The 72089-nt window shown below is 47.5% G+C and overlaps 1 protein-coding gene across 1 annotated transcript; it reads right to left on the reverse strand.

Annotated features, from left to right (window-relative positions):
- Window positions 1-3695: 3695 nt before the first annotated feature.
- On the reverse strand, window positions 3696-55369 carry LOC128723748 (zinc finger protein ush). The gene is made up of 9 exons (XM_053817513.1): window positions 55270-55369; window positions 7404-8799; window positions 7140-7325; window positions 6544-6876; window positions 5449-6469; window positions 5143-5384; window positions 4740-5061; window positions 4495-4673; window positions 3696-4395 (listed from the first exon to the last, which is right to left on the reverse strand). The coding sequence occupies exons 1-9, from the start codon at window positions 55367-55369 to the stop codon at window positions 3822-3824; spliced, it is 4353 nt and encodes a 1450-aa protein (XP_053673488.1). The 3' UTR covers window positions 3696-3821.
- Between the last annotated feature and the right edge of the window lie 16720 nt (window positions 55370-72089).

The raw sequence follows: 72089 nt of genomic DNA on the forward strand, positions 1-72089 counted from the left end.
CCATCACTGCTTGGCTCACATTTTCTGCCTACTGTGAAAAAGCATTCGATTTATGAGTGCGTGCTTCAAGTGGGCACTCACTGGTCATAAGCTAAAAATAGCATCAGGCGCTCGTATGCACTCATGGTTGAACTTTGTTGAACGTAGACGAGTCACTCATCGATCGACGCCGTTAGCGGTATGTGGAAAGTGTGTTGAAGTTTATCCTATATTTAAAACTCCACCGGGGTTCAAATCTGTGTTTTGACAGTGCCGCAGCACTCAAGTTTTTCATGGTAAATCTTTCTATTTCTTCTCCTTCCTTCCCCCTTGCCCTTAAAGTGTTCAATTTTAATCATTCCCATGATTTCAGTTGGTCAACGGCAAGGTAGAACAACGTCAAATTCCACGCGGGTAACGATCCAAGTCTAATACTGATCTAACTCGTACTACCAAGACAAATAACGGGGACGACATATTGCATTCCTTTTTTTTGGTGGCTCGTTTGTTCGCTTCAAAAGGGGTTGGTAAAACAAAACACTATAAAACATTGGTTTATGGGCTGTCGTGATATGCTCGCATTTGAAGGCCGTCTCACATAAGTGCTGGCGGGGTCCATATTTATGAAAAGGCGGATTATTCTGGCTCAATTGGCTCCTAGGTTTATGTAGGAAGTCTAAATGGAAGGTTTAAGTTTTGATTCTACTCTGTTCGGTTCATATTTATGGACGAGACAATGCCTCAATTCAATCTACAGTTTTTAGGTTCATGTGGGGAGCTTAAAAGCACATTTTTAGCTTCGGTGCTATTCTGAGCGTGTCTATTTTGTTTATCAAACTCCGTTGCGCGATTTTTGCAGTGAATAATAAATAATTAGACACGGAGAAATCACCGTGTCTAGACAATATTTTCATCCGAAATTCATTGGAAGCATCGAGCGGTAAAATAAACATTGAATCATTGACATGCTGTAGAATTTAGCGCGTTTTTGAACTACATGAGCATTGTAAAAATAAAATAATAAGTGAAGAACATGTAAAAAACTGAAATAAAATATAAATGAAGCTTATTTCATGGTGTTTTTTTGTGTAAATGCACTTTTATCGTCGAAAATAATATATTAAAATGAAAGAAATCACTCAGAATAAAGAATATCTCCAAAAAAACTTTTATTACAGCCCCCAGAAAGCTGGAATGCTTATCGTATCCTGATAAATCCTTATTAAAGAAGAAGAAGAAATAGAAGACAAAAAAGAAATCATAAAAACATACAAACAACATCGCAATTCATAAAAACAGTTTTGAACATGATGACGTCACGCGCTCCGAACGCGCGCGGATGAAATCGCGAAAAATATCGTCCGAACGCGGATCCGAAAAACACCAAATTTTGGCCCGTTTTGTACCAGGAGAGCAGGATTTCGCGTAGGCTACCCGTAAACCCACGTGGTTTCGATACGCACCCGTATAGCCACGCCCCAATACACTAACACGCATAGCCACGCCCACCGTGCCCGAGCGGATCGAAAATTTGGCGTCGCCGCGAGACGATTTTGCATCGAAAAGTGGACCCGTTGTACTAGGCGAGCAGGAATCGTAGCAGGCTACCCGACGAGCACGTGGCCCGCATGCGTTGTGCGAGTGAGACGGAGGCATCGATCGTCGCGCTTGTTTGCTCATGACCTATCCCAATGTTTTGATTTGGCGAGCGTGTTTTGGCGTCCTTTTTTTTTGCGTAGCGTAAAAAACAATAACAATAACAGAAACCACGTGGTCGTTTTTTTTGCACATAGCATATCGGATGTGGAGGAAAAAAAACACCGTACGCACGCCATTTGGAGGGCGTTTGGTTGTTTCCAATTTGCAAGTTAAGTTCAAGTAATCTGTTTTATTATCGGTTTTGTTGTTTTTCGCTCTCCGAGAAAATGGTATAATTCACTCCAGCTAGTTCGCGGGGTGGTGCATTCTGCGCCGTCTAATGCAACTTCCACCTCGTAAAGTTAACATTTAAGAGCGGCGGGTATTCTTTGCTGAACGTACGCGGATACAATTTTCCATATTTAATGCCGTTCTTTCGGTCATACGCTAGCTTTTTTCGCAATTTTCGCATCCTATCGTGTCTGATACGTGCCTAACTCTCTGGCGGTTGGTGTGGAAGTTCCTTCCAAAGGACCTCCTTCTCACCACCCATCTCATTATTGGTATTGCGTTATGTAATAGTGTACTATTCCTAACTCTCCTCCGTAAATGCAGATCGTCACGCCCGTCTTCTACTGTTCTCTGCCGGCCAGAGTGGTTTTGGGCGCGCTGCCGCCTACTAAAGGTTCAATAAATAATTTATTGTCATTTGCTTCTAAGGGTTTTTCAACGTTCTTCGCCTAACCACGCACTCAATCATATGCAGATTTATGCGCGAGCGCATGTGTGCTTAAATTGTTTTTTTTTATTTTTACACACCTACCATCAAATTGTTTTATTGTTTAATCTTGCTGGTTGTTACCTTACGTTATATGCTTTAGGGTTAATTGTTAATATACTTCCGCCGTCCCACGGGTTTTTTTTAAAGAGAAATCAGCCGAGAGTCGCACGCATATGCCTAAACTTGATTGATTCCATCACATTCCCATTCTGATTGTGGTGTTCCCGCTCCTACTTCCTAACCACTAGCCTCCCTTATAGCCAAACATTCGACTGACTAAGTGGTTTAATTGTAACACACACAAAACCATGCCTTCCAGAACTCGTGGTACTCGCGGACCCGAGAATATTATCGCTACTATGGCTGAGCTGAGGGCAAACATCGACCCGGTCCTTCCACGAGAGCAAAAGGAATGTTTATCGGCAAGAGGGAGGCGTTTGGGGAGGCGCAACCCGCGGAGCCGAGACGACACGACGCAGGGATTACATTCGAGCTTTAATTACAAGACTACAGCGGGGTCACAACGATACTAAATTAAAAACAAAACAGAGGGGGCAAAACCACTAACACGACGCGATTATGTTGTAAATTTGATATCTGGCTATCGGCTTCCCGTGCCCTAACGAGCCTAATTCTTCAATCACATTCCACCGTCCCCTTTTACACGTACATTTATGGTCTAAGAGAGGGATAAGAGGGTCTCGAGGGCGGAAGGAGAGTGGGATAAGTATACGATTTGTATTTTTGCATTCGAAATGGGACGTTGCATCCCTTGGGGATTTTCCCATCTCCGCGAGGAGTTCATATTGCAAGTAAGAGTAATGGAGCAGTTTACATGGCTTGCTTGATCAATTCGCATCCCCCAGTAGGCCTTAAAAGCTCACTCGGAGCCCTGAGCCACCCACGAGGTATGCTTTTAAACGTAATAACGGAGAAAATGCCTTTCCTATAAATGCTTAAATGCTTTCACATTCACACGCGCATGCGTGCCTTTCTACGGAAATGAGGCCTTCTTATCTCACCTAGCTTTTATAGTGGGGAGGGTTTGATAAAACAATAAAACACTTTGGTAAACTCAGGCTTAAAACGTAACGCGCCACTCTCGTCGCGACCGGAAGATGGAGAACGCAAAATCTCCTCGTACAATCTTCGACAACCGGCACATTTGAAGTTATAGCGATACTCGAGCGGTATTTATGTATAGTGCTAGCTTTTTTACATAGTTTTATCCTTTGCGATAGGGATAACAGAGGTCCTTATTGAGAGCAGGGATAGTTAGTAACGTGATGGCGTCGATTCATTCCTTAACGAAACATTTTCTAACGCTCTCCTAGAGCACCCTATTCATCCGAATCGCTGACTACAATAAACCGTATACACACTGACCGGGGAACAGGGTTCCCCCGTCGATTTTGGGCGCCATTTAAACGGATGTCTCCGTCGCTCGGTTGACCGCAACTGTAACAGCTGGACTGGTAGCTCCGCTGGGTGATGCCGATGTACTCCGCCGGCCAGCAACAACGGATCCACCTCCAGTAGAGTTCGTCCCGGCACCGGTCACCGACGAAGCCGCCTTGCAGTAGAACTTCTTGTGCGCAATGTACGTGTTGGCGTACGTGAACGTGATATCGCACGTGTCACAGTGCTTCGGACCGGCGGGAAGTAATGGCTGCTGGTGCGAAGCCGGTGAAGAACCGCACGTATCCGACGTTGGTGGTGACGGTGTGGGCCGATCGGTCATACCCGGGGCAGGTGAACACGCCGACGACGACACCGACGTTGGATGAGATTTCGATTTCAGATTCTGGCCGGGTGAAACCGGTGAACCGCCGCTCATCAGGACGGGCGGCGAGCTGAGCGAGGGCATGTGCGGGTCGAAGATCTCCGTCTTGATGGGTGGTTCTTCCAGCACGACGTCCACGTTAATGTCGGGCGTATCCGGATCGTCCTGTGAGCCGCCACCAGCGTCATCTTTCGGTTCCGTTTTGATTATTTGACTACAATAAAAAATGAGAGGATTTCGTTAGATATCGACACACATTAGGTGAGATGAACGGACCTCCGAGAGGGTCGTGTAGTACCTCTCTGTTCCTTACCTACTGGCTACCGTGAGCCCGGGTGTGCTGGCGATCGGAGGTCTTGCTGAGAGAACGGTTGTGATCACTTCGCCACCACTCGTTCCATTGTACAGCAACGATTCACCTCCTTCACCGATAAGGGGCGAACCACCAGCCGTCGGACGTTCCCGTCCGTGTACGTGTTTGATATGTTTGGCCTGAAGATGGGAGACCGAGAACGTGATTAAACTACCTCCAAAAGCAGGGATGCACCTGCGACTTACCACATTGATCCGGTAGCTCGAGCTGTACGGACAAAATTCGCACTGATGTCGCACAAGCTGCCCGTTGCCCAGGATCCCGGGTGCCACCGGAGGTGAACCACCGTCCGAATGCTCCTGTCCCGGGTGTTTCTGGGACGCGATGGCGGCATGAGACGCAGCAGCGGCAGCGGCAGCCGCAACAGCAGCCATGGCCGCCGCGTTTTGTGCCCCAGCCGGCGGTATCTCGATACCATCCTCCTCCAGGATGCAGGTGATGAAGTTTTCCTCGTTAAACTCGTTCGTCTTCTTGTCAAAGTGCATCCGGATGTGAGTGCGCATGCCACTGGAAGGTTACAAAACGCGATTCTTGTTAGCATTCGTTGTTACTGCGCTGTTGCAAAAAGGGTCGCAGTCAAGGACCTACCGAAGCGTGTTGCCTTTATACCGGCAGATCGTACACCGGAACGCCTTCACGCCACCGTGCGTGTCCATGTGCCGGCGGGCTTCCGTTGAGTTTGGACTGATGACTTCACAGATCGGGCACTTGTACGCACCGTGGCCAGCGATCGTGCACGGTTGTCCCGGTTCGTGCATGCTTTTGCACTTCGAACAACGCTCCTTGTGCGGTTGCATCGGTGTCACCACGGTTGTCACTCCCGTGGCATTCTGGAAGGGCAGCAAACGAGTTAGATCTGGTTCACATGGATCGATTTAAATGATCTTCACTTACCACCGGCAGGTTGGTGTCGATTCGCTTCGGACAGTAGTACATCTGATGGGCGTTCAGGTTGTCCAGCGAGGTGAACTTGATGCCGCATGCCGCACAAATCAACTGTTGATACGCGACGGAACCTCCGACTCCACCGGGTGCGTTGGAACCGGGTGCCGTTGCTTGCGGTGAAATTGGTGGGCTAACCTTTGCCGATTCGCCGTCGTCCTGATTGCGTGCCGAACAGTAGTGCTTTTTGTGTGCAAGATAGTTCTCGTACTTGCAGAACACGATGTTGCACTCCTTGCACTTGGAGTCACCCTGTTTCACGAAGATCTGAGGCGTTTGACCGGATAGAACGGCAGCTGTTGGTCCTCCAGGGGTTGAAGCACCACCTGGACCACCACCACCCGTTGGCGAGATGCTGGTAAGGAGTGGAGATATCTGCGGTTTCGCTAACCCATCCGGAGTTGGTCCACCACCCGAGGATGACAACCGAAGTGCCAGTTCGACGCCCTGCTTCGTTAGCAGCGGATGCGCATTGGGCAGGATGTTTAGATTGAGATTAACGGTTGGATCCCCGACCGCAGATAGGCGCAGGGCGATATCTGCTGGGAGCAACGGCCGCATAAGCTGCTGCTGTAGCGTCAACGGCGAGATTGAGAGACCCGGAACGGAACTTCCGAGGGCGTGCTGACCTGCGGCAACTGCAGCTGCAGCAGCAGCGACGGCTGCGGCTGCCGTTGCATTAGAACCACCACCACGTGGACTGTTTGAGCGTCGTTTTGGTGAGGGTGTCAGTGGAGGACTACCCGGGAGTGATGGCGCACATACGATCTGTTCCGGCGTCAGTGAGTCTCCGCTGACGGAGAGATTCTCCTTGCCCTCCATCAGGCTGTCATAGTCCACGAGTCGTTGGTCGGCGGCCGAAACGGCTGACGATAGTGAGAGGGACCGTTCACGCAGGCTCAAGCTTCCGATGGCACCAGGCGAAAGTCGCCGCACGGACAAATCGAGTGGTGTCGATCCGACCGGTTGATCCCTGAAAAAAAACGAAAAGTGAGAATGTTAATGGCAGTCCTTGAATCGCCGCGATCAATCACGTCCTTTTCTTACTTGTTTGCGGTGTTGTCTCGTTTGTTGATCGCTTTCAGAACTTCACCCGTTGAGGATCCACCCGTGGAGTTGGTATCGTTCGATATGTTTGGTGTAGGTCCTCGGGAAGGATGCTGTTGCGGATTGTTGCTGTTGGTGTTGCTTCCCGGTGCGGTTTGCGAGGTACGCTGGGTTTGACCGTGCGATCCTGCGAGTCCTTCAAAGCCACCACCCGGTACGATTCCAGCCGTGACGGCTTGTGACGCTAGCGACATGGCGATCGGTTGCAGGCTTCCATTTTGGAATATAAAACACGCCGACTCTGGATTGGCAACCCCGGGTGCAAGCGAGGATCTGCAAAAGGAAAAGAATAAGATAAATTTAAGAACGAGTTTAAAGTAGCTTCTCAACTTGAAGGAACACAGCGTCGCATGCGAGCATCATACTGTTATATACCATCACGCCTAAAGTTAGGCAACACACATAGCATCGAACAGGTTCGTGTTCAGAATTCAAACCAGTCACGGTAAAAAAAAGCTCGAGCACGAGGCTGTTCATTCGTTATATTACTTGCTTTAAACCAATAATGCCATCGTGAGTTAAACTATCATACTTACAACAGTCCCGGTATGACGTTGGCGCCTCGAATCAACGAGTACGGTATCACGATGATGGGGTTAGTGGGCAGCGCCAGGAAAGGTTGCTGGCTTGCGGTTACCGGCGGCGTTTTCGGCACATCCGGTGGACTCTGCGAGCCCGACTTGTGCGTTGCTGGTTTCGGTGTTGAGTTGTTAGACTGTTGGCTGCACGGGGGAGAGATAGAAAAGTAAGTTTAGTTGAATTTTAACCCTCTTTAGAAAAGGTTGACTGGCGCAACTTACCCTTCACGATGGCGCGAGCTGCAGTAATGCTGCTTGTGTGCGCGATATGTCTTCGTGCTGGAGAATCGTATATCACAATCGGAACAGTAGCGATCAACCTGCGGCACCGGTCCCTGCGATTGCTGCACTTGGTGTTGCTGCTGCTGCTGTTGCTGATGAAGCACTGCAGCTGCAGCAGCGACCGCTTGAGCTTGAATGTGCTGCAGCTGTTGCTGCTGTAGTTGCTGTTGCTGTTGCTGCTGATGTTGCTGCTGCTGGTGCAGCATAACACCATCATCTCCGTTGACGATCGCACCGACGGGTGATGGTGATGGTGAGGACTGGTGCATGCGCATGTGTCGGTTGAGGGAAACCTTCTTATCAGCACTGTACGAACACTGCGAACAGGCGTACTGCTTGCCAGTCTTAAGGGCCTTCGACGGAGGTTCACCAGTGCCATCACCACCGGAATGTGCGTTCTTGGTGCCCCCACCCGTACCACCCGTACCAGCACCCCCTCCAGCCACCGTCGTACCACCGGATCCGGAAGTTCCAGCTCCGGTTCCACCACCGCCTCCTCCTGGCTCGTCTGCGTCCTTCCGATGCGAGCAGTAGTACGTTTGGTGGGCTTCCAGTGTTGATGCCGACGAGAACCGGATGCCACAGGGTCCGCACACATACATCGGTGGCAACCGGGGTGGCAACTCAACCGGCAACCCCATCTCGGGTCCTTTAATCGTGGAGGATTGCTTACGGACGATCAGCACGGCCGGAGCGGACCCTGGAGGTGGATGACCGATGGCCATATTGAGAGCGTGCTGCTGTTGATGGTGGTGATGGTGAGATTGCTTTTCCTCGCTAAGGGCCGCAGCCTCCCCGAGGTTTTTGAGATCCTTTGCGTCCGGATTGGCCGCCGGATCGGCTGCCAGGGCTACGTTTAAGCGCAACATCGGTACCGCCGTCGGTGTCGGTGACGGTGTCTGTCCTTGGGAGGAACCCGTTGAACCCGGCCGCTCGATGATGCTGACCGGTTCTTGCTTGATTTCTCGCACCGGCGGTGAGTCACACCGGCGGTCCGGATCTTCCGCCATCGGTGATGGTGTTGTGGCCGATCGCGAAGGACACCGATCGGTTGTATCCGTTTCCATCGGTAGTCCTCCCGGTTGGGTAAGGACACCTTCCGGTGCACCGTTCATACCACCGGTGGTGCTGTTACTTCTGCTTCTAGCGCTACCGTTACTGCTTCTACTGCTGCTGCTACTGCTGCTGTTGCTGCTTGTGCTGCTGCTGCGTGTGTTGCCGTTGTTGCTTCCTATCGCACCGTCACCGTTTTCGTCCGTGGGGTTTTGTGATTGCTGCTGCTGTTGCTGCTGCTGCTGCTGCTGCTGCTGTTCGTCACCGGCTTCCTCATCGTCTCCTGCAAATCGAACCGAAGATGGGAAAACAGGGAAAAGCGGTTAGCGTGTGTGTACCTACTGCTTGCTTATCTGGCCTGTCCTCCACGTGTTCCCGTACCCAAGGTGAACATTAATCAACGCCAGTGTCTCGTGCGGGATATCCTTTTACAAAAGGGATACGAAGATATTTTCGCTTTCGCAGGGGGCGCGGATCAATGGGCGTTCGCGCCAAAAACGGAAGCTTCCATATTTCACCCACCGACGACGACGACGACGACGAAATTAATGTCATCTTAATCGAACACACAACCTTCCGAAAACCGTCGGCATCAGGAAGGTTTCCGTTCGCATCCGCGCCGTTAATGACGATGAGTTTCGCGGTGTTAATTGCCACCCTCTGCCGGTCCATCCGAGGGATGTGCATTTGTGCATTCCTCCGAAAGGGCCCGCGAGCATATGTGGCCCCTCACTTTCCACCCACAAATCTCCAAGGGTGCGCGATTAATCAACGGGAAACCGCCACGTGAAGGAAAGGCACAAACACGAAACGGGAGATAATTTATGCTAAATGAGACATTCGACTCGCCACCGGTTCGACACGAAGAGAGAGAGGGGGCTAAGTGGGTACACGAAGACCGACAGGGGGGCAGAAAACCCTCTAGGAGCTGCGGTTGTTTATGGTTGGGTTTGCGTGTGAACGCTGAGCGTGGCATCAGATCGCGAATACGCGAACGCAATTGTTCAGCAATTGTGTGTCCTTTCGGCGTCGATTTTTGTGGTGTCGTTTAATGGCCGAAAAAAAAACATTACATCACCTTTTTTGAGCAATCAAAGCTAACAAAGTAGTTTTACACATTGCTCAATAATTAGATGCAACAAAATTAGGTTTTTCCCGCATCCTTTGAGCGAGTAACGAATGCTCATATCCCAGCGCCTGATGAACGCCAGGAAGGATCTCGCTGCTGTTGATCGACAGCCGTGAGAGAGAGTCGTCTCGATCTTGTGGTAGAAGTTGGACACGCGAAACAAAAAAAAAACCCAAAGTCGACTTTGGGATCACGATGGACGATATGGATTCACAACAGCCGTGCACAAAACCGCACACCGGGGACAGAAAAGTACACCGCGATCTCGACCGCTTCGCTCGCTTAGATCACCATCCGACGGTGGCAGCAAAAAGTCGTGTCCCTCGCTGGAACGGGGGTTGATGCAGAGCGCGGGCCAACAATCGCACAGCTACCATCAACCTCCTTGGTGGTGTAGGGGCCCTTTTCTCACAGGAGGATCAATTAAGAGCGCTCGATGAGGACGACGGGCGCAACGAGAAATAAAACATCAATACACGTTAAACAAATGTGAACGAAGCCGCCGCAAAGGCAAGCGCGATCGCAACCCTGTGGTAGGAGTGAAAGGTCCGAAACGAGAAACCGATATCGTGAGTGAACATACATGAAATTATGCACACCCGCCGATGTCGCCGAGCGTTCCGCTGAGAACATTCGAGGGGTGGGAGTAAAACGCGATTGATTTTATGTGCTTCACTCGTTCACGGGACGTTTCTCTTTTTCTTCATTTTCCGCCCATTTGCGGGTGGAATTGGGAGGGCTGCTCGTCATCCCTTTCATCCTCTCGCTCGCTCTCTTCCTGGCTTTCTCGTGCAATCCGTGCTCCCTTTGGCAGTCACATGTGAATTGAACCACCCGAAAGCGTGCCTATCATCGCGTCCGTTTTGCCCGTGAAGCGGCGAATGGAAAACATTGAGCGAAACGAAACAAATAAAATAATGAGCAGCGGCACGACTTTTCCGACCTGCGCGCGCGGTCGGCATTTTCACCGACGGCGATGGTCCGGATGGACCCACGATGACCGGGAGAGTTTTGCGGAAGTGCTAAGCAATTTGTTGATTTTTCCAAGACCAATCCCACCACCGTTTGTTGCGGCACCAAGGAGCCTTGGACCGGGCTAATTAGTGGCGATCGGAGCCCACACATCGGAGCCTAGAAAAGCGACGAAACGCTCGGTGGGCCCTTTGATCCCGGGTGAGGCAAGCAGCACACGATCGGATGGATGCTGGCTTTCCGCGGTGGAATCGTTTTCAGCGACCGTGGAACAGTTAAAGTCACTTGTGTGACGGTTTGCTTAGACAATCCTTCGACAGGGCAGGCAACGTACACGAGCAACGCGCATAATGTGCGACGAATGCGCGCTCCGCGAGACGATGCTCGTAAAAACCCGCTTTACAAACGTCATCATAAGTCGATGGCTTGGTGTCGTCCCCTCGCTAGGAAAGGATTCTCCCTTCCACATGGGCCGCCTTGCCGTACTCTTGCCGCTCACTCAAGGGCATCGCTTAAATTGAATTATAAACATCTGCGCGCTTCCAAAACGCGGGATGCCAAAGAGATGCCCGAAAGGCTCGAAACAATCCATCGGATGCACGCGAAAGTGGCGGGTTTTTGGTGGGCCGCCCCGAAATTGAATGAAATAAAACCACAAATTCCCGGAACCGAAGTTGCGCCGCCACATGCAATGCCGCCAGCGTCGTAGTAGGCTTTACAAACTGGTCAGCTCAAACCGGTCGAAACAAAAACCCAATCCAAGGCGGCGATGGCGACCGTCAAAAAAGGCGCCCGGAACGATGGGTTTATATAATCTCATCTCCCGCAACCCCGTTGCGAGATGGAGCGCGTCACGGGAGTGTTTGGTTTGGTCCTTTTCCCGAGGATGGGGCGCGCCTGCGAAAGAACGGCTTTTCGATAATCGCGAACAAAGAAGCGAAAGCGTCCGTTTCGAAGCCATCCGTTTCGCTAAGCGATGGACACTTTCTCCTGCAGCAGCACGCAGCGATAACACGCAGTCGGGTGGTGTCCTAGTTGGGGTGGTTGTGGTGGTGGAAAAATTAATACCACCTCCAAGAGGTGTATCCCTTTTTCATGGGCAGCCGAACCCGAAAAGACCGCACCCGCAAATGAGGGAAGATGCGCGCCCGAGAACCTTCAAAAATCGAACGGACTAATGGACGCGAGAGTGTGTGTGATTTTATATTCAGTACCAGAAGCATGGTTTGATTTTTATATTCAGTACCAGAAGCATGGTTTCGAAGGCCATCGAGTCCATCCCTGGGTGTTCCGGGAACGGTCGGGCTGCCCTTCAGATGATACACCTTTTGCACGGGCAAGATTAGCGCGCCCTGCAGCTGCTTCCTCGGGAATGCGCCTTCTTCCCTGTTGCTGGGGGCGTGTGGTGAAAAACCACGCAGCGAAAAGTCCGAAATCTCACGTGGGAGCACACTTTATGCTACCCACTTTGATGACTTCATCGCTCGTCCCGGAAGAGACGGCACCCCGAACGGGAACAAGAGCGTGTTTTGTTTTCTCGGGTTGAAGCTCGCGCTGGGAAATTCACTTCTCTTCAATGGCCACAGAGCCACAGAGCTGCAGTATGGAATAATTACACAGCGCACATGGCCGACGTCAGCAAAGGGGGGAATATTTTGTGAGCCCAGAAGTTGCCTGCGCACTCGTGTGTACGCGTGTGTAGCCATCGAAAAGCCATTCCTTCGTTCAAAACGAGCGTGCGATAACGACTCATTAAAGCATCACGTCACTTCCCGGTGAGGCTGCATCTCGAGCCGGAGATACTCGCCGGCGGGAATTGAATGATAACTCAATGGTCCAAAAACCCAACGGCAAGAGGACTCGCGTTGAGAGGGTTTCAATTTTAAGCCCAATTCGTTACCGGCAGTCAAACGAACACGCTCGGCCGATTAAACGACACGTTTATTGGAAGCGAATAAATATAAAACGAAACCCCGGTTGGACACCGTTTAGGCGTGAAATCGAACTTCAAAACGTTGCCTTCTCGTGTGTGCAGCACAGGGGTGTCTAATAAAGCGATAAAGATGGGCAGTAAAGCTGTATGAGTGCCTCATCATTGGAATTAAAAAGGTGCGCGACAACACGAAGGATATAGGGTGGCCCAAGCTCCGGTGCAAATAGCTGAACATCACCCACGAATGCATAGCCAACTCTTGAAGTCACAAATGACTACTCGGGAGCTCAAAAACGTTTCCTTCAACTTCGATTGTCTCGCCGTATTGAGGTGATGATGGACAAAAACCGGTTTGTGGCCCTAAACGTCCCTAATGTGTGGCGTCGCCGGTACATCGGCTGCTTTGGTTTCCACAGCCCGCTGGTGTGTTTGGCGACGAAATATCGTCAGAAAAAAAATCAACGACAAGCGAATTCGGAAACACTCGTTTGGTTGTTATGGGAATATGTGTTTCTAATAACCCTGAACATACGTTCGAACAGGCTCTCGTCGGTGTAGGAATGATGCTCTCCACGGGCCGGAATTGCTAAGAAATGCATCTCTTACAGCGAGAGCCGGAAATGACGTGTGATGTTTCGCGCAATAGCAATTTCATAAGGAATCAGTTGACCGTGAAAGGGGGTAAATTCTTCGCTTTGTTTTGTTTCCTTATCAGACGTTCCCCTTCGAACGATGTCTCACGAGATTCTGTGAGAGCGGGCGGGTCGATTAGAAGGGAGTGCCTCATGTGCTTTATCGCGTGTCATTTTTAAAACGTGTTCACGGTTAATCTAAGTGATAAGAGGGGGCAAGTGTCAATAGGACGATTGCGAGCCAATGCATTTTGGAATGTTTCCTTATCGCAATGCGACTGCCGAGTTCACCGTTCGGTTGCTTATCACTAAGCGCTGGCATGCTTTTTGTTTGCGAAACATTCTTTTATATTGCTTTAGTGCCCAACATCGAACACAAAACAATCCCTTTGCAGAGCGGCGTTAATAATAAGCAAAGTAAGGGTGGTCGTTATGCACAAGCAAAGCATATACATTGCCAATCAAGTGGATTTCCAAAACCACACCACGGCTCTTGGCTTAATCCACGAAATCTTGGCATGACATCACCAGTGAAATTCCACAAAACATACGATATGAAGCAATTCTACGTACTGTGAGCTGTTGTTGCTACCGTATTCTGTATGTGGCTATTTTTAGCCAACTCGAGGCTCGCATTTCTGTTCCCATTTTGTAATGAGACCAAAGCGAGAATCAAAAGCATCGCATAGCCGAGAAGATCGCATGGTTTGAAAAACATATTTGTGATACAGCGGAGCTGCTGAATCGCGGTGTTTGAGTTGTTTTGCGATATTCGAACGATGTTATGATTCAAAATGGCAGCCCTCGATGATAGCGACGTTCTGTAAGTGTTTAATTCCAATTATTGAATCACAATTTTGCAAAACAAATAAACACAGCAAACGTTCCGACGGTATTAACCGGTTGATGGGGAACATAAAACGAGTGCGGCAGATAAATGGGACGGATCATCTTCAATAAAATGTGCTGCTCATTTTAAGCAGTAGAATTCAAAGAGGTGAGTTATTACCAGCATAAATGCTTCGTTCTGGTAGTACTAGTTGTAACAGTATTGTTCGAAATTCTTGTATCTGATTTCTGTTACATGCTTCTTCATCAACAAGGAACGCTTTGAGAGTCAACTCGACATTCCAAAGCATCTTGGGACTTTGCAAACCCTTACCTAAACCCAAGATCGCGGCCATAGTTTGATGATCCCACCGGGAACACCTCAAAGCCACACACCAGTGAGGCCTAATTTGATCGCACATCTCTCCCGTCCGAAGTCCCGCCGGATCGCAAGAATGTTTTGCCGGCCCGACTTTCCTGGACGACTTATGCTGGGCCCCGTGCGTACTTTATGTTTCAATCACGAGCATAAATCCGCGCACCATCCACACGCCGCCATTTCGCGTCTCGGCTGCGCCATTTTAACTGCGCAAATGAAACCAAACAACACCGCCCGCAAAAGAGCGCTCCCGGGGTCGGGGGTTTTTTATTCCGCGTTTTTGCAAAAGGGCTCGTGTCAGGGTTCTTCTCGGTGATCATGCCTCCCCTGCCCGCCGGTTTGCATGTCGTGTTTCACGAGATCGATCAACGGAGTGCGCTCGCGTTTGGGAGGGAAGAAAATTGAATATAAATCCCACCGCGGTGTCCTTCGAGCACACGCGATTGATGCAACGGTGGTCGCGTTCGATCGATGTTCGCGAGGTCTACATCTCCGTGCTCGAAACCACCGCCCAATTGGTAGTTCACCGGGCAAATTTCTGCGTGCCGCGGAAGAAAAAGAAACCCACGGAATCGATGGCAAAAACAACAACACCGCCGCTCGTCGGCAGTTTTGTACGGCAGCTTGTAACCCAGCTCCTGTGATCGCGCGACCGGGTGGAACTGGTGGAAAAAGGGGGTGGGGAGAGGGCTGATTTACACCGATCAATCCCCACCGGACAGGACAGGTTTCGTGTTCCTGCGCCGACGGAGTTCTACAACGATCGGCGGGAGTAAAAACATCACGAATTGCTTGTCGAACTTGGGCGAGTTGTTCTTCCATTTCGCGCGCCACCGAAACTTTGGCCGATCGATAATTATCGTCCCCGAAAAGCACGTTGGGTGGATGATGGCGACGCTAACCGGGATCGAGACCGACACCACGACGATAAAGAGGGTTTTGTTGAGCCCTTTGGTAGAACGCGAACGCACGCGTCCATGGCACGATGCAAACCGATCACAGGGACATGAGCGCGACCACCGGCCGTGGGGGTGGAATTATGTTTCGCTTGTAGGGAAGCTAAGCTACCCGAGAGCCCCGAGGGAGCGAGATAACGGAAACAGGGATCGAGAAAAATGTCGCGTTTCGATAGCAAAAATCGTCCAATCGTCAAAACTGTTCTCGCTCGCTCGCCTACACCAACGCACGCAGGGTGCGCTTGAAGGGCGAATCCTTTGCACGGAGGCCGAGCGAGGGAAGCCCTTTCCGGTAGGCCTTGTTTCGTGTTGTCATCGAAGCTGAACAGAGACAGAAACCAGAAACCAGCGAACCACCGATCCGCCACAGCCCAATCGGAAACACAATCAAATCGCGTTGGGGTTTCGCGTTTCCGCGACGTTGTCTGCTCATTAAAATAATCAATTGTACTATCGAGAGCAAGAGAGAGAGAGAGAGAGAGAGAAAGGGTGAGTGAGTGAGTGAACAAAAAAAATGGTCAGCAAATGCAGCCCGAGTGGAGTCGCTTGGCATTGGAAACCAAACCAACCCAAAGAAATCAATGCAAAATCGAGCCAAGAAAGAAACCCACCCTCGGTAGTTTCGAAAAAGGGCGCTCCAGTGAACGCGAATTGAAGCACAATAACGCAGGTTGGGGGCGCGATACAGGGTTTTTCCTCTGTCCTTCTCGGGATTTATCGGGACGGTTTTAATCGGGATGTTCCTCCCGCTCATATTGTCACGCGTCTCCAACTCAGCGACACCCACGCGGACCTCCAAGGCCGGGTGTGTCGGTGTGTTTTAGACTTTTTTTGTCTATACTTCCCATTACAACAAACCTTTCCACGGTGGCGATCCCAGGGTGTGCTCATTAAATTCATTCCAAACCTACACTACATGTCGCGGTGGCTCAAACCTGCCGACTAAATTATGAATAGCTCCCCAAAAGGGCGTAAAAAAAATAAAAAGGAAGACGACCAGAACCGGAAAGCAAACCGTTCCTGAATTGCCCCATCGCGAACGCCGCAAACCGTGAGCAATTATCTCGAGGGAATTACTCCGTTTGCTTTACACGGCTATTAGTTGCACAAATTTACGATCATTAGCTCTTCCTTTTTATTTCGACTGCCCCGAAAATTACGACCGAGAGGTGGCTCGCGAAATCGCATTCAGATTGGTTTCGTTGGTGGTTTTACTTTTGGATGGGATGGCAAAAAAAAGAACTCCCTTCCAGCGAAGGGCCCGCAGATATGCGTTTCTAAAACTGCAGCCAAATCGGTAGCCCATTAGTTAGCGGATATTCTTTTAGTTGGAGCACCATTTTCCGGTGGAGTTTCCAACGACCAGCTTCTTGTCGATATACGGCCGCACATTACGGCGGGTTTTGGTACAATAAATCCGATAATTTAATGAAACCTATCCGCCACCGCGCGATCACACCCAGGGTGGAAGGCAAAATTCGCTTCCCGATCGACCATGTGAAGGATTAATGTCTGTTTCCTTTGCTGGCAATGGTGGGCAATGTCGCCATTTTACCACAAATCACAAGCGACGCTTCCTCGCGCGGGTGCTCACACAATTTTATGCAAATCTATTTTTGATAATAAAATTTATTCATTTCCTTCGACCTTTTCGCACCCACGTGCACGTGTGTGTGTGTGTGTGTAGCGTGGTGGTGTGACGTTATATCGCCTAGGAAAAGACGTTCACGACCAGCACACACACACACACACAAGGTGAGTTGAAGGGGGATTTATCGATGGGGCTTGCAAATCCGCCAGTTGGCGCTGGAAAGTAACCATGGCGATACCGCTGCTGGAAATGCACGTGAACACGTTCCTTTTACCCGTGGGAGGTGATATTTTTCTTTTTTTTCTTTCGCTCACCCACCACCCCCAGTGCAACAGTAAACGATCGCAAGATCGAATTTCCGCCCATTCGTTTGCCTGCCGTTTGCCGGAAATCTTGCTGGCAGCAACCGCATTGGTGTAAAATTAAAAGAAAAGCAAAAGAAGGCAGAGGAAAAAAAACCCATCATAAAAAAGCGCCCCCCAAGCACCGTCTGGAAGGAAATGGAAATCTCAATTTCCATCCCACCCCCCGGGGATGGGAAAGGTGCATTATGGGGATGTTTCTGCGCCGCATGGGAAATCGATCAGAATTTAGTGCATCCACGTACGTTACTAGCCCCCCCACACCGGCCCTTCCCCCCGAAGGACCCCTCGCTTACGATGGAAAGCTCAATGCGTCACCAGGATGACTGTTCCGAAGGACGATTTATTTCGCTCATCTAGCGCCCATGTAATGGAACCGCGAGGGCACGAGCCGCATGACGCTATTTCACTGCCAATTTCGTGTTTTTTTCCCTCATGCTTCATTCGACACTTGTTCTGCTTGCTCTCGCGTCTGTTCGGTTTCGGGTCCGTCTAAAAATCGGAACGGAACCGGCCGCTTGACGCAGTGGAGCAACATTTCTATAGCGTCATTTTGCCCGCCTTTTCCCCGCCCAACGATGGAAATGAATCACTCCAGCAAGCAGCGCAGGAAGGATGGCTTTTCTCGATCCTTTCCACATCACGCTAAGATGCACGAGGAATGCGAGACGTCCTGCAGTTGGAACCGCATTTGGTACTGGGGTTTTTTTCCCCGCAGCTCACTGCTGCAATACGCCGTCGGTCGGGAAGCGAAATGGGACGGAAGTGAAGGAAAATGAAGAAAAAAACAACGAGCCACCAGTCCCGATCCGATTCACGGTCATTCCATCAAATGGTGACAGGTTTGAGACAGTCCCATTTGCTTGGCCGAAGGGGTTCCGCAACCAGGAAAGTAACCGTCGGGGAAATGGGCAGCAGAAGGACAATAAATATCCCTTTCGACGTGAGCTGAAATCCTTCCGGAGAGTAGGTGTATGGTGCTTTTTTTTTTATTAGCACCATTTAGCATCCTAGCCGCAGCTTTCCGAAAGGCCATTTGAAGCGATTCTTACAAATCACGACTGCTGGGAACAGGATTTCGATAGTACCACACTTTTTTTGATTACATGCCATAGTTTTGGTTGAATTTTTGTACAATGTCGAACCAAAATGTAGTACATTTTCAAACATTAAATAAACTATTTTTAAAACCTCGTTTGGGAATATTTGCAAACCCAAAAGAACTCGAAACATTATACAAAAACGCTCCCAGATGTCGTTGAAATCGCATTGCTCTTGGCGTTCGGTATCCGTCACCGTTCTATCTCTTTCTCCGTGTGAGGAAAGAAACTGTGATATCGGAAATATATTTCCTTCTTCACAAAACTGCATCCCCCACGCCACCACAGGCCATATCCCTCCTTCCATTCTGGCCCTTCTTACCCACCGCTTGCGCCTTTTTTCCCGATCGCACGTTATCAGTAAAAATGCACGAGGACAGGAAAAAATAAAAACTACCATAACCCCCGGGCAAAAGATGCAAATGCGAACGTGTGCCCGTGCGAAGGCCCCGTAGCCGTGGAAATGTTAATCTTTTCCGAAGAACCCCTTCCGGCACATACAATTGTCTAGAGCTTGCGGCGAAACTCATCCCCCGTGTGTCCACTCTGGTGGCGAGAGACGCAATCCTTCGGCACTGAGGTTTGTGCTGCCGTTCTCGGAAGAAACCGGGATATCTTGACACGGTTGACGATGCAGCTGCCTGTGTGTGTGTTTTTTTTTTTTGAGGAATGCGAATATCTTTCGTCTCCGATTTTACGGTAGCTTCGGAAGTGAGTTTCTCGTACCATGAGGACGAAACCTCGCATCATATCGCCACCAGGAGTGTGTTTTTAAACGACCGCATTTTCTCGGTTGTATTTCCAAAAAGAAAACGAAAACAGTTCCCCAAGGTACAGGCGTGTCATAACCGGTCATTGAACTCAAGAGTGACGATCGAACGGTGTGTTTGCGTACGCTTCAATCAACACTAGCTCATCCTGTTTCGGAGCGCGGCATGACGAAAGTTCCATTCCTTTTTTGCTCTTCCTTCCAAATACTGTTCCCCGACGCTCGATGGACCTTTGCAAGCCCAAGGATGGTCATCCTTTTTACCCCGTACCGTTAACATAGCCATAATGCAGTGTATGGGCTGCCAAAGAACGATCTTCCAAACTAGCAGAGCACGAAGGTGAGAGATAGTTTTTGCTTTCGTGTGGGGATGAAAGATGGAAAAATGGCATTTTTTTTTGCCACTTGCGTTCGAACCTTCGAAGAGAACGCAAACACAATTTCGATATGCAAATTTGACCCTTGCAGCTAGACGTCTGGGCTAAGCTATTTATGTTTGGGGCAGAGAATTGAAGCACCAAACGCTGGACGATGATCGTTTCCGATCGAGGGAATTTATTTTCATGCATTACTTACGCACACGCTGCTGTCGCTAGTTTTGCTCAAACGACTCAAACACCCCTACCGACCAGCGGACGGGCAAACTTACCTAGAAGAGAAAAGAACAAGAAAATAGTGCGTGAAAATTATCGTCATGGTTAGAGATGTTTAATATTTGGGCAGCATCCAACTGCACTAGGCTCGGATAAATGGCTCGCATTGTGTGCGTTTGTGGCGCAATGGATGTTGAAATTCGTAACGCAACCCGCCCCGGCACAAGTCGATCATCGGAGCGCGGTTTTCTCGAGTGTTTCCGCTCGTAAATCCCAATCCCGGAATGAACGTCAAGCGTGACACCGTCATGTTCCCGCGACCGAAAGCAGTAAACGTAACACGCGTGGAGAACCCGCCGCACAGAGCTACGGCGTGTTGTGTGTTGCTGGCAGATCGCCAAATCCACAAGTGTCCCAGGGTCGCTTTGATACAGTACACTCTTTTTCAAGGGCGCGTACAAACTCCTGCCAAAGAAACGCGCTGCTTCGCGAGTGTGCTAAGGGGCGGTGGGTTCACATTTTTACGATCATTTGTCGGGATGTGGCCGCGATTTGTCGGCACAAGGAGACCTTCAGGAACAGTGGGAACACTCAGGCGCGCGAGGGTTAGTTCGTTTTCTTCCCACTAATTATTCCATTCGCCTGATCCGCAAGCACAACCGGACGGCATCGGAATTTGATGCCATGGGTAGGCGCTCTACGCGAGAAGTACGATCCCGGTATGGTTCACCGGGGAGCAAAATGGTTCGATTTGTGTGCTTCTTTTGCTCTCCCCACAGATTGGCTGCCGATGGGCTGCCAACGTGACCACATACAGCTGTCCATTTCGGGTGGCATTGCGCGAAACGGAGCACCTTGGAAAAGAGGTCCGACCGGCGCTCGGTCGAATTTGTAGCCCTGTCATGTCTTGCAAGTTGCCGCAAGTTTGCATCCCTTTTTTTTTTCGAACCACCATTTTGTTGCGAGATAATTTTCTCTTGCCGCATGCCGCTAGCGCGGGATGCGAAAAAAGGACGACAATTAACGTGGTGGTATGGCCCCGAGCGAAAGTTTAGCTGGTCAAAAACTGGCACTACCACACATGAAGCGCGAATCGCGGGCCGTGAAGTCCATTCGATGGAAAAAGAAGTTGTCAGCGTGCCCTCTCCCGACGGGGTTGTGGACTTCCTCATCCCCCACCAAGACCATTGTTCGAATGAGTGTTCTCTCTGTCCGGACCCGTTTTGGCGATCACGTGATATGCCGACCCCTGCGATGAAGATTATTATTTATGCTCTTTTATCCCGGTCGCGGCTGTGCCAAGCGGCCGATTGAACGTGATCCACCCATTCGGGGTAAAGAGGGTTGGTGGTGGCATTGGAAAGTTTGCTTCCCCCAATTCATAATTGTCATTTGAATGCACGGTCCAATCTACGAGCGAGGTTACATGTTTGCTGCTTCATTACTTTTGCCCTTTTAAGGAGCGACCCCACACATGGGAAGGATCGAACGCATGTGGTCGCGCCGTTATCGCATACAGCGTTATCTCTCTACAACGAGTAGACTCAGTCGCTACTCAGTTAGAACAAAAGGACATCCGTGTTCGTGGTAAATCATTGGTGTAAGGTTAAAGGGAATTAAAATGGACAGTCAACGCGCGCGTGAACAATTAAAAACTAACTTTTCCCATGCTTCCATCAGTAACTGGCGTAAAATAAGTGATCACCACTCGTGGTGCGCATCGTGTCATTTTGCGTGCTTGTTTTTCCACACACCGAGACAGGGTGGGTCGTTTCGAAAATGAGTTGAACAATCGCTCGCGGAATTCACGCTCCATTATTGTTTGTTTTTCTGCGAGCAAGTAAGCGCCCTCTCGTGGCCAAAAAGAAAGGCAAACGTAGAGTAGCGCGTGTCCTTCCGCGCAAAAGGACACACACCCACACGGAGTGTTCTCTCCCGCGATTCCTTCCGGTGCATTAGCCACGGCCTGCTAGTGTGAGAACGATCCCGAACTGCCAGCGCACGCTTGTGGTTCAGCAAATTTGTTCCACCTCGGCGGCCAGGGCCTACTTCGCGAGGTGCTTAGTTCGCGGAAAAATGATCGCGAGGAGCTTTTGTTTTTTCTTTTGCCTTTCCGTTTGCTTTTTTGGCGGACGTTATCGTACGCCTTTTCTAGGGGGTTTTTCGCTTTTTGGTGCATGTTCCGGTGTGCCGAAGCCCAGCGTGTCCTGTTTTTTTTTTACCAGAATGTGTAACTGGGGGAGGTAGGAGCATTTTTCATGCCCCAAATAAACCCGTCCCTTCGCTGCGGATCCCAGTTTTACGTTCGTCCGCGAAAAGGCAGCATGGAATGGTGGCACAAACAAGCAAACAGACGCACACACACAAAAAAACCAGCCACACCGCGACACTAACGATCCGTTCTGAGCGTGTTTTATGCGACGCCAGGGTGTACCGCCGGCCAACCAGCCGCTGCCCCACGGTAAAGAAGAGCAAGAACCAAATCCAAACCGAACCGTGGTGGGTGACAGTGGTGTGTGTGTGTGTGTGCCTTTATGATTGATGTAATTTTAAAACCCGCTACCTGCGTTATCGGGCGACGTTATCCTTAATTTTTATGAGTTGCAATTCGCGTCCGCGTTTTCGCCGCGGATGGCACATTTTCGGTGTTTTTTTTTTGCCCAAAAACCTTTCCCAGCAAGCCGCCATACATCCGGGGGTGCGAAACTCCAACACCAACGACCTTATCGCGCGCCACCCTCCGTAGCGTACCGACGGGTGTTTTCTTTTTCAAACAAAAAAAAAGAAAACCTTCGTTCGCTGGTTGCGCTGGCTTGGCGTCTTTTTCTTTCTCTTCCAGCACGCGTCCTGATTTTCGCGCGACATGCACAAACACATCCATCCACGAGCCGAAAAGCTGAAGGCGAGACGACGCCACCAGGCATGGGTCAAAGTCCATCGCGAAAAACTCGTTTTCAGCTGGCAGTTTCGTGGGGGGGTGCAACAAACAGCGTGTAGAAGCACGAGAGGTTGAGAAGTGCAGCGTACTAGACAAAAAAAAAGAATAAACGCACACGCGCTCGCGGCAGGATGGTTTTCATGAAGAGCACAAATGAGCTGCTGCTGCGCAAAATGTCTTCCTCTGTAAGACGGGCCACAACGTGACGCATTGTAGATTATTATTTGAATATTGTTTTCTTGTCGAATGGCTTGTACATGCACGCTGGATCGGTAGACGCGTGGTAGAATTGTTAAATGCACACGTGTGTTTTTGCAACGGAAATAGAAACACATTTGGCTACCTTTTTTTTGCCCCCGGAGCGATGCATTCTAAATTAAAATGCCGTGGAGTGGAATAATATCCAACGATCCAGTGTGGCAGATCGACAAAATAAACACGCCACGGGGGAACATATGCTGAAGCGCAGCACCACGGGTTAATAGAGACGATAAAACCAAGCAAACGAGCATGATAATAAAGTTGTACTTTGCTGCTGTTCGTTGGTTATGATATCGAAAACAATCCTCAAACGAACTGACGCTCCCGTGGGTTGGTTGTTATTCGTTGAATTAGAAACGCTTACAAACTTCCAGACGGTTCAATCTGCAACCCAAACGCCCAAGCCACATGGTCGCCATTTGTTGCGCTGATGCTGAGAGCAAAGCTGTAAAACTATGCACATATTGAACTCTTCGCAAACGACGCAACGCCAGTTCAACCGAAGGGCGACTATTTTTAATCAACATCAAAAGGCGGCTCGGGCAATCGGCAACCGCGGGCGGAAATATCGAGCCGGTGCCATTTTGCAATCGCGCGCTCCGGTGTTTGCCATGCAGGGAAACAAAAAGGGAGACCATCTTAATCACGTGTGGTCGGCGTGGAACAGAAAGAAAAACACGGCACACACGCGGCAAGCGCGCATGTCTGTGCGTGTTTTAGAGCAGGATCGCGCGTGGTTCGGCTAAGCTTGTGGCTCGAAAATGCGCGTCAAAAGAACATCATCGTGAGACACGCTAGCGCTCGAGCATTAGCGGAGTGGAGAAGAATTCGCTTGGCAAGAGCCCGGCCATCATCAGCCGTGTCTCGAGCATCCCGAGCACCTATTGAAACGCCTCGAGGCAGTGGAGGGTTTAAAAGCATGCTGGCAAAATATTTGACAAAGCGCTCCAGGAAAAGGGCGGTGTTTTGGTTTTTTTGTTTTGGAAGGTTCGAATCGAAGGCTTACCCAAAGGCAAAACGGTCGTAAAAATGGCGACCCATCTCCCTCCCCATCTTTGTGTATCAACCGGGAAAGAACCGGCAGCAGAGCAGATTTCGAAAAAGGCTCCGAGATCGACATTTAGGTCTCCCGTTCCAGTCCTCGCCGCCGAAACGAAAACGTCCGTTTATGAATGTAGCTCATAAATGAATGGAAAGCGTGTGTCGAAGCTTCCCGAACGGGAGCGAGAGAGATAGAGCGAGAGCGTGGATGAACGGGCTTGCTGCAGTTAATTGCATCTCCCGGCGCGGGTGCATCTAATTGTGTGGTGAGCATGTTTAACCATGGAAACGGTCAACCACACCAGTTTACACGTTAAAAGATGGACCACACGATGAAATGCTACACACCGGGGCCTGCTGATCGATCACGGTCTCGGGACACACACACACACGGGACAAACACAAAGCACTGTGTATGGAAAATACAATTCCCCTCTCGAAGTTTTATTGCGGCCCTCACACGCCACCTGTGGCCCGCTTTCTGGCTGATTTCGCACGGTCAGAAGCGCGTCTTCTCGCTCCACACACATTGACAAACACAACGTTTGATTTATTGTGGGTTCGTTTCGTGTGGTAAAACATGAATGCATACCTCATACGGGATGGAAATAGGGTATGATGTGGGATGGAAAATAAACTTCAACTTCGATGCCGACCGATCACCATAAAGCCATAAACCGATGATGTGGATCGCGCCGTCGCCTTGATCACACGTTCCTGGGTCTCTAAAGGGGTAAAAGGGGGTCCTCCTTTCGGTGGAGCGACAAAATTCGATTAGATCCATTCGTCGGATCACGGGCCGGGGTGGCGATAATGCGGCACCTTTCAATCACGGATCGCGTCAGTATATCCGTGCGCGAGCCCAAGAAGCCCCGGGAGTAAAACAGTAAACCCCGTGAGAGGCCTTTGCCCGTCGAAAGCCCTTTCCCAGAGGTATTCAAGGAGGCACCGGTCCACTTGTGGCCACCGTGTGCGTGCTGGGCAGGACACAACGCCCGCCACCATGGTGGGGTAAATCAGTTATGGTAATAAGCGTTTTATTTCGTCTTACACAAAATTCATCATTTTTTACGACGGTCGCCTTCAGGGTTGCGCGCGCGCTAGCGTTCGATCTGGGCTCTGCGAGACGATGCGAAAAGGATTTCGGATGCCTCCACGGGGAGTGGGTCTGTAAAGTCGCACTCGACCCTTCGATAGGTGTCCTTCTTGCCTGCCTGATTTCGTGTTTTGGGTTTCCAACGAGATGCGAGCCATTTTTCGGGGGGTCCATCCCGAGGTAGGCTTTATTATTTTTACGACACCCGCTCAATCACGGGCCTCCACGGTTTCGCTGCGGTTTTTATTGCGCCCGAGAAACCCTCCTTCGTAAACCTTTTCGAGTTGTGTGTGTCTTCTTCAAATATATGTTTCCAATCACTCTGGAAAGTCTGTGGCACAGAATTCCTGAACCCAGGAGCATCGAATAAGCACACACAGAGCCGAAGAAACACACCACCGTCGTGTGTGTGCACACGGTGTGTCTGGCTTTTTTGGTGTGGATTTTCATGTGCACCGTGCGCATATGCCGTGCCATAAAGGCGGCTCGTGTGAACGGATTGTAAGGGAAGTGGTTTAGCGAGCGAGAGGACGAGCGTGCAGTCGTGCGCACCATAAATCTGCACCACATCTTGATGCGAGATGATAGTGAGCCTGCTTCATCATAAATATTCCGCACATCCGTTCGTTTTGGTGCGGGGGATCCCATATCTCGGCCCATATTACCTCGGGGCGGCAGGTTATCAATCGGTTTGGTCGAATTCTGGGAATCGAACTGCTCGCCCCTGCAGGCGTTTTCGTAGACAGGCTACGTTTAGGCGGATAATTTTAAAGCCCAATGCGGGGAGTGGTCCGACTTTTGTGTGTTAGCCAGAGAGCTGCCGAAAATGCGATAGGGACGGCAGCAGCAGAGGGACGGGGAGGGGGTGGGGAGGGGGTGGGGGTGATTCTTTTCTCACGAAAAATAAAATAGCAACCAAGGCTGTACACATCCCACCAAATGAGCTAATTTTACCTGCCTCAATAAAAAAACACGGCGCCCAACTTCCCAGGAGAAACACCATTTTTATGCACGCGCTCGGGAAAAAAGCGCGCTCTCTTTATTGCGGCCGAGCAAAACGATCAAATTAAAAGCCAAATAAGGGCCACGTTTCTTTGTCGATTTCACCGAAGCAGAAGAAAGAAGAAGAAAAAAAAAATCGTCCCACCCGCGATGGTAATTGCGTGCGTGCGAATGTAAAAGTTATCACCAGCCCAGCCACAGGGGGCTCGGCTCTCGAGCGCGAAATAAATTACCGGCCACAGACGGAGTGTGTTGCAAATCTGAAGGAGCAAACGCCTCACTTCCAGCCCGCGTTGGGGGCATGAAATCTTATGATTCATATTCTAGGCACTATGTGCGGCGCCTTTATCAGCCATCAGAGGCGTACGGAGCGTCATCGCGAGGTCAGGCGAACCTTACCGTGGCCGGTTTGGTGGTGGGGCAGCATCCTTATCAGTTACCCGCCAGCGGGCAACAGGAGCCTCACACCAAGATGCAAGAGAAAGAGAGAGAGAGCCCGCGATCCATCGTCGGAATGATTTTCCTCTCCCGGCCATTATTTACGACAGCCACGAAAGCGCAACACACGCCGAGAAGCAACGCCTGAAGGTTTTTTCGAACGGTGGCGTCGTATTACCGGCACACGGGTGGGAAGGATGGCCTGTGGTTGTGCGGCTTCATCATTACTTCATCATCAAACCGAGCGGCATAAGTGCAGAAGGCAGAGACGCGTGCCGTTTCCGAGGTGACGTTAATACGCTAATAATCGTTAACGTGCGAATGTAAATTGAGAAAACCACCACCGCCCACTGGGTGGGGGGACGTCGAAGGGAACAGTAGCACACTTGGGAAAGGGAAGGAGGGGGGGGGAGGGAGACACGGGTGGTGGGAGGACGGACGCGCCATCGGTAATAAATTAAAGCGCTGTGTTAAGCGTCGTAATGACGCTCTAATAATGTTAAAATTGGCAAACGAACGATATCGTTCCTCGCTGGTTGGGTTGGGTTTTCATTCGCTAGCCCCCCCCGTTGTTGGTGTGTTGGTTGCGTACGGATGTGTTTGCGTGTTCGTGTACGTGACGGATGGCGCGCGTGGTGCGATCGTGCTCAGCCGTGGCAAACGTGGCAACGTTGCAAACGCGCGGGAAATCCTGTTCGTCGTCAACGTTGCGGTGGGTTTGATTGAATTCACGGTGCTTCAACACGCGAAAAATAAAGAAGCAAAAGCGAGCTGCTACGTCTTATCTTTGGTGCCATTTTCCCACCGAACACCCACACCCTCCCGAGAGCATACTTTTTCACACCTCATTATGCACCGTCGACACATCTCGCGCGCCCGCTGATTAACCCTTTGCGCAGGGGAAAAAAAGGGGTTTCACATATCCACCCTGGTGAGGGTGTTAAGAAAAACTTCTTCCCGAAAAAGGGAGGAACTGAGGAGAGCGAAGCATTCGGGCAGGAATGCGCATATCTCTGCCAGACAGTTGCCTTCCACCCTTTAGAAAAAGGAACCCACCCCCGGGCGAATAAGGGTTGCGGCAAGTGATTTCGCTCCGAACAACACACTGCTTGGGTTGCAAAATTTGACTGCATGCACGTGTGTGGGTGACTGGCACAGGGCACGATAATGTCCTGGGCTTCACATCCTGCCTCCCACCACCCAACCACCCACACACACACCGCGCGTTCCTCCTCCCCTCTCCCCATTGCTAGCGAGTAAACGAACGGGCGTTGGAACGATAGCGCGTTGGACGCGGGTGACGTAGGGGGGGGGGGGGGGGCCCACCCGAAGTGGGCGGGATTCCCCCTTCGCACGCGTCCACAGGTTTATATTTTCTCAAAACTTTATAAACCATTAATTTTATATTTTTGAATGCCCTCATGGTTGCCCCCTTTTTTCCACCAACCGACGGTTGTCCTTGGTTGTCCTGTCCCTGTGAGTGAAGAAGGCACCACCCCACGCCCGACGACGGCATCTTGCCCGCATCTTCTGTGGGGGTTTTGAGGAGGGGTAGGAGGTGGTCCTACAACCCTACAGAAGGGGGGCACAGCAGCATTGCGTTTGTTGTGTGTCCAGGCCAGACGACAATTCAAGCACACACAACCAGATCTCGGGCACGCGGCTGCAGCTTTGTCTGGGGTTAGGTTAGGTTTCTTCCTTGCGCTTCACTCAACATGTATCCTCCTCCACCCCCTACATTCCACCAACCACCCCAAGGGGGGGTCGTCCACAACCAAAGATTTCGTCCATTCGAGGTGACGCCGAAGAAAAGCAAGCGAAAGAAGCCTTATCTCATCTGCACTTAAAGGCGGCGTGTGTTTGTATGTGTGTGTGTGTGTGCAGGCACCCTTGCATGCTGGCTTTTCCCATTCAAAAACGTGCATGTGTGGGTGTCCGCTCAACCATTACGGAAAGAAGGGACCTTTGCCGCCGTTGCTCTCTGGCGTGAGTGCAATAGCAAAGATGCTGATATGAGCCGGGAAACCCGCCAGTGGCCTTCACTTTGATCCTTCCCCAGACACACTGGCCTCCCTCACCCGGCGTCCACCATCGCCCTCACTCTCCATCCCCCTCTCTGCCATCTCTCACCGGCAGGCGAGCGCGTGGCTCTCGTATGTGTGAACATTTTCCACCCATTTCCTTCATATATAAATTATGTTTACTTTCTATCGTCTTTATCTTTTGAAGCCAAGACACCGGGCGTCCGGGCATCCTGGCACTGCCACCCCCCCCCCCCCAGCGCCCTTCTTAGAAGAGGGATCCCGTCCGGTCGGTGCGATAAACCACCACCGGGGTTGGGTGGTCGGAACGCCCAGGGAAACTGGGGAGAGGCTGCCACACGCGGACACGTCACCGGGTGCGATAAGTGCCAGGGAAATGAACAGTCAGCGTGGAAAATGTCGCGGAAACCGCGCACACGCGGGTAATTCGATCGGCCGTTTGCGTTTGCTGCAAATGGCCGATGGAAAAAGCAACATTTTCCAACTATTGGCAGATCGATTGCAATTTATCGTAAATGTGCATGGGCACTCTTTGACGTTAAATAATGCGCACAAAAATTTGGCCACGACAGGTGACCGAGTTTGCCCACCGTGCGCGGCCCAAAGACGGCGATCCTCATCTATTCGCAAGGCGCAGTTAAATTTCCCTTATCCACACACGATTGGAATAATTATAAGAACCGAGATAAGGCAAACGGAAACCCTCCTCACAACTCGCTCTCTCTCTCTCTCTCTCTCGTTCCTGCTCATCATCGGATCTCCTTCGACTGCTCTTTTCGGGGTGGAACGACTCCGGGAAGATGGGGCTTATTTATGCCTACCTCACACAAAACCCGACCGCGTGAAGGTTTGGCGAGGGTGAAACCGGAAACGACGACGGAGCGTCTTCTTCGTCTGCCTTCTTGCCGGTGTAATATTCCCCCGGTGAGTTCCGCTACAGCTGACCATGCGCCTCCTTCATGCCGGTCGGTCGAGTGTGACGCGAATTGAATGCAAAACCACAATGGAGAAAAAAAAATCAAAATTCTTCAGCAAATCTTCTTCCGCCTCCTTCGAAGGACGAAAGGAATGCCGCCCTCCCTCCCTCCCAGAATGCCTCCCGCGCACCAGACCGATTTTCCAAACGACGTGGCAACGGTTTCGGGGGGGCCTTTTCGGTACGATTTGTGCGTGCCGATAAGGTGCAAAGTTTCTTGTCCGCTTCCCAGGACGAGAACACTCTCTCTCTCTCTCTCTGTTGGGAGTGGTTCCTCGCACGCGGCGCAGATAAGACGCACCGGGGAGTTTCTCATTGCTGGCGCTTTGCTGTTGCTGGGTTTCCTTTTTTGCATCTCACCCACACCCCGCGGACACTGCCCAAAGCGAAGACAAGGACACGAAACTAACAAACGCCATAGTAAAGGCAAATGTCTTCACAGCTTACGGTCTTTGCACTTCACTCTGTTGGTCGCTTCGCCGTTCCGCTCCGCTGCATCCTGATATCCTTCGGTCGAGGGCAAACATTGATACCATACCATACATACGTCCAGCCTGGGGCACACACACACGCACACGCACACGCAGCTAAATCCCGCAAGGATGACGATTGCGAGCGCCACTTGCGAGAGTTGCTTATTATTAATTCCGTTTTCCAGCCGCAAACCGGGTGGGTGGAGAGGGAGAATTTAGATGCATATCGGTGGGGGAAGGAAAAATCTAGGGAAATGGCCCCTAGGGGTCAGGGCCAGGGACAGGTGGAGAGCGGGAAGCGAGCAAGCGAGAGATTAACACAAACTGCAAACAAGCATCGGGTAACTTCCAGGATCAAGAGGATGCCCTCGCAAAGACTCCCATCAGCCCCCTGTTCTGCCCCGTGCTCCACCACAAGCCGGCGGTCGTGTGTGTGTGTGTGTGATGTGGTCCTGACGATTGCAAAATGAAGCAGATAGTCGTCCCGAGATCACCCCCTTCCCCCCCCCCCTGTCCCTTCACGGGTTTCCCTCATGTTTGCAGCTAATCCGAAAGGGCTTAGCAGGGATAAAACGGGTGGGCGGCTTCAATCCGATGTTTGCTCGACCCAACCGATGAGGTGTGGCGGTTCTCTGCCGGCCAGTTTTGCTGCCCGCCCTGGCGAGAAAGGACGACACTGTGTTCCCATCACGGCTTCCCCGCAACCAAGTGACCGGCAACGAGGGCACTTAAGAAAGTTGACCGACTTCTTGGTGGGCATTAAATGGCTCATATCCCGTGTGCCGGTTGAGTGCGGACGGGCTGGTTATGATCACCTTCCCAGCCCGGTTTCCCCTTTTGGCACAGGATCAATTCTGGCCCATTTCCCAGCGTATTCCCAGCGCTTGGAAGCCCACCGGTGGAAGAGACCGAACCGTGTCCTGGCTGCGAGAGACAGGACCGATCCAAACGAGCGTCCACTCAGGGTCGAGCAGATAAAGCGGATGTTAAAATCCATAATTTAATTAGAATTTTAATGCTTAGATAAGCGGTTCTACTTACAACGGGCGGCACACACCCGTGTTTGGTTCGGGAACGTGCGGTCTACACCTCGACGGTCAACAACAGCAGAGGCCCACCCGTGATGCGGCGAGAGACCACCCAACTGCCCTGTTGCCGTGCCAGCTGTGTATACGATTCGAGATTTTTGCCTTTTGCTTCTGCCCCATTGACTCCATTGACGAATGCAACCGGAACCGTTGCGAGCGAACGCCACGTGCTGAAATGTGTGTGTTTAAAATCGCGACCGCGAACAGCGTGGAAAACAAACGGAAATCAAACCAAAAGATGACAACCGACGCTCGGGTGCGGGATTGGGTCGAATAGTTTATTTTTATTCCGGCCTTTTACAGTGTTACATGTACTCGAAACTTATGCTAATTTTCGTACAGACTTTCTCTGTCTTTCTCAGGTGTGTGTGCGCGCGCGCGTAAGTTTGTACGTGGGTGCATGCATGCACACCAACTGCATATCTAACTAGCTGAGGTGTTATTTGCTTTAGAAACAAAAGCTTGCCGAATTCTATTCAACGAATAAGTGAAGGAACATTTTCCAGGACGGCACATGTTATGATCCTTGTCTTATACTAGTTTTATATTTTTAAACATACATTTTAATACATACATACATTTAAAAATTATCTCGATCAGTTGCAAACATATTTCTCGACCAGTGTGTCATACGTTTTGCCGGGTCTTTGACGCACTGTTTTTGCTATTGCTATTCTGTCTGTTATCTAGCCTCTCCTTTGGGAATTGGTCACATTTTGATTTATTTAAAGTTGTTCGAACAAAACAGGCTCCTGAGTTACTTTGCATTTGTTTCGTTCATCTTTGGGCCTATGCGAGGTTTGTTGAATTCGAACACAGCTTTATGGAGAATGCAACGGTAGATGACACGAGCCGTCTGTCGATCTTCAGCTTAATGCTTCCTTTGCGTCGAAATGTGTAGTGAAGCTTTGCAAGGACACGAGTCGATTAGGCAGTACCCATTCGCGGTTGCAGATTGAGTGTGCTGTTGCCACCAATCTATAACCGGGACAGGAGGAGTAGAATTCAACAGGGTTCTAGTGTATTTCTTTTTTGCAGGAAGATTATTAATATTTTCAGCACAATTTAAAGCTGCCGGCATTGACGTATTACTCATTAGCATATGTGGCTGTTCTGAATTGTTGGGTAAGACACTGATCGATTGAAGATTACTATTATTTTGTTCTGTATACCGAGCTGTTGACATTGGGTTGTTCACCAACGGTACACGAGCCCGTTCTGAAACGTGGGTCAATAAGCTGGTGGACTGATGAGAAAAGTCATGAACTGAACCTGGTAAGGGTTGGATCGGTAATGATTGATGTGCACTTTGAGGAACGGCTCCAAAATGTGCTGTAACGGTTGGATCCATAAAATGGTTGTACGCACCTGAAGGCAAAGGCGCAGCGTTTTTGGGTTTTCTTGTGTATTTCTTTTTCGCAACAGGTTTATTAACATTTAGGCCTGTATTTGAAGGACCACTTGGAGCAATCCCTACATCTGCGGATAAAGGCGCAACATTTTTAGGTTTTCTAGTGTATTTCCTTTTCGCAACAGGTGCATTAATATTTAAGCCGGTATTTGAAGGATCACTTGGAGCAATCCCTGCAACTGATGACAAAGGTGCAACATTTTTAGGTTTTCTAGTGTATTTCCGTTTCGCGGTAGGGTTGCTAACATTTTGTGTTGTACTCGAAGCTGTAAAATTTAACGTATTACCCAGAGGCATATTCGACTGAATCGAATCGCGGTTATAGGAATGGAAGCCCCACTGAACAGGCGAACCATGGACTAAATTATGCATCGGTTGGGTCGACGTTTGTCGATGTTCACTTTGAGCGACTGCTCCTGGATGTACGATTGCATTGTTAGGACCAATCGCTACCACTCGTGTCGAAGGATAAGGAGTAACACTCCTTTGTGCAGCAAAGTGGGGATTTCTGTTTCCATCATGTGGGAAGGCAGGACCAAGAGCCATAGGATTCATGACGTTAAAGCCAGCCCTAATGCCGTGCATATTTCTAAACGGCATATTAGGCTGTTTAGAATTGTATGTGTGATGCGAAAAATAAGGAACGCTTCCTTTAGACGGATGTGGCGTGACAGACCTATTCTCAACCATTTCCAAAGGGGTAGAGGTAAAGTTAACACAAGACGCACTTCGATACTCATGTGGACTGCGTTTTAATAGATTATCAATTCGATGGTTAGAGCCTTGAGAAAAATCTACCGTTTTATTTGGCTTTGTAGGATGAAAGTGAGCCAATCCCTTGTTCCCCAGCGACGACATATTACCAGATGTATCTAGCATGGGTTGGATCGGTGTTGAGCATTGTTCTGTTTGAGGAACTATTTCAGAGTGTATGGAAGCTCTTCTGTGATCAATTGGAGCTATTTCAATTGTTGGATGCGGTATAACAGGGCTATTTTTAGCCAATTGCAAACTGGTAGAAATATTATGACTCAATATATCATTAATGCTAAAGCCACAATTGTTGCCTTTAGTAGAATCCAACGGCTTATTAGGCTGCGCTGATTCGTGAGCCAATGTCTTGTTCCCTAGCGACGACATATTACCAAATGTACCTTGCATGGATTGGATCGGTGTTGAGCATTGTTCTGTTTGAGGAACTATTTCAGAGTGTAGGGAAGCTCTTCTGTGATCAATTGGAGCTATTTCAATTGTTGGATGCGGCATAACAGGGCTATTTTTAGCCAATTGCAAACTGGTAGAAATATTATTACTCAATATATCATCAATGCTAAAGCCACAATTGTTGCCTTTAGTAGAATCCAACGGCTTATTAGGCTGCGCTGATTCGTGAGCCAATGTCTTGTTCCCCAGCGACGACATATTACCAAATGTACCTTGCATGGATTGGATCGGTGTTGAGCATTGTTCTGTTTGAGGAACTATTTCAGAGTGTATGGAAGCTCTTCTGTGATCAATTGGAGCTATTTCAATTGTTGGATGCGGTATAACAGGGCTATTTTTAGCCAATTGCAAACTGGTAGAAATATTATGACTCAATATATCATTAATGCTAAAGCCACAATTGTTGCCTTTAGTAGAATCCAACGGCTTATTAGGCTGCGCAGATTCGTGGGCCAACGTCTTGTTCATTAGAGGCGACACATTATTGCCATCATCGTGTGCAGGCTGAGAAATTGTTTCACAATGCATGACAGCATTGGTAGAAACAATTGGAACTGTTTCAGTAGCTGAATCTGACTGTACAGTCCTGTTTTCATCAAGTTTCAAGCTAGCACAGTTGGAGGATGTTGCATTTTTGCTCACAAGTGTAACTTCAGCATCTGAACTATTCCCTTGCCTATAACCCAACGGGGTTTTGGGCAGTGTAGAATCGTGTGTTAATGTCTCATTTGATTGATTTGTGCGCTCGTGTGTTAATCTAGAAACACGATGTAAGAGAATTTCTGCGATAGAGTTGATACGATTTTTTTTATTATGATCCAACGACTCATTAGGTTGTTGTACTTTTTGGGACAATGGCTTGTACAACAAGGAGGACGATTTATCATCTGCATCTTGCATGGCTTCGGTCGATATTGGGCAATGTGTAGTTTGCGAAGACGCAATAGAATTTATGGAAGCTTTTGTAAAGTCGATTGGAACTATGTCAGTGGATGGATGTGGCGTGACGGACCTATTTTCAACTATTTTCAAATTGGTAGGACTCGTGGAAGACACATTTTTGTTTACATTTGCTAATTCAGAAATACAGCTCGGTAAGTTATTAGTATTACTATTGGTTTGCATACGAGCTTTCGATATACTACACTCAATCGATTCGTAAGCCAATGCCTTATTCAAGTGTGTGGGCAAATTACCATCTACGCCTTGTGTGGTTTGAGGGACTGTTTCAGAATGTGTGGTAGAATTTTTAAGATCTATTGGAACTATTTGAGCGGATGAATGTGTGGTGACTGTTTCATTATTATTCAGTTTAAAATCAGTACAGTCGAAGAAAACCGCGTTTCTTTTCATACGAGGCAATCCAGGCATATAATGCAATGGCTTGTACGATTGAGGTGATAAATTTACACCTGCAGCTAACACGGGTTGATCCTCTATTGAGCAATGTGCGCTCTCAGAAACTGGTACCGAATGCAATGAAGTTTTGGTAGGGTCAATTGGAACTATTTCAATCGATGGATGGAGCATGACAGGCTCATTTTTATCCAATGTCAAGCCATTATCATTACCAGCGCTCATTGTTTTGTTCACATGCACTAAGACATTCGAGTGAGATGCTGGAACTGTAACGCCAGAATGCTCAACAAACGTACCAGGGTTAGGTAAATTAAGAGAAGCCCCTGATTTATCTACTATAGGTAGCGGAGGTGAAGCATGTGCTGGTGAGGATTTAAGTAATACCATTCTAACGTCTTGAGGATCGGTTCTCTCCTGTGGAGAATCAAATTTTGTTACTTTTATATCTAAATTCGTCGATTTGGTCAAGGATGGATTTATGTTGCTTGTTCTGTTTGCTTCATCCAAATCAGAACTATGCGGATGCACTTCGTGAGACTGCTGGACAAGTCCGTGCTGTTCAAGCGTATTAGGGGAGACTCCATCATTTGATGATACATTGTTCGTGGTGCATGTTGGAGGGTTTGATTTTACAATTGATCTGCATGCAACGGATGATTCTAATTGTTGCGCCTCTGAAGAATTTATGGAGAAGGGAGTGTTATTTTTAGTAATATATTGATTAATCATATAAACAATTCCATTATGAACATGAGGAGCATAGTCAAATGAAGAATTATTTTCATTACTCCAGCGAGAATAAACAGAATTGAGAAAAGTTTCAATATTGTTTAATAAATTATCTGTCCCGAATTTGTCTACACAATATACGATTGCCATCTCTAAATCTGATTTAAAATTGTGACGCAAGGGATTCGGCAAAAATCTTGTTGCCTCAGATGATTGACTTTGTTGTTCACATATGTTATTGCTGGGACTGCCCGTTGAAGCGGGATGTGTTGATTCCTGGGACACTGAAGATGAGATTGCAACCATTTGAGATGACTCATTTTTTGTATGAATGCTCTCATTGTTCATGCTCATTTCTGTAGTTGATCTTTGATTATTCACCAAAGATTTAGAAACTCTTTGCTCAATATTTATTGCATTTCTGCTTTCGCAACTAATATTTTGGATATTTTCGGTTTGACTATGACGTAACACGCACTCTGTTTCTACGTTTTGTTTTGTTTCTGCGTGAGGAGAAGATCTAACATTCTTAACACAAGAAGATGTCGTAATATTATCGCATTTGTTCAAGTTTTCAGGGAGTTCTTGGACACTATGAGTAGTTGCATGCCTTTCAGTAGCTTCAATCGAAGAGCTCTGCTTCTCAGGTACGTGAATCAAATGTGTGAGCGAAGCAAGTTGATTCAGGTTCAGAACTGGTACTGCATTATCTTGTAGGCAATTTTCTTCCGACTCGGAATGAATAGGAATGGATTCAAAAGAAGTGTTCGCATTGATGGTTGGCAGAGTTTGTACAGATCCTCCAAAGTTGATAGTGCTTGTCGTGACGCCACTTGAAGTAGGCTTTTCATATAAATTAGGCTCACTTAAATGGGTAGCCTCATTGTTTTCAATCGAACCATCTCGTATTGAGTCAGGTGATAACTTCAAAACAGGGTTCGTAATATTGTGGGTACTAATTTGGACTTGATTAGAAAATATCTCAACATCAGATTTGGTCATCGAGAAATTTTCGTCACTATGAATAGCATTAAAATTATGATCCTCAAATTCTATGTTCTGATATTGCAAATCGCTTGAAAGTAATACGGTTGACGGTGGGGAGCTATGTGCAATTGAAACTGTTGAAGCCGAAAAAACAGACATTTTAGAATCCTCTGCTTCAATTTTCACCGGGCTTGACATTCCATCTTGCAAATTGATATCAGTATCATCATCACTGGAAGCCGTAGAGTTTGATTGAATGCTATTATTGTAACTACGCCTAGCATACATGTAAAGAGTTTTCCTGAGGAGGTGAGATTTGTGTTGATAGCTACAGTCAAGTAGTGGAGAGCTAGCACTCTCATTTGAAAACGAAGTGTTTGTCTGGATTTCCTCCGAACTACTTTCACTTCCATTATGGTCCTGGCCATTTGAGCAGTTTAAGACTGAGTCAGAGTTGTCACTGTTTTCACTGGATGAAGCCATATCAGCCGACCGTTCAGCATTTTCTACACGGGGTTCAATATTATTTTCTTGCTCGTCATTTTCCCATGAACCCATGCAGGAATAAAAACTGTTATCATTATTAGGAATATCGGAAAACGATGGTTGAGGAACATCATTCGCATGCTTTCGACCATTGTCTGATTTAATTGGAGGAATCAATGCAAGTTCTACATCGAGAATAATTCGTTTGTCTTCTTCCACATCATCTGAAGCACAGTCAGGATTGTCGATATGTAGTGAATTATTGTCATTTTCATCTTCCTTACTATCCCTTGATTCAATTGAAGCCCTTAAGCTAGTATCAGGTATTTGAACGGTTTCCTTTGCTCCGACTGTATTTGATAGTGCGCAGTCCAGCTTACCAAAACCTACAAGTGGTTCAATATCGTTTAAATCCTGTCGAGGATTATCTGAATCAACTACAGAAATCGAAATGACGTCATCTTCAACTTTGTTTCGTTTGCATTCTTGAACATTAGCTAATGCATAGCCAGGATTATCGAAACCAAGTGAATCATTGTCATTTTCATCCTTTCTATTATCCGCTGATTTAGTTTTTGATTCACTGGTAGTAAGTTTTGGTATGACTTTGCTCGCTTCGACCACATGTGATGGTGCAGAGTCGAGATTACCGAGATTTGCACGAGGTTGAATATCCTCGTCATGATCCCGATGATTATTTGACTCAATTGACCTCTTCTCGAAATTGATCTCATCTTTGAGAATACTTCCGTTGTCTTTTTCCACATTAGCTGATCCAGAGAAAGGAGTACCGTTATCATTTGAATCATTGTCATTTTCATACTTTCGGTTTTCTACTGAATCAGTCATTGACATTTCTTCGACCACAGTTGACAGTGCACAGTCAGATTTAGCATGAGTTAGTGTATCAAGAATTGGAGGAGTCCACTCGACTTCTATTTCGTGAGAGCTTTGTTTGTCTCTTACATCCACTGATGCACAGCTAGGATTAACGAGATCAAGTGATTTATTTTGTTTCTCTGGCTCATAAATTTCAACTGATTCAATTGTACACTCACTAGTATTAAGATCGTGAACGACTTCTTTATCCTCGCCATCATCTGTACGTTCACAATTAGGATAATTTTGATCTACAAGTGATTCAATATCACACGTATCCTTCCGTATATCAACTGAAACAAACGCAGGAATCGAATCGACGTCAGCTGCGTGAGTGTTTTGTAAGTATTTTCCCGTTTCAACTGATGCACTGCAAGCAGTAATAATATCAAGTGAATCAAAGCCATTTTCATTTTCGTGATTTTCATCCTTTCTATTATCCGCTGATTTAGTTTTTGATTCACTGGTAGTAAGATTTGGTATGACTTTGCTCGCTTCGACCACATGTGATGGTGCAGAGTCGAGATTACCGTAATTTGCACGAGGTTGAATATCCTCGTCATGATCCCGATGATTATTTGACTCAATTGACCTCTTCTCCAAATTGATCTCATCTTTGAGAATACTTCCGTTGTCTTTTTCCACATTAGCTGATCCAGAGAAAGGAGTACCGTTATCATTTGAATCATTGTCATTTTCATACTTTCGGTTTTCTACTGAATCAGCCATTGACATTTCTTCGACCACAGTTGACAGTGCACAGTCAGATTTAGCATGAGTTAGTGTATCAAGAATTGGAGGAGTCCACTCGACTTCTATTTCGTGAGAGCTTTGTTTGTCTCTTACATCCACTGATGCACAGCTAGGATTAACGAGATCAAGTGATTTATTTTGTTTCTCTGGTCCATAAATTTCAACTGATTCAATTGTACACTCACTAGTATTAAGATCGTGAACGACTTCTTTATCCTCGCCATCATCTGTACGTTCACAATTAGGATAATTTTGATCTACAAATGATTCAATATCACACGTATCCTTCCGTATATCAACTGAAACAAACGCAGGAATCGAATCGACGTCAGCTGCGTGAGTGTTTTGCAAGTATTTTCCCGTTTCAACTGATGCACAGCAAGCAGTAATAATATCAAGTGAATCAAAGCCATTTTCATTTTCGCTATTTTCATCCTTTCTATTATCCGCTGATTTAGTTTTTGATTCACTGGTAGTAAGATTTGGTACGACTTTGGTCGCTTCGACCACATGTGATGGTGCAGAGTCGAGATTACCGAGATTTGCACGAGGTTGAATATCCTTGTCATGATCCCGATGATTATTTGACTCAATTGACCTCTTCTCGAAATTGATCTCATCTTTGAGAATACTTCCGTTGTCTTTTTCCACATTAGCTGATCCAGAGAAAGGAGTACCGTTATCATTTGAATCATTGTCATTTTCATACTTTCGGTTTTCTACTGAATCAGCCATTGACATTTCTTCGACCACAGTTGACAGTGCACAGTCAGATTTAGCATGAGTTAGTGTATCAAGAATTGGAGGAGTCCACTCGACTTCTATTTCGTGAGAGCTTTGTTTGTCTCTTACATCCACTGATGCACAGCTAGGATTAACGAGATCAAGTGATTTATTTTGTTTCTCTGGTCCATAAATTTCAACTGATTCAATTGTACACTCACTAGTATTAAGATCGTGAACGACTTCTTTATCCTCGCCATCATCTGTACGTTCACAATTAGGATAATTTTGATCTACAAATGATTCAATATCACACGTATCCTTCCGTATATCAACTGAAACAAACGCAGGAATCGAATCGACGTCAGCTGCGTGAGTGTTTTGTAAGTATTTTCCCGTTTCAACTGATGCACTGCAAGCAGTAATAATATCAAGTGAATCAAAGCCATTTTCATTTTCGCTATTTTCATCCTTTCTATTATCCGCTGATTTAGTTTTTGATTCACTGGTAGTAAGATTTGGTACGACTTTGGTCGCTTCGACCACATGTGATGGTGCAGAGTCGAGATTACCGAGATTTGCACGAGGTTGAATATCCTTGTCATGATCCCGATGATTATTTGACTCAATTGACCTCTTCTCGAAATTGATCTCATCTTTGAGAATACTTCCGTTGTCTTTTTCCACATTAGCTGATCCAGAGAAAGGAGTACCGTTATCATTTGAATCATTGTCATTTTCATACTTTCGGTTTTCTACTGAATCAGTCATTGACATTTCTTCGACCACAGTTGACAGTGCACAGTCAGATTTAGCATGAGTTAGTGTATCAAGAATTGGAGGAGTCCACTCGACTTCTATTTCGTGAGAGCTTTGTTTGTCTCTTACATCCACTGATGCACAGCTAGGATTAACGAGATCAAGTGATTTATTTTGTTTCTCTGGCTCATAAATTTCAACTGATTCAATTGTACACTCACTAGTATGAAGATCGTGAACGACTTCTTTATCCTCGCCATCATCTGTACGTTCACAATTAGGATAATTTTGATCTACAAGTGATTCAATATCACACGTATCCTTCCGTATATCAACTGAAACAAACGCAGGAATCGAATCGACGTCAGCTGCGTGAGTGTTTTGTAAGTATTTTCCCGTTTCAACTGATGCACTGCAAGCAGTAATAATATCAAGTGAATCAAAGCCATTTTCATTTTTGCGATTTTCATCCTTTCTATTATCCGCTGATTTAGTTTTTGATTCACTGGTAGTAAGATGTGGTATGACTTTGCTCGCTTCGACCACATGTGATGGTGCAGAGTCGAGATTACCGTAATTTGCACGAGGTTGAATATCCTCGTCATGATCCCGATGATTATTTGACTCAATTGACCTCTTCTCGAAATTGATCTCATCTTTGAGAATACTTCCGTTGTCTTTTTCCACATTAGCTGATCCAGAGAAAGGAGTACCGTTATCATTTGAATCATTGTCATTTTCATACTTTCGGTTTTCTACTGAATCAGTCATTGACATTTCTTCGACCACAGTTGACAGTGCACAGCCAGGATCACACGTATCCTTCCGTATATCAACTGAAACAAACGCAGGAATCGAATCGACGTCAGCTGCGTGAGTGTTTTGTAAGTATTTTCCCGTTTCAATTGATGCACAGCAAGCAGTAATAATGTCAAGTGAATCAAAGCCATTTTCGTTTTCGCTATTTTCATCCTTTCTATTATCCGCTGATTTAGTTTTTGATTCACTGGTAGTAAGATTTGGTATGACTTTGCTCGCTTCGACCACATGTGATGGTGCAGAGTCGAGATTACCGAGATTTGCACGAGGTTGAATATCCTCGTCATGATCCCGATGATTATTTGACTCAATTGACCTCTTCTCGAAATTGATCTCATCTTTGAGAATACTTCCGTTGTCTTTTTCCACATTAGCTGATCCAGAGAAAGGAGTACCGTTATCATTTGAATCATTGTCATTTTCATACTTTCGGTTTTCTACTGAATCAGTCATTGACATTTCTTCGACCACAGTTGACAGTGCACAGTCAGATTTAGCATGAGTTAGTGTATCAAGAATTGGAGGAGTCCACTCGACTTCTATTTCGTGAGAGCTTTGTTTGTCTCTTACATCCACTGATGCACAGCTAGGATTAACGAGATCAAGGGATTTATTTTGTTTCACTGGCTCATAAATTTCAACTGATTCAATTGTACACTCACTAGTATGAAGATCGTGAACGACTTCTCTATCCTCGCCATCATCTGTACGTTCACAATTAGGATAATTTTGATCTACAAGTGATTCAATATCACACGTATCCTTCCGTATATCAACTGAAACAAACGCAGGAATCGAATCGACGTCAGCTGCGTGAGTGTTTTGTAAGTATTTTCCCGTTTCAACTGATGCACTGCAAGCAGTAATAATATCAAGTGAATCAAAGCCATTTTCATTTTCGCGATTTTCATCCTTTCTATTATCCGCTGATTTAGTTTTTGATTCACTGGTAGTAAGATTTGGTATGACTTTGCTCGCTTCGACCACATGTGATGGTGCAGAGTCGAGATTACCGTAATTTGCACGAGGTTGAATATCCTCGTCATGATCCCGATGATTATTTGACTCAATTGACCTCTTCTCCAAATTGATCTCATCTTTGAGAATACTTCCGTTGTCTTTTTCCACATTAGCTGATCCAGAGAAAGGAGTACCGTTATCATTTGAATCATTGTCATTTTCATACTTTCGGTTTTCTACTGAATCAGTCATTGACATTTCTTCGACCACAGTTGATAGTGCACAGCCAGGATCACACGTATCCTTCCGTATATCAACTGAAACAAACGCAGGAATCGAATCGACGTCAGCTGCGTGAGTGTTTTGTAAGTATTTTCCCGTTTCAACTGATGCACAGCAAGCAGTAATAATATCAAGTGAATCAAAGCCATTTTCATTTTCGCGATTTTCATCCTTTCTATTATCCGCTGATTTAGTTTTTGATTCACTGGTAGTAAGATTTGGTATGACTTTGCTCGCTTCGACCACATGTGATGGTGCAGAGTCGAGATTACCGTAATTTGCACGAGGTTGAATATCCTCGTCATGATCCCGATGATTATTTGACTCAATTGACCTCTTCTCCAAATTGATCTCATCTTTGAGAATACTTCCGTTGTCTTTTTCCACATTAGCTGATCCAGAGAAAGGAGTACCGTTATCATTTGAATCATTGTCATTTTCATACTTTCGGTTTTCTACTGAATCAGTCATTGACATTTCTTCGACCACAGTTGACAGTGCACAGTCAGATTTAGCATGAGTTAGTGTATCAAGAATTGGAGGAGTCCACTCGACTTCTATTTCGTGAGAGCTTTGTTTGTCTCTTACATCCACTGATGCACAGCTAGGATTAACGAGATCAAGTGATTTATTTTGTTTCTCTGGCTCATAAATTTCAACTGATTCAATTGTACACTCACTAGTATTAAGATCGTGAACGACTTCTTTATCCTCGCCATCATCTGTACGTTCACAATTAGGATAATTTTGATCTACAAGTGATTCAATATCACACGTATCCTTCCGTATATCAACTGAAACAAACACAGGAATCGAATCGACGTCAGCTGCGTGAGTGTTTTGCAAGTATTTTCCCGTTTCAACTGATGCACAGCAAGCAGTAATAATATCAAGTGAATCAAAGCCATTTTCATTTTCGCGATTTTCATGTGATTCGTCTGAAATCTGTAGACTAGTTCCAACATTGTGAAAGGTTTCTGTCGTTTTGATCACATTTGATGGTGCATCATCCAGATTAACGGGAGCTATAGGTGGTTCAATGCGATTTGCATGTTCTTGATTATCAACTGACCCAATTGCAAGAATCGAATTGATTTCATCTTGGGAAAGGATCGATGAATGCAATCGATTAGTCAATTGTTCTAATTCGCCTGACACTTCAAATGATAAATTGGTTGGTAGTACACCACCTTGTATTTCCTCTATAATTTGTGCAAGATTATCACTTACATGAAAAGTATTATCATTATCATACGTATCATTGCATACAGGTACTAATTTGTTCTTTAATTTATCAAACAGAATGTGCGTTACAGAAAAAATGCCAGGATCTGATAAAACTTCCAAATTAAGCTCTTTGGATTGAACATTTTTACTAGGCTTTAACTGTACATTAGATTTTTCCGCCAATCGTGTATCAGAATGAGTACTGTATCTTATCTTTCGTATAGATGAGTACTTTTTGAATGATCGAGAAGTATTTTGATCCTCATCATGTAAATATTTCACGTACGAAGCAGGATTAAGTATTGTATTCAGTCCGTTGGAAAACGTTATTGATAAATCCGAGCAAGATTTAGATTTCCAATTTGATTCATTTGTACTCACGTTTTTCTGACGATTGCATAATTCTATAACAGAATTTGATCTAACTTTTTTCTTTGGTGAAAGTATCGGGCCAGTAACAAAATATTTAGATTTAAAGGAGTAATTATGCTCATGATCAAGTCTATAACTGGAACATGTAATAATAGCTCCATCAATTGGCGTTTCCGAATTTGTCACACAAAGACTAGCTTCTTTTGGCGCAATAGTTGCATTTCCGAATGTCATCTTTAGTGGCTCATTTGCCAATGCCTCAGAGGCCGGATTTTGTTTGGTTGAAAAATTGCTATCATCAGCAATATTAATGTTGATGCCGGCACGTAATCGATTTGTGGTGTTTAAATCGTTTCGAGTAACGGATGGTATATTTACATCATCATTTTGCGAATCATTAGCATTCGCTCTATGATAACAAGAAGAGTGGTTCAGCGAAGTTGTAGCAAAAGGGTCATGTTGGGTTTCATCTGGTATTTGTGAATCGTTTGAACTAGTACAGCATATTTCGGCTGTGGATATTTCTTTGTGTGATATAAATTTGCAGCGTTTAGCAGGAATAGAGGTGTCGTTTAAAACCACAGGGTGTTTCGATATCATGACAGGATTCAATCCTTTCTCAACCTCTGTCGTAAGTGTTTCCATCACAATTGAACCTTGTTGAACTGGTAAGTGTTCCGGTGCGATATGACTTTCCAACTTGACTGTTTCGCCAATCTGTTTCGCAAGAGCTAGGGAGTCGTTAAGTTGGTCAGAGATGGGTGGAATTTCAGAGCTACCAATAACAGTCTTTCTTTTACCAGTTTTCATTAATTTAGAAAGCATTGAGGCTTCTAATACAGATAGGCTAATTTGAACACGTAAGTGCTGAGGAACATTATGTTTATTCAATTTGGTTGCATCCTTAGTCTGTCTCGCATGAGCCTGGCAGTCGCTTGAATGATCAGAGGTGAATGATGTGTTAGATACCTCAGGACCACCTACAACAGAACAGACGTTCGATCCATAGTTTACTTCTTTAACAATTTTTCTTTTCCTATTTTTCATTAATCTAGATATGATTGGTTCCCCCAACACATTGAGATTAATTTGAACCAGTAATTGTTGAGCAACGTTGTGTTTACTCAATTCGATTGTTTCGCTAATCTGTCTATCAAGTGCCTGAGAACCATTTGTATGCTCAGACGTGGATGAAATTTCTGATACTATAGGGCCACCACAACGGGAGTTAGCGCCACAGTTTATTTCTTGATGAGTATGTAGTGTTCCAGTTTTCATTAATTTAGAAAAAAAATGCGATCCTAATGCTTTTAGACTAATTTGAACCGGTAAGCGTTTAGTAATGTTATGTCCGCTCGATCTGATTGCCTCGCTTGTTTGTTTTATACAACCATGTGAGCCATTTGATTGTTCGGAGGCATAGGAAGCATCAGGAGTTAAAGAACCACCTGCGACAGAACACAGCTTTGAGTCATAATTCAATTCATCAACAATACCTTGCTTGCCAGTTTCCATAAATTTGGAAATAATTTGTGCTCCTAACACATTTGAACTGATTTGAACCGGCAAAGGTTTAAGAACATTATGTGTATTCAACATGGTTACATCAGCAGCCTGATCCGCAAGAGACTGGGAATCGTTCGACTGGTCAAAGGTGGCGGAAAATTTAGATTCTAGAGAACTGACGTTTGAGCAACAGTTCACTTTTTTATAAGCCTTTGTTTTGCCAGGTTCCATCAATTTGGAAATAGTTTGTACTTTTAGTGCGTTGAGACTAATTTGCACCGGTAAGCGTTCAGAAACGTGATTTGTAATCATTTCGCTCACTGAACCAATCTTTTCTACACAGCCTCCAACATTACTTGGTTCACCAGAGGGTAATTGAAAGCCATCACTTTTGGGTGCCAATTTCAGTCGTTTGCATACTACAATGCAATCCTTTAGACCGAATTTACGTTTCAAATCATTTCCATTACAATGCTCAAGGCTTTGAATTTTAAACGGATTACATACGTTTGCGCAAAAGGTCACTTTTTTATAAGCCATTTTTTTGATTGGACTTGATATTGATTGTTTGATTTGAGCCTCTACCAGTTTGGAAATAGTTTGTGCTTGTAGTACATTTTGACTAATTTGCACTGGTAAGCGATCAGAAATGGGATGTGCAATCATTTCGCTTACTGAACCAATTATTCCTACACAGCCTTCAGTATTACTTGGTAATTCAGAACCAGTAATTTTGGGTGACAATCTCAGACGTTTGCATACAACAGAACAATCTTTTAGACCGAATTTACGTTTCAAAAAACTTCTATTGGAATGCCCAGGACTTCCATTTTTATCCGCGCTTTTCTCTGTTTCAAAGCATTTCGAAACAATGCTTGGTTCGAACTGATGTAAATTATTATGAGTAGACATTATTTTGGTAATACCAAGACTATTATCGTTATAAAGTTGTTGGGTCGTGCACTTGAGCGATTGATGAAGGTTCATGAAGTGTTCTATGATTGATGCAGGAGGTGCTTCTAGAATTTCCTCCGGCTCTAAAACAATCACTATTTCTTTGAGATCATCACTAGCTTCGTGACATTCGTTTGTTGCATTCTCACTAATATTGTTCGTACCGTCAACAAAACGCGTTTCCTTATTTGCATTGTGATTATTCTCGATTATTACTCCTAAATCAACTACATCTTTGGGACTAACATGTTGAGTAAAATTTCCAAGCCTGCTAGATTTACTTTTGTTTGCAACCGGCAATAACTCGTTATCCTTATCCTGTTCCCTATCACTGTCGTTGCTCGTTCTGGTGTAGATTGAAAATTGACCACTGTTGGGAGTTGGTTTGGAACAGTTTACATCCCGAAAAACATCAGAGCATGCGCTAACCACGCGATTAACGGAAGGGCCGCATTCAACCTCATAGTTTGAAACACAAGCTTGGTCATGTTCCCCATCGACTGGTTCGACGAGCTCAAACGAATTGTTGTCTGTTGTGCGAAGGAACATGTAATACACGATAAATTTTAACGTTGCAGTAATTTTTCGTATAAAAACCACCAGGACGGGTAAGACACTATTCGTTATTCATCCCATCGCACTTGCCAATCAATGAATGCGGCATGTAATGTTTGACACATCGCAATAGCCCTTGTCCCATGCGGCTAATATCGTAAAAAGGACAATAGCTCGAACAAGACAGTAGGGAACGGAAGAAGCTTGATATGGCGAGAGTTTCTTACTTTTCGCGCGTTGGGACAATTAGCGAACTCGTCAAAACCAAAAAAAGAAGCATAGCGCCCTCCCGCGTTTGTACGTGTGACGATTTTCTTTGTTAAAAATGCATAAATTTACACAAAAAACAATTTAGAATTGTTGACAAAAGGAAACTTTGCTTTCAACTACGTACTTTTTATTTCGGTTGATTGGTTGAAATTTGACTTGATTGAAAAATTATCGTGCTTGTAATGATTGATTGTTGCTGTTGAATCTCTCACTATCATTGTGCACACGCATCACATCGAACTCGCGTTTGGATTAGTGAAAGAAAAACGAAACGCACCAAACAATTTTCAGCAATCTACAAGAAATTTGCGAGGCATTTGTACGCGCAGCTATCGTCATTCACGTAACTTGGGAGCGCCCTTAGCCATCTTTCTTTTCCGATACCAATGGTGGTAGTAAATGACATTGCTTTTTACCTTGATCAACTCGCTCGCGCAGTGTGCAATCGGTTAGCACAAACTTTTCTAGCATACATTTTAAAGCAGCACACGGTGGCAGTATTGGACGTTCGCACTGGATGCAGTGTGGTTTACATGCTTTAACGTATTTCTGCATCAATTTCCGATTCAGTTTATTAGCAGCCATCACCGTCAACGCGATCAAATGTGGCGTACTTGTCACAATTGCAAATGGCGCCTAAGGCAAATGGCGCAACGCGCCAGGGCAGCTGTAGCCTGGTGATGCTGCACTGTCTCTTCGATATCAGAACCACACATGCGTCTATGTAAACGATTTTAACTTGCAAAAAGGATGGTATTCAGCGATCACTTAATTTTGCGCATTACACCACCTAAAGCTATGGGTTTTTTTATCTGCCGATCGTCACAACGATCGTGCTTCAACCCTCTGCTGCTTCGCTTTCTTTTCCGTAGGATTTTCTTTCCATGTGTTGGTTCCGCTGATAGGCGTAATTTAGCAACATCGTCCAATAGAACTGATTTTACTCGATCACTTCATGTTTCGTGTCGCGTTACCGAAAGCCACGAGTGTTATAACACCTAAGCGAAAGGCTCAATATGCCTGGGGGACGCCTTAAGCCCACTTCCCTTTCATGTTCCTTTGCTTAGTAGAACCAATCGCTTTCACCACTAATCTGCGTGCGAATTTGAGCTGGTACGCAAAGGTATTGATTTTAAGAGAATCAAATGCACGTGGTTATGATCACTAAATTGCCGCACAAAGTTTAAATTCAACTGGGGTTAACTATCGCCAGCGCAAATGGCACTTTTTCACGTCCACGGTAAGCCTATCTCGAGATCGAGCGTTTGAGCAAGAGATGGTATCACTTCCAGAGCTAGACAACGAATGGCAAATGACGAATGCCGGTGATTCTAACCACGAAGCTGCGCGTGCCGTGATGTACGCACACCAACGAAGCCGCGCGAGCAGGCAACACATACATGCGCATCTGCCATTTACAGCGGATTTTGAATCATGTAATGTTTCTGATTTTTAGTGTGTTCTAAGCGACAGGACTAAATTATTAATGATTTGATCGCACATCGGCCATTAATAAAAATGTAATCAATTTCCTCGCCTATGAGATAGATTAACAGACAGAGAGAGAGAGAGAAAGAGATATATTAACAGACAGAGAGAGAGAGAAAGAGACAGAGGAAAAGAGAGAAAAAGAGAAAGAGAGAAAAAGAGAGAAAAAGAGAAAGAGAGAAAGAGAGAAAGAGAGAAAGAGAGAAAGAGAGAGTGGGATCACGGCAGATCCGTGCAAAGGATTTGAGCTTTTGATTTGAAACATGGACTAACATGACACGCAATTATTACGCATAGCGACTGACATCTGCGTTGCACGCTCAATATTTCCGCACGGGAGACCGACTTGACTTTACGTAACCGCGTTACACATGCGTTATGTTCCTGCGCGCGTTAGGTAAAAATGAAGTGTTACATGCGTTAATAAATAATGTGCGATAGAACCAGATTTATTTGTTTATCTTAAGATTTTTATATGATTTTTAATTTCTCGTTAACTCGCGTGATGTTTTTTTAAAACAATTGCACTTTGTCGTTTACAAAATAACAGAAGACCATAATTCTCTGTCTCTTTCTTTTACAAACGAAGTCAACATTCTTTATTGCCGCATTTTGAACTAAAGCCATTGCGTTCGGCCGTTTCGATCCCGGTATGTACGATCGCATGGTGTATACGATTGCGTGGTGCATACGACGGCGTTGCCTGGATGCTTGGTGCTTTGTGAGTGCGCAGGAAACTAAACGGGTATGCGCTTGGTATCGACCGTGTTTAATTTGATAATAGCTACGTTTCCCTGAAACACTTGCTGTCATCCAGAGACAATTGGGAAAATTTATGTGTCACATAATCTACGGTAACATTCGTTACATCATTGCGATTTCCATCAGAACCATTTATACATTCACGAGCTTCGTGATCCAGCACCTTGCCATGGCAAGCAGGATGAAATTCTTCGTAATCCATCTTTTCGTCCATACTTTGACTCTGGTTTGGCAGCATCCTTGCGACACTAGAACACTCTTCTTCTTTTGTTATGGCACAACAACTGTTATCAGTTAGGGTTTCCTTGTGAAGATTTCTAAGAAGATGACACCGATTGCTGACTGGCGATGAAATGCAAACCCAAATGAAACGGAACGGGTATCGATAAGAAATGACCTGTACGATGCGCGCGTCGATTTAAACTGGATTAAGTCGCCAAACATATAACATAGAATAAAGGCATGAGTTTAGCGACAAGGAACGTAAAACGTGTTGCGAGAAAGAGATACCGTACGAGATAGCCATACAGATTGATCGAGAGAGTGATTGCGTGAGAGAAAGATTGAGATTAGAGTGGGGTGGAAGCGCGCAGCTTTTTCGTGAGCTGTGGAGCCGAAAAAATAAGCTTTTACGTCATCTTCCCTCTCTCACTGTCGTGCAGTCGATGCTGCTAATGATAGTGAGCGAAAAGGACCAACCAGAGCCGTATAGTAAGAGTTAAAAAATCATGGCCCTGACATGGCTAGAATCTTGGATTTTGCATGGCTAGAAGGTTAAGGTAAAATCCGCACCAAACACAGGCATACGATAAGGAACGCTCTTTTTAATACGGAAAACTTTCAACCCTTATCGGTGTCACCATTTTGTAGCGCATTTGCTCGACTACGGAGCTTTACTGGTGCGCCTGCACGCATAGCTCCCCTGACGGCGGGTGGAGGGGGGTGCTGAGAAAATTCCTTCACCCACTCTCCCCGTAACCTTTTGCCTTTTGCAGTTGCTACTGCACCGATGCCAAAGCGCTCTTTTTGCTTGTACAATCAACGCGCTACGGTCGTCAGTTTCATAGCACAAACGAAACGTGTGTTGTGGTGCCTTTTTTGGGATACTCTAACGTGAATTTCTTCGATTATTGTTATTGAGTGTATAACTCGCTTCTAAAAGCGATCACAGAATTGGAACACATTTCCCGCTTGTTGGTATCTAACATAACGATTTATTGGGATCGCTAGAAACACGCTTAAATGGTGAAATTGAAATCCAACAGATTTTAATTACATTCCAAATTGCTCTACATTTATTGGATTAATTGCTGTTCCTCATAGTGCTAGTTGAAGCCAGATATAAAGATATGTTGTACTGCCAGATAAGATCTGCTTTGGTAGCTCTAGCCACTACTAGATGGCGCTGCTCAACCGGTTTTATGCATTACACACGATGAAGCTTTTTTTCTTTGCTAACTAATAAGCAATTACGTGCGGATAACTGGTGCATGTTTACCACAAAGAGTCGTGGGACACATTTTCAAAACTAAATCATTAAAATTCAAAATACTTTCACGACAAACAACGGGTATAAGCAGCATCACACACTGCCGTCGACACCGTCTCACGTGTTACCCAGGGTCCGATAAGATGACGGGCAATAAGTTTACGGGAAAGGCCGGCAATCTTACATGCCGGCGTTTTCGGGAAAGCGTCTTATCGCTTTCCGCAGCCGTTTCTCTCGCATTGATCCGGGTGTGGAAAATGGCACCGCTTCCTCCTCGGCACACCGTGGTTCTCTTTTCTCTTGCAGTCTAGTGAACAACAACAAAAAAAACCGGACAGGAAGTCCGTGCCGGTCTCGTACCGCAAGGAGTCTCGGCTGACGCAATCGGGCCACGGACGACTCTCTCGCTGACCGTGACCGCACAAAACGGAGCGTCGTCTCGTGCTACGGCTTAGAACCGTGACGATCAAAGTCTGGCACGCCAGTGCGGACCAGAGACGGAGTAGAGAGCGAGAAGGTGAATCGTCGAATAAAAAAAAATCAGCAAGAGCAAAGCACTATATATATATAACAGTTTCTTATCGCGCGTGTTTTTTTTTTCTCATCCCTCGTTCCAACCCGGTTCAGGGGTTTTCTTTTGCCCGGTTTTTCCACTTCCTGACTGCCAGGTGCGCAAGGTGCCGGCAGTGGATTAAATAATAGTTGAAGTATAGTTTTCCCTTCATCCCGCATCCTTGCCACACCCCCAGGGGGAGAAGGTCACACAAGATGGGTGAACGGGGGGCTGCGATATGCCGCTTTAAAGTGGATTTTCGTGGAGGTTTTTCTTCCCCACGCTAGAGCAGCGGCGAGCGCTGGGACGAACGTGCGTGTATCGCACCCGCTAGAAGGAGAAAGCGAGAGGCGAATAGTGTGTGGTGGAAAAGCGCACGATGGGGGTGTGAGGCGGGGTCCGCTTATCGCACCAGAACGGGTGACGGTCCGCGGCACCCAGGACACGAACCACCCTGCCCATCCCGGACCTTTGTGCATTCTTGGGCACGGATTTTTGGGTTCAGATTTTTTTCACGCTCACCCTCTCACTCTCTCACTCCCACCTGTGCTTTCATTATTTCATTCGCCCTCGCTTTTCCGGGGGAAAGGGGAGACCCGCACCTTGTGCGGAGAATTCCTTCCCCAGCATTCCACGATCCGGGGATTCGGGAGCCGCGAGTCCCGGGAGTGCAATTTTCCGACCTGCCCCTGCCCGCCACCTTCCCCCGGTGCTGAGTCACAGCCTCCCGTCTACCCGCGACACGGGGGACCACGCGATAAGGAATGATTAAATGATGCCATTTTTATGTGTGTGCGGCGCGCCGGCGTGTGTTTTTTTTTGTTTCGCTGGCGTGTGGCCGGGCTTTTTCTTCTTTTGGTGGTGGTTTTAATCCACCATCTACCGCGTGTCTCGCGGGGAGAGCGTGTTTTTCTCCATCGGGATGCCATTTTTTTGCTTTGCTTTTGCTCTCTTCAGGTTCGCTTTTCCACTCCACAGTGGGCTTGTTTTCAGACCATTGCAGACTGGTGGAATGAGAGGAGGAAAACACACACACACACACACATATCCGCCCTGTATACCGTCGTCCACACCGTCTGATCTTGGCGCGGAGGTTACATTACTTCGTTTTTGCTGCTCTCGTACGGAACGGGTTCATTTTTTATTTGCTCTACCACACCACACCGCTCTCTTGAGGTGTTGAGCCGGATTCATTCATTCGAAAAATCATTTGTCCACAGGAAGCGGGATAAGAACGTCGTCCGGGTGGCGTTCAAACCGGTGGCGGTATCGTCACACGGACCGGTAGATAAATCAATACTCCTTTCGAGAGGAAAATCGCCGGTCGGTTCTATAGTTTGTTTGCACCGGCATGGAACACAAAAAAAAGGACGATATTGACGTATCGATATGCAGCAACAGATCGTGCGGTTTGATACTCGCGGGGTTATTTGGGGTCGATGGTGCAAACGAGAGAATGATTAATTTAATCAGAATCAAACATACAACAGCAGTTTGTTGGATTATAGATGGTGCTGCTAGACACACAAAAACTTCTTTTCAATTTAACCCATTGCATGGAACAGAATGTGATAAAACTAATCATTGAATGGAGCAAATATTCAAATAATAAATATAAACAGAAATTGGGAAAAAAAAACCTATTAACATTCGAGATAAGCGAGGCAAGAAATGTTACAGCCACGGAGGCCGTAGATTTTTAGCTTATTTAAACATCCAATACTATTCGCTACCACAATTCGATTATATGATATTAAGATTGATAAGTGGGCACTAGAACATTCGATGAGATAGCTCGCAAGCGTTGTAACAATGTTGTTTTTCATTTATTTTCTTGCTAAACTCAACAAAGCCCCTTTTATATTTACATCCCTCCGCGCGCGCAACCAAGATGTGTGTCTTTCCGCGCTATCATAACCCTTGTCGATGGGCTCTTATCAGTGCTCGGTACCAGCGTTTGCACAGATAAGATCAGATAAGATCCGGCAGATGTCGATGTCCCGCATGGCGATGCAACACACCGGGATCGCCTGATACCGCGAGGTCGGGTGTTGTCGTTTCGCTGTTTTGCGCAAATTTTGAAAATTATCGAATCGCCGCTTATCGCCGCGCATCGATTGCGGTCCGATTAGAGTGTATATTTGTCGCGCTAATAATAGTTTACCGGTTAGGAATTCGTTGAACAACGAAAGATAGTGAATGATTCTGGCGTCTACAGGGTAGATAGAAAGTCCGAGAGCTTCACGGCGCATCAGAATTTCAATCCAATGAACCAGCGCATGCTTGAAAGATGCAAGCAAGGTGTAAATAGAAAAGTAGGCTCCTTTTTCCACACTGGCGTAGTGTGCCCTCTCTGTGTGGGGCTAGTATTTTATTTGTCCAGCTAGCTAGATGGCCGGTACTCGAATGAAACAGAGGCAAGCAATGTATGGCGCCGGAGATGGCGAGATTTATCTCGGGACTTTTATCGCACTCATTTTGTCGCCCAGACCCAACAGCAGTAGCAACCGCTTGGACATCGAGATGCCAAAACGGGGCAGAACACCCGGCTGGGTGGCTTTCGGTGGCGTGTAGATAGCGCTACAAAAAGGAGGATTGCGAACCGTTTTGGAAAAAGGTGTCCTTTACAAACATGCACCCGGGCTGCATTCTCTCCCACCCATCTGCCCACGCCAGCTCGCACAATGGAGCCCCATTGGGCGAGTGATTTTATTTGCATTACCCCACAACCGGGACCGACTGAGTGCGCGGCGAGTCGAGTTGCTGAAAATAAGGTGAAAATAACTAGCTATCTGTCACCTTGCGATAGGCGAGTGGATGCAACTTGCTTCAGGGCATAGGTGCGAGAAACGGGGTTTTTGTGTTAGAGGAAAGAGCAGGGAGAGTAGAAAAAAAATAGAAACGGAAAACGGAAACCACCTTCGGGAGCAAAGGCGCCCGATATCGGGAGATGAATGTCTGCCGGCCGCACCGCTCCTTTCGGCGTGGTGCATCAACTCGTGTCTCCTTGTCTGATACTGATCCCCGGCCGGTGCTACTAAGCCGGGGAAGCCGCCTCGGTTGGTTGACAAAACGCGCCCGATAACGGGAATGGAAATTTATACTCCACAAATCCAGCGCGAATGGGATGGATTTCGGGAGTGGAAGGAAATAGAATGTAGACGGTGGTGTCGGAAGAAAAAATAAAGCAAGGAAGCCGCCGAAAAAAAACCCCAACAGTACTTCACAGCGAACCGAGAAGAAACCCGGTGCTTTTGAGATAAGCGTCGAGAAAGAGCGAACGATTGGGATGAAGCTGGAAAATGCAGAAGCAAACCGATGGGGAGATGACGATTGCCGTGAATGGAGGTTCGCGATCTGACGGATACGCGTAGAGCGCGCTCTCGAGGTTGGTTGCTATCGGATTATCGGTTGCTTCAATGGAGCAATACTTCAGTGGTATTGTGAAGCGAACAGATCAATGCTACTTTCTGCTGGGAGTGTAACCAACGAGCGAGCTCCGATAAGAACACCTGAAACGTGACAATGTCAGAGAACGACCACCGCGAAGAATGTCACGTTTTGCGTTGAATTAGGCTTCAAAGCGAAAAAGGGAACTGGAACTTACCGAGGGAAAACTTTTTACTGCGACCTCGCAGCAGCTCGTACAGCTTGGGATGCATTCGGTGGCCGTCGATCACTGATCGGTGCTGGATGCAGGTGATCATAGGCGATCGACGTTTTTTTTTTTCTATTAGCTACAAACACACACGTCAAAACTCTGCACGCACACACCACGGCAGGGCCACACAAAATGTGGATTTGATTAAGGATTCACTTGCTTTATGACACTCGGAAAACGAGCACATTTAGTTTCGGAACACGAAACCAAAAAAAAAACACACAGGATTTTTTTCACCGTCCACCAGAGGGCGCCACTATCCGTTTGGTGCGCACACGCGTTTTTTTTTTAAACGATCCCGCTCTACTCGTCTATGTGCGCCTTGCTATCGCGTAGCGAGTCACTGTAAGACTGCGGGCCACGCTTGGGACACGGTTCTAAGGGTGCAGGATTGAGATATAATCGAATCGCACCAAGCAGAGATAAGACCCAAACGGAGCCATCCTCGTGGCCATCCGCAGAAGAGAGCGCGAGCAACTCGAAGCCCGTGGTCGAGAAGGGCCTGCGAAAAGAGACGGAGAGAGAGAGAGAGAGAGCGAGGGTGGTGTGGCCTCGTAGATTGGTTTGTTGATTCGAGGCAACAGGCCAGCAGAAAAGCAAACCCCACGCTAGATCCGGTCGCTGATATCGAGAGAACAGGCAAGATGTGTGCGACCGAGACAGGGCGACAAAGGGGCTAGAGATATGGCAAGAAGTGGACTATATTTGGACAGCTTTGGCTCAATATTATTCTCGGACGCACAGATGGCCGTCCTTACGTTGGCCGAGGTGATCGCGTTTCGAACAACGTCTCACTCTAAATCACCAAGAAGCGTTGGGCGAATCTTATCGAGCCCAGGAAGGTGAGGAGTACAGCCTATCATCTCTCTCTCGCCCTCTCTCTCTCTCTGTTTTACCATATCTCCACGGGTGCCACCGTATGTAAATGTACTGCCCATTATCGGGGGTCTATATCTCTCGCCACGGCCATCCTTAATGTGAACGCTGGGCGGAAAAACCGACCCGCAAAGGTAGGCGGAAGCGAAACAGAGTGTGATGCCCGCGCGACACAGAGCCACTAGATAAGGCAACTGCACACCAGAAACCAGAAATCGAAAAAGACGGACGGACGGCAAAGAAAAAGAAACCGGACGCGACCCGCCGCCACTTCCGTTTCTCCCACCCTCCCTCGTCGGTGACGCTTCCCTTCAGGCTAGTTGAACGTCCCCACACGAGCGTTGCGCGCGATATCGAAGATAAGCGAAAAATATTCATCATAACTTTATCGCTATTCAAACATGGAACGTTATTAGCGGTTCGCTGGCTGCGTCACCGACCGTGTAGACCTCTCGCTTGAAGGTAACAGGCCGCAGGAAGGTAACCGCGCGCGTAGATAAGCGCTTTGGACGGAGAGATTGTGCCGAGCGATAAGAGGGAATGCGCGTCAGTCGGTCGCAATGAAGGACCATCAGAACGGAAGCAACGAGAACGCCAGGACGTGCCGGCAATTCCTAATCATCGCTGCCGAAACTGTCATCGGGAGCGCAGTGATTAATGACGCTTTGTGGATCGTCTGCGCGCCTTGGCAGGAAACCGTTCAATTCCGAACATCAGGGAAATGCTTGTGAGAAAGCATGCCCGAATGTGGCAATTCGATAAATTTCGCTGAGGAAGTGTGTCAGATTTTGCGACGCATTAACCATCAAGATGGTGGCTTTCTCGAGCTGCACGGGATGCTTATCGTTTGGACGGATGCAATCGCTGGTTTGCAGCACACATTGGTCACTGCAGAAGCATCCTCAGAATGCTGGTCCACATTTGACCCAGCATAACAACCCTCGCAGAGACGACTTCTCGTGGCCCTGTATTACGCGAAATACGACGTAACCAACGCGCGCGCGAGAGCGAATTCTAAGAGATAAAACTTCGTATCCGGAAATGGAACCTCCACGATAAGAGCGCGCGCTGCGTAACTCGGCCACGCTAGGACGTCCATCTCCGTCCATTGCGCGAGACCCATCCACTAGACCGATGGCAAATTTGTGTGTCGCAGGCAAGGCAAAAGATCACCATCACTGGGTGCTTGCCGCCAAAAACGTTCGTCCGTTCTGAGGACAAAAAAACACTGCTTTTAGTCCACCCGCGAAAGCGTTGTGCTCGTTGTGGTGGTTCGTCGTGTGAATGTCGTCCTTTTTAGAGAGGGAAGCTGATAGCGGCCATTTGTGAAAAGGACACGCAGATTGATGCAAATGTTTGGTGCGTCCGGTGGGACAGTGCAAGATCCGCGCTTGGATAGGCGGCAGTACGAGAACCGTTTCGTCGGGTTTATGTAAGTTCACGCGACAGGCCGATCGTTATCAGCCCCAGCTGCAATGGGGCAGCTGCACTGAACGCACTCCCAACGAGGGGTGGATTTGTCGCGCGAGAAAACACACGAGTGTGCGCGATATGCGCGGTGCATTTATGCAGATGTGATGCAGTTTCGTTTGCGCTTTCGCTTCATAAATGCATTGCATTATCTCGTCCGGATTCCGCAGCACGCGGAAAATGCCCATTCCGGACGGTTGACGCCATATTTAAGACACACAGAAAACCCGTTTGGCCCGTTGATTCATGTTCACTGCTTCCAGATACGTCTAGAGCCCGGCTCTAACCTATATCTGCGCCATATCAGCTCCATCGGTCGCTGAATGATCGATCTCAGCGCCCATCCACGTATCGCTCGCTATACCCCAGCCTTGTACGGCTAATTGATAAGCCACAGGCAGACAGTTCACGCTTAGGGCCACCTATCAGACCGGCCGCTATCAGCCTGAAAATCTTTTTCACCCGTCCCTATCACTAGCCTTCAAATGTGATAGGGTCGCGCGCATCGCAGTGGCTGCGTGTGCGATAAGAAAAACATCTCCAGCGCCTCGGTGGCCCTCGTGCACATAATTTGCCAGCTAATCAAAAGGCAAACGCTCGCGGAGACGGGTTTTGGAGCGTCCACCCGATAGCCCCGGTCAGGCATGGGGTGGAAGCGAATGTGTGGCTCGAGTGGAACGAATTTGATTATCGAGCGATACGGTTTTCCTGAAGCGCGTTATCAGGACCGACGAGCAGGGCTGGGTGGTTGGTTGGCCACTGATAGCTGATAGTGATGGTGAGATCGTGATTGATCCGCTGGGTTGGGTGAGTGAAATCAGCGTGACACATATTTGTGCTTCGATCGATCATCGTCGCTTCGTGGTTTGAGGGGTTGGCAATAAAATGAGCGATATTTGATATTCGTTTCGGTGCCCGGGGACCGCTTATGGGTGTAATTGATTCGATTTATGAACTCATTCAATGTGTGTGCTTAGCTAAAAAGGGTTTGTCAAAGTTGTGCTTAAAAGAACTCGCTCTTACCTTTAATTCCTGGCCATCCCGAATGTTCCCAAAACCTGCATCGCCTACGTCTGGACGCATCGTTTGATGTGAACGCACCGGGCATTATCTTTAGCCAGGTGGGAGATAGCATCCCTAGCAAACTCGGAATTGATACCATTAACGCTTACTCCCATTTTCTCCCATTGCACGCCGTAAGACATGCGGGTCAAGGAAGGTGCATGCGTACCGAGTGGCATTCCTTCGGTAAACGGAATTCTGGAATTTCGATGCAACGTGGAGCCGTTTCCGTCCTCCGATAAGCAACGCACGAGGGCTAGACTGTTTCGCTCGTGCTTCATAACGGGATGCGGGAGCAGTTTGATAAGGATGAGCATTTTTTTTTTCACTCTATTCTCGACCTCCTGCTGTAATGGGTCGGGAAAAACCCGGCACGAAATGCAAAAACAACCCTACGACACAGCGCACGGAGAAAACCTCCTGGTTTGCTTTCGTGTGTCCAGCCGACTCAACCGTCCTGATCATCGCATCTTTCGCCTGGCACGTGATCTGCGTGAGGAGTTTGGGAATCAACAACGCTGCTGGGCGCGATAAGAACCCGGTTGGGAAAAATAGAATGCAACGCGGGGCGATGAAAGAAGAAAAGCGGCCGACGGTGGCGAGCTACGAAACGCGTTTCCGGGGAGTGAGAAAGTGAGAGAGAAAACGAGAAAGAAAACGCGAGATAAAGCAAACCCATAAGGCCACCAACAACGTGGCTGTGTGCGCGATAAAGAAAAAAGTGCACCACCGCTCCCGAGTTTCGTTTACGGGGCGAAATGATGGGAGTTTGCAGTTTTATCAGCGGCGTGCGCGACTGCAGTTCTAGCTTAGCGTTTTGGATACAACAGAAGGTGGGAATCGGGAGGGTGGAAAAGAAAAAAAATGCAACCACGATACAACCGACAAGACGGCTCGTCGTGGCTGGTAATGAGAGGGAAAGAAAATGGTAACCCAACCGTACACGGGACGGGGAAAGGTAGCCGAAATAGTAACAGGCGTGTATAAAATGCAGAAAAAAAAACGCGACCCACGAAAATGCATAGTATCGCGAAAAACAATGAACAAACAGAAGGCATGCACCTCGAGCCGGGCGGCCCAAAATGCACACACTCGTAGCCGACCGGAGGTGCATTAAGGAACGTGAGAGATGTAGAGAAAGAAGAGAAGAGACGAGAGAAAAAAAAACAATCCCACAAAAATCCTCGCGAAACCTTTCCTCCGTTTCGCGTTTCTACATTTATAGGTTGATGTTCAGGATAGTGCACGGTTTTCGTTGCATCGATTCAGCAGGATTTTTTTTGCTTTTCCGGAGGTGTTTTTTTTTTGTTTCCTTGCTTCAGCTAGGTTCTCAGCACCGGCGTGCCTGGACGCGGTTCCGAAAGGTCCTTATCTCGCCAGCAACTGCCCAAACTATCGTGTGCCTTTTGCTTATAAAATAGCAAACTCGAAACAAACGAGAGAAAAAAAAACAGAAGCGAATCTCCCAACCAGCTAGGCTAGCTAGAAAAGGGAGGCAAACGAAAGCGGATGTACGCCCGGCAGCACGTACTTACTTAAATTTTGAGCAATTTTTTGAACCGGTGTGGTTTTTGGGCGATCTTTTTCCTTACCATGTGCAGCTGGGAGTGAAAATGCAAGCACAAAAAAGCACCGGCGCAACCCGTGCGGGGTGCCCAAAAGTAAATAAAAATAAAATCGCTCGTGCAAAGAGCACCCCAGCCGTCGAGCCGGGGGAAGCATAATTCCGTAATGAACTTGAACGCTTAAAACCTCCACGCTCGCGCTTCGCTACGGGTGCCCGGTGGCCCTCACGTTTCGGTTGTCGGGCTGCGGGAGCGCAATAATTCGCAAACCCGGTCAGATTAGTGAAAATGGAGCGCGCCCGGCCCAAAGATCGATCGTATCAGCGTCAGGCACCAGGCGCCTCCATTGCATAGCACCGCACGTGGACGAGCGAGAGAGAAAGAAAGCAATGGCTCGTGGATGGGGCTGGCATGGAAGAATGTTACGATTGCTTAATTGGTTGTGTATAATACGGCTTTAATTATTTAATAGTCACCTAATTCGGTGCAACAATAATCGTTTAATTTAATTGTTTTGGTTAAAATTTGGATAAACCATTAACTCTGTAAGACAAAAAAATACCTATCCCGCAGTATAAATTGGACTAAATACTAGCAGAAACCTCATACAATTAGGCTTTAAAGCTTGCAAGTTGACTCGCGGCTTTTTTTCCAATACCAAACCGTTTACTTCCCTTCCTGTACGCGCGTTTTTACGCGCCATTGAGCGATAAGACACCCGAGAGAGAGAGAGAGAGGGAGAAGGCCAAAAAGCCCACCGCGTCCTAGCGATCGTTATGCAGCAACATGTTTGTTTTCGTTTTTTTTTTGTGGTATTTTCATTTTAAAACATTATTCACCGGACCGGGGTGGCCGGGTAAGGTGGCGCGTTATTATCATTTTAAAATTTATTCCCCTCCATTTGCCGTTCGAAGCGAGACAAAAAAAGAGCGATAGAGAAACGGTGAGAGAGTGAGGGAGAGCAAACGCGCGCAAACGGGTGGAAGGTGGTGGCCCACGCATTTGCGATTCTACACATTATAAAAGCGATCAGCTTGGGTGGCTCTGGAGGGGCAGTTTATTTTTTTTTTGTGCTGCGTGCATATACCTTGCAATGGCAGGAACACTACACCGAACCGGTTCAGGGTGCGATAGCGCAGTGTCGTAAAAAAAATGCCAGCAGTACGATATGAAGCCGTGTGGCGAAAATAATAATAACAATACAAGTAATAGCAATATAAAAATGTACACCACAGGCATCCGCGAGCACTATTTTACGTTTGTGCCTTCGCGTTTGACTGGCCCTTTTGATAACGGCCGGGGACACGTCGGGTCTAAGAGACAACGCGAGTAAAATGCACTCATCGACCTAAAGGGGGGAGGGATATGCAGTGGAGGGCGAGAAATGAAGTAATAAAAATAAAAACGACACAAAGCCCGGCCACGTGCAGAAACGTGAACTTCGTCAACCCGGCTACTTTACATACGACACGAACGAACGATAAAGTGGGCGTGGGGGTGTGATAAGGGATGCGGGGGTGCACGGCCTTAACCCCCTCCCCTTTTGACCTCCCCAAAAAGGCTGGGTGAGTTCGCGATGATGCGGGTTATATGCGCAGGTGGAGACAGTAAGATAAGCGATAGGTAGGATGCACTTGGCCGACTGATTGTCGACGTCGACCGACCGAGTAAGTAGATTCAATTGGAGACGATTCGGTCTCGTGCAGGGTGATAAGACTAAGGGGGGAGATGTCCGGGTGCAGGAGGGGGTCCTGTAGTATGCTTGGAGGCGCGTTTGAGGAAGTCATAAATAGTAAGAACCGGCTATAGCGATAATATAAGTGACAGTTTTTAAACAGACTCTCTTTGTTTGAAACCATTGGCGTATTTTCATTTGTTTTAAAAGTGCTGTGTTGAGCCCCAAAAGAAATCGGATATGTCCTGTGAGAAACCCTTGTCATTTCTAAAGCTTAAATTGTCTTACTAACAGCAGAATCACCTTGTTCGTAGAAAATCAAGTCAGACCAAATGCCTGAATGGTATGCTTCAGATGTAGACGAGTTTTGTGTGACTTACCTAAAATGAGAAGAGAAACATAAAAAAAATTAGATCAGAAAATTACTTTAATGAATGAAAAGCATGGGAAATTTAAATGCACTATTTTAAGAATGAGTTTTTAAAACGTATGTTACACATAAAATATATATCCCCTTTTCACTACACATTTCGTGCAATATTATCAGGATGCTTTTGTACCAAAACCAACACAACAAACACAAAAAAAGTCCCGCCACAAAAAAAACTCCATCCCATCCAAATGAGCACGTGCGTTTTAACCCCTTTTCCATCGATCAGCGCGTATCGGCGTTGCGCGAATGTCCTTTTTCGGTGATATTCTATCTCCCGCCAGCCGGTTTTATCGCGGCACCGAAATCTCGATGAATTGCGCACAATCGCACCAGAGGAAACGGGGCATCATAAAAACCAGCACCAACATGCCACCGTTGCCAATGTCGGGAAGGATCCACCGACTATTTGTGTGTGTGTGTGTAAGAAGAGCTTGTGGGGAGGGAAATTTGCACTGATAAAAAAATCACCCCCAAATGAATAAAAGAGGGATTGGAAGTGATGTGAGCCAGCTAAAATCATCCCTCGGTTGTTTCAACTGGAGAACGACATTGATGTAAGGCCTTTGACAAAGCAGCAAACCGAGCCGTTGTCCACTTTTGGTTGAGTTCTGGTGGACGGAATAAACGATCGTGTGGTACACGACCGGGACTGTTAGGAGGTTCACCGAACAAATACGAACCACGTTCTATCTCTTCCATGGCCACCGGCCAGTCTGGCCCGAAGCACCGAGTCGCCGACCACTGGTCATTAATCTGATATTTATTTGAATGATGGCGCAATTTGGATGCGGATTTGAGCAAGTGACGGTGTGATGAGAATCCTTTTCTCCATCCCCTCATAGAGATCCGGGCCGAAGTGAGAGGAGCAAAAAAAAATCATAGCAAACCTGAAGCAGATAAATGGACATAGCAAAATATATCGCACCCCCATATTACGTATGCCACGTGCTGCCACGTCCTGGTGCATTAGTTCGATGGAGGATATTTAATTTAACGACCTCCGCCGAACTCATTCTGTTCAATTTTAAAGATTTAATCCAACACCGAATTTAGTCCCCATTCGCGCCCGGTACGAAGGTATTGTCTCGATGTGAATGTGAAAACTGCGCTCCCCATTATTTTTGGCCCGGTTCGTGATATTTTGTTTTCGTTTTGTTTGATACGCATAATTTCATTCACCGCGTCGCAAAAGCCGGAATCGCCCATTGTGCCCGGGTTTGGCGTGTTCGCGCCGAGGGAAAACGGCACCGTGTTTATCTTTCCATCCTCCTCACGGTCTCACGCCCCCATCCTTTGGAGTCGCTTTCTCGCCATCGCGTGGTAGGAGCGCAGAAAAAAAACCGCACAATCCACGCTACGCCACACCACCAACTGGTGTTGCGTCTCGATTTATGAGTTCCATTTAAAATTCTTCCACCACCTGCCCCCTGGAGAGAGAGAGAGAGAGAAACACACATACACATGCACACATACAGGCGCACATACACAGGACACGTAGGGCACCCTTTACCGGCGGACGGATAAGGTTTATGGACTTGCGATAGTAATTGCCGCATTTCTCGCGTCCATATCCTGATGCTCTCTCTCGCGTGCCTTGATCGAGCGTCCGATTCCGTATCCTGTCGCCCGTGGGGGGTGGAAAAGCGTGTGTTTTAAAAGGGAGGGCAGTTTTTCCCTCCGGCGTTCTTGATTTTTTTACCTCTCTCTCATTCGCTCCCTTTTTCGACATGAACGCCTCTAATCGGGCCCACTTAAGCGGTAGATAGAGGAGTGGGACGAAAAGCGACGAATGAGCGATATGAGAGAAAAAAAAAAACAACCACCCAACAATGCCTCACCCCCTTCCCACACCTTTGCGACGGAACGCACCACGACAAAGCAGTCAACCCAGGACCAAAAAGGACACATGGGGAAGTGTGATAGGAAAATGGAAAGCAACAAGACTGCGGAAAAGCACCAGCACCGGTGGAAATGGGAAAGGCAGGGAGAGCGGAATGGAACGAGGCGGGGAGGTGAGCGCAGAAAAAAAAAAACAATATAATTTAAATCTTATCTCGGGAAGGAAAAATGGCACCAAACGGCTCCATCGAGGGCCGCCACGCACCACGCGATAAAGCAAACGAGAATGCCCGCCGGGGCTCATTTTCCTGCGTTTTTATTTATTCACCATGCTCTCTCTCTCTCTCTCTTTCTCTCGCTCTGTATATTGTGCCCTATGCCATAGGCACCCCTTTCTGTGGTGGCGAAAATATATAAATACATAAATGGAGCACCACCCGGTGGGAGTAGCGAAAATCAACACCCAACTCCGAACACGTACGCGGCAGCGGAAGGAAAAGCCGCAATTCCTTGCAATTCCTTTACATCGCGATGGGAAAGAGGTTTGGGAAAGTGGTCGGAAGTAGACAGGCAAGGGTAAGAAAGTGTACATGCAAATTCCACCAACGGCCCGCCGGCAATTATAATTAAACACATGATTATCACATGGAAAACACTCACCACCGCCTCATTGCGTTTTTCTCGGGAACAAAGGCACCTTCCTTTGGATCCACGTGGTGGAAAAGCAAAAAGGGAAAGGGACGCTCGTTTACTCGTGCGATTGCGACGATTAGAATGGAAAATGGCAAGCAAAAGAAAAAAGCGCTCTCATTTTTCCCTTCTTAGCTCTCTCATTCTCGCGCTGGCAACCCCCGGGTGAGGAAAATCGCGAGTAATTCGACAGGACCTTAATTCACTTTTTATGGCCATTCCATATCGCGGGGGAGCGCTTATCCCGCCCGGCCCCAGGCTTTCGTCTCGCTTTCGACCAAGCCCCCCCCCCCACCCAGTCCGTAAGGATAAAGATGTGGAAAAACGAAGTGGCAATGGCAAATGGGAAGCGATCGCTATCACTCGATGGGCACCCCCAGGCGGGCGAACGAGCCATCGGTTAGGCTCTAAGAAGAAAAAAAAAATGGTAGAAACCCTTATCGGTCTGTGCACGCGATCGGGCGCAAAATCACGAATGGTCGTATGTATCGTCATTTGTGGCGAGAGCCATTGGGAGGATTGGGTGGGCTGTTTACCTCCTCTTGGAATTATTTTTAATCCGCTCGCTATCTGCTCATGCGAAGCGTTTCCTTCCAGCGAGCGAAAGTTAGAAAACAATGGGTGGGGATGTTGCGAGTGGGTGGGTTGGGTGGGAAACAAGAATAAAAAGTAAACCACCCCTGCAAAGGCGCGTTCATTTGAATTAAACTATCGGATTGGATTAGAAGGAAAAGAATGAACATTTTGCAAACGCACTGGTACATTAGCTCGCAACAATGCGTCATTCGTCCATTTCCGCTCAGGGGCAGGCACTTTATCAGAACTTTGGCGGCAAATATAATAATAAAAAAAAACTATTCCACAAAACTGTCATAAGCGGGCAGCCACACTATCGGGGTTGTTGGCGGGTTGATAAGAAATGGATTTGAAAAAAAGGAAGAGGAGAACTATCTGCATTTGCATGCCGAACGGTGGAATGAAGTCATTTCCATTTTCTCAGAACATTTTAATGTCCCACCCTTCCTTCCCTACTGGAGGGGGGGTTGTTTATGACTCAAAACGACAAATCAGTACGGCCCGCTGGAGACGATAAACAGGCCCGGTTTGGAGCGGTTTTTCCAACGCTTGAGCGCGTTTTTAAACGCTAACGCACGAGGAGGCAAGTGACAATTTAACTATGCCGCTGGAGAAGGACAAAAAAAACAAAAAAAAAGACCATAACAAAAGGCTGGTTCATTATCGATTCGTGAGTGATTCTTTTTTCTGCCTTCCTTCCGCGCGCACTCTCTTTAAGAACTTTCTATCTCTCCCCGGGGTGGAAAAGAGGGTTAAAAAGAAGAAGCAGAATGGAAGAAAAAAATGGATGCACATAAACTCACGCGGGTCACATTTGGCGATAAGATAACATCGGCCAAACCCACTTAGCCTATTTGAAGCAACGAAATTACAGATACGGGCGCCCCACACCGCGTTCTCGTTCTCGTTTCGCCCCGCCAGGGTGCGTCCATTTTCATTATCGCGCGCCCGGTATCGAGCGGGGCGGATGGGCGCGCGATAACGACGGATGGAGAGGAATTGAATTATTCCCAGCCCCGGAAAGCGCCCGGTGCTGATTAAAAGCCACCGATAAGCCGCCGCGCTGCCGATGCATGCCGATGAAGTACTCGATGGGCTCGAGGAGATACCGATTTTCGAGAGGGCTTCCTGGAGCCGACCACGATCGAGCCTTGCTGGAGCAGAAAGCTTGAGTCTTTGTCGACTCGACGTGGTCGATGAGGTCCTGGTGGCGTTAGACTCGAAATAGCGCACGGAATCGCACAAAAATGAGATGTTTGCAATTGGGAGCGCTTTCGTTATGCGTGGTTTTTGACGCATTTTTCAATGGCGTCGAATTTGCTTTACTCCTTTTCTCTCCAAAAGAATGCAGAAAACATGCCGAGCATAAATTTCGACTTATCATGCAGCGTTCAAGCTGAGCGAGCACACACGAGTGCGAGCCACACAAAAGCCAAGTGAAAACATAATAGTGACAATTTAGTTATAAAAATAACAGCCACCGCCTCACCCCACACGCGTGAGTGGGGATAAAATATGTATGTATGCCCACGTAATTCCCACCATTCACACTAGAAAAAGTGTTGGATTTTAGTGCTCACGATGTGTTGTTGTTTTCGCCACTCTTCTGGTGCCTCGTTTTGGTCCATTTCGCCCCTCAACGACTGCCATAACTCACGACGAAAAGGACGAGCAGCGGAGCTGGTGGGGATTAATAAAAATGAAAATAACATCACCTCCATCCGTATGACGCCTCGCAGGACAATAAACAACCGGCCGGGCACACATAAATACGCGAAGCCGGGCAAGGATAAATAAACAAAAAATAAATAAATATCTAAATTGCGAAACAATAAAGCTTAACTAGAGCGCAGAAGGGAAAAAATTTGCTCCGCTGCAGGACGATTCCATGAGTGGGTGGCACCAATAAAAAGGATGCCACCAGGAGGGTGGGAGGTGATCCTCTCACGCCTCTTGCGCCCACCCTTCCGCATAGACACTTACCCATGCTCGTAGCCATAATTGCGTGGCACTCGATTGTCATTCCCAGCTGCATTCGTGTCGGACGAATTGTTTAACGTTCGCCCCTAACAGAGGGGGCGAAACTCACGGGAAAGGAGTACCCAAAATATTTCACTCCCAACACAGCGTGGAGATGTGTGTGGTTTTTGTTTTGATTTTTATTTCACACCCGCAGCTTGTACGTATTTGTTGCTGCCCATCTTGATGGGAAACCGGGGCTTGATTTTTGTTGCCACTACCACTGGTTTGTTTTGCGTTCGTTTGTTTTCGTTTTTACTTTCAAACCGGTGCGTGTGCTCCGTCCAGTTTGGGCAAGCAATTTTTGTGTCCTGCCAGGGTTTCGATGGCTCGATTTTAAGCCACCCTCGTACGAGTTTGTTGACACTGTTGCGTTGCGGAAACGATGGACGACAAACAGAACAACAGCACACCACGTGCGAGCGCGTGCTGGTGGTGTATTTTTATTGATCAACTCTTAATGCTTCTTTTTCGTGCCCGGGTACCAACACGCGTCAGAATCAGATTCAATTCTTGTGGGTGGGAATTTTGCATTATTTGTCGAACGCCGAACGGCCGGTGCACTAATAACCAAGCAAAACACGGGTGCGATATCTTTTTCTTTCACTGCCACTCTTCGGCCACCTCACTTCACAGAACTTTGCTTGGAAATTGTGGAACGGGAAAAAAAAACAGCGACACTGATGGGGATGAAATAACGACACACATTTAGAACATTTGCTGCACAAGGCGAAACGTGTGTCACACACTGTTTAAATCTCACACGCATGAGAGTTTCGGATAAATCTCCTCACAACGTCTCACTCGAGTGAGAAACGGTTCACTATCGCGCGAACTCACGAGTGAGATAATCGCTTTAATTAATTGTTTATTATTGGCTTCCCCAATTCAGCACGTGGAGGAAACCATCGCACACCAAAGTGTTTTTCACACAGGACACACACTTCGAATGTACCAGCTCTTGCGCTATCCTGCCGTTAGAGGAAGCTTCCGCTCGCGACGGAGCGATACAAAATTAAATCAACCAAAAACAATGGTCAACTTCAAACCCCCTGTGAAACACAACCGACGTTCGTCATACAAAGCCAGCAGCACTTCAGCCAGGGTGGTGGTGACCACATTCATCTCCCCACTCGCAAAAGCAAACCGGCCGCACACGAGAGTAAAGCACAATTTACCGTGTGTGCGTCGATACACGAGCAAATATTAATGCCCAAGCGCCCCGATACCGGTCCCAAAGAGCAATAGATTGGCGCGCGATAAACCACCCTCTGTTGGGTGGTGTGTGCGTGAAAGAGAGAGCGAGAGAGCCCACCCAACCGAGCCGGCACACGTGAGTGTGAGCGAGTGAGCGCTACCGCAGGGGTGAGTTGGTTTCGCTCACTAGCGCTTCTCACCACGTGAACGGTCGTTTGTGAGGGAGTACACGGAGCGCGCGATTGCTATCAGAAATTGTGGATCGATTTTCTGTCACCTTCTCCCCCCCCCCCCACGTGTCCTACGTGCCCCCCTGGACCGTCTCCATCGGTAACGATCACCACCATGGCTGTTCCCATGGTGAAAGAACCGGGACGGATTTGGCTCGTTGGGTTTGGCGCTATCTCACCATGGCCATATTCGCCGTTCCGACAGATTCGCGCGTTGTGATAACGAACACCCTCGCCCCAGTCACCTTCTTTCCTCCTCCACACGCCGCAAGGCTTCCTCGATGCAACAAAAGCGAGTGGGAGAAGCAACAACAACAACAAAAAATATATCAAAAACTGCACTGCTCACTATCCGCCACTATCGGTTGCGGTACATCGCCAGCCACCAGCAGGGTGACATACAGGTATAGATGGAGACACGATAAACACACGGCGCGGCACCGGGTGGCTCATCTACTGCACGTTGTGTGACGCGATGTTGACGTTCGCGTAGCTTCACCACGCAAAACAATCGTCCCCCGTGCTTTTTTCCACCCCACCAACTCCCCCGCCACACACGTACGATGGAAACTCGTCGCGCACTTCACAACACACTCTCAGGTGGTTGCCGTTTTGGTCACCATCCATCTATCCGGCCGGTTTACGACCGCGGAGCACGGATCGCGCGCGGCTTCTCGCGTGCCAGAGTACGTGCAGGTGCGGCTCTCCGCGAGAGCGAAACCAAACTGACGCAGGGGCCTGCTTTTCCACCCGCTGACGGCCATTGCCGGATGCAAAAAGGGCGATGTAAACATGGCGAGAGCGAGAGCGAAGCGGTGAGAGCGAGAAACCCGACCACGGGGTGTGATATCCATGGTAGAGCGAGACGGGGCGATGCGTTTGCTCTCTGTCGCAGGAGAGGGCGCGCACGCGAGAAACAGGACTCGTTGACTGGGAGAGAGTGTGTGAGAGAGAGAGAGAGAGAGAGAGAGAATCCGCGCGAGTGAGATGCAAAGCAAAACAAGGGAAAAACGATACCTCATGAGAGCAAGGACACCACGAAGGGATGATACAAATCCCCCGACGCCTGCGACTGGGAAAACGTGCTCGGGAAAACTCCTCGTTGGAAATTCGCACCCACCGTAGGGGAGGATAAAGGTCAGAAGGACACTATCGCAGCGTTGGCAGACGCGATTGCGCGCGATGATAACGATCGAGAGCAGCCCCGACGTGTGTTTCCCGGAAAAGGTCCTTTCCGGGGAGGGAAGGTTCGCCGCTTTCGCCATCCCGGAGTCTTTCCCGGGAAGGGTGGGAACAAAAATTGCCCGTTTCGCGAAGGACAAAAATGCACCGGCGTTGGCTTTTTCACCGCGTCTCAGATTAACTCGGCACGCGCACCAAAAAAAAAGGGGTTGCCGTTAACCCTTGGTACGCGCGTCACATTAGCGAGCGCATTAACTTCATCGCGTAAATCCAATCAAGAAAGTCACATCTCGCTGGTTCTGCAGGGTGGGCTTTATTTTCCACCCACCGGCCAGGGTTGATCTGCCGTGGGAGATAAAGCGAAAAAATTCTCGCTTTATCTCGCCTTTACCAATTTGGCTGCGAGACAGGCTCGCGATAACGTGCCGCTCAGGCATCAGTTACATTAGGGATTGAATTATATTACAATATTAGAGTGATGGGAACAAAAAATAAGGTACGAGGGGACATTAGAACCCGAGAACATCTTGTAATGAGGCGGTTTTTTTAGCCGTAGGCCACTCGAACACTCGATTTCATGATCTTTTTGAGAGGTAATCCCTGCCTAAGTGGATCTTTATGACTCACGACCGGCAAGGAATGCCGATTGCTCACCTCTCAAGGGGACAGAAGTGAATAAAAGAAAACGCACCCCCAAACACGACCATGAAGGCATCATCTGTGCGCGGTCTATTATCCCCTAAAATATGACATTCCGATAGGCGAAAACGAGACTCAGATAAGCCAAGAGAGAGAGAGAAAGTCTGGTTATGCATCAAAACAGTCGAAGAAGATGGGCAGTGTCGTTTTTTTGTCCTTCCATCAGCCTCTCCGTTTCTGTTTTGTTCGTTACTTTTTTGCCTCCTTATCGATCGCATACATTTGTCTCCCGGGGGTGCGGGCAAGGATACGCACACGGGCAGCGGGAAAATTGTTGCAGCCACCCGCGTGTGCGAGAACGTTACCGAAGAACAGCTACACAGGCCGCATTCTTCAGACCCGCTGAGTGGGCGGCCAGTTGTGCCTGTTTCGATCTCTTGCCTTCTCATCTCTCATCCTGCCGCCGGCGAGTCCTTATCTGTGAGCCCGGCGACGACGAACGCTTCTGGCTGGCCGCGGCCGGCAAGATAACGCAAAATTCGGAGCTTAGAAGCGCCGTGGCCAACGCACCACGACATACCCATTTAATGTTTAGAATCGAAGCGAGACGGGAAGCTCGAATGCCAGCAAAACAAAGGCACGAAAAGCAAGGAGTCACAAGGCGAGGAGCCTTATGCCTTATCTCGGTTCGGGAAGGGAACAGAAGGGGAAACAAAAATCACCCCGCCCGCGGCCACGAAGATGGATGGAACGAGGGAATTGGATGAAATTGAAAGATTACTTAACACACTAGAGTGTGCCGGCTGAGAGTGAGCATTTTTTGTTTATCTCCCCTGTCCCGCTCCCTTTTTCCTTCCTCACCATGCCCTCCTCCCTCTTTTACCCAACGTTCGTTCAGTCCCACTCCTTCTTTTGTGCGACGTCCGCCAACGCGCCCGGAATGAGTCAGAAGAAAAGAACTGGATGGAATGGCTAGGATAAGGAAAATAGCGTCGATCGCGAGCGCTGATAAGACGGCGCGCCGTCTGACGGTCGCACACACCCACACGCACACACATACACACAACCACCTCGATACAACCCCGCACGCATGCACACCTGCCGTGAGAAGGTGAACCACAAAGCGAGAGTGAGAGTGAGCAGCGGCTCGGTGGATAAAAGGCGAGTAGTGAGAACGAGCAGTGAGCAGCAGAGTGAGCTGCTGATAAGGATCAAGGTTAGCCTTCGAGGGAATAAACCAATCTCCATCCTCTCTGTCATCTCGTTCGTGACCACGCTAGAGATCGTCCCCCCCCCCTTCCCCACCCGCACGA

The sequence above is a fragment of the Anopheles nili genome, chromosome 3 (assembly GCF_943737925.1).
Source record: "Anopheles nili chromosome 3, idAnoNiliSN_F5_01, whole genome shotgun sequence".
Taxonomy (NCBI): Eukaryota; Metazoa; Arthropoda; class Insecta; order Diptera; family Culicidae; genus Anopheles; species Anopheles nili.

What these genes read in the sequence shown, in the direction of transcription:
- LOC128723748 (XM_053817513.1), bottom strand. Translation starts at nt 55,369, where the DNA reads ATGATCACCTGCATCCAGCACCGATCAGTGATCGACGGCCACCGAATG. An exon ending in CGAGACAACACCGCAAACAA is followed by an intron (nt 6,470 to 6,543) that starts GTAAGAAAAGGA and finishes GTTTTTTTTCAG; the next exon opens with GGATCAACCGGTCGGATCGA. An exon ending in CGAGCTACCGGATCAATGTG is followed by an intron (nt 4,674 to 4,739) that starts GTAAGTCGCAGG and finishes TCCCATCTTCAG; the next exon opens with GCCAAACATATCAAACACGT.